General features: G+C 40.6%; 1 long non-coding RNA gene across 1 annotated transcript; it reads right to left on the minus strand.

The window, feature by feature from the left end:
• Positions 1 to 5,891: 5,891 nt before the first annotated feature.
• LOC133539473 (uncharacterized) lies at positions 5,892 to 57,710 on the minus strand. The gene is made up of 3 exons (XR_009803394.1): positions 57,499 to 57,710; positions 57,207 to 57,425; positions 5,892 to 7,232 (listed from the first exon to the last, which is right to left on the minus strand). It is a non-coding gene; the product is annotated as an uncharacterized LOC133539473 (long non-coding RNA).
• Positions 57,711 to 72,089: the final 14,379 nt, after the last annotated feature.

Raw genomic sequence — 72,089 nt, forward strand, 5'->3', positions numbered from 1 at the left:
TCCACATTTTACCGGGGATACTAAGGCAGACATCGCACAGAGATGAATGGATAACCTGCAGATGCATTTGCAATGATAGTCAACGAAATCACAAAGGTGAGTTTTGTTGATGTTCACTGCCAACTAATCGATGCTAACATGCTACGCTAATCGATGCTAACATGCTATTTACCGGCGGTGCAAAAGCAGACATTGCACAGAGATGTATGGATAACCTGCAGATGCATTTGCAACTATATTACGTTTCCTTCCACCCACATTTAATGCAAAAATTTTTTTACCAACCGACGGATTTAAGTTGCTCTAGTGTCAAAAGATGCGAATGTCCTGATCATTTGGTCCGCACATTTTATCGGCGATGCTAACGCAGCTATTCGGCCATGCTATGGCTATGAATAGTGTCAATAGCTATTCGCTCAATAGCTTCAGTTTCTTCTTCAATACTTTCATACTCCAACCATCTGTTTCAATACATGCGTAATCTGTTGAATCGCTTAAGTCGTTGAAATCCGAGTTTGAATCCGAGCTAATGTCACTATATCTTGCTGTGGTATTCCCATTGTTTGTTTACATTGGCAGCACTGTGTGAGGTCACAGGGAAATGGATAGTGGTTTCAAAGATAGCGAAAATAAGGCACTTTAAAGCTTTAATTAGGGATATTCCGAGACCGGTAAAATTTTTAAAAAACTTCAAAAAATACAACACGCCACTGGGAACTGATTTTTATTGTTTTTAACCCTTTTGAAATCGTGATAATGTTCCCCTTTAAGCTCACAATCCCGTTTTAATTTTTTTTTAAGGGGTGTCTCCACCTGCTGCCGCAACTAATCACTCCCCTTGATATGTCCGTCTTACCCTGCGAGTCCTTTTGTTTACTTCCTATGCTATGCCGAGGGACTTACGTTTCATGCTAATCTGTTTGCATACTTGCCAACCTTGAAACCTCCGAATTCGGAATATAGCGGGGGGGTGTATGTATTTTCAAGTATTTCTTATATGTATTCAAGTTAAAACTTAAAGTCCCAATGAATGTCACACACACACACACTAGGTGTGGTGTAATGTGTCCTCTGCATTTGACCCAATCCCTTGTTCACTCCCTGGGCGGTGAGGGGAGCAGTGAGCAGCAGCACGGGAATCATTTGGTGATTCAACCCCCAATTCCAACCCTTGATGCTGAGTGTCAAGCAGGGAGGCAATGGGTCCCATTTTTATTGTCTTTGGTATGACTCGGCCGGAGTTTGAACTCACAACCGACGGATCTCAGGGAGGACACTCTAAAGGTCTTTTAGACATCGGGGACATCGCTCTGTTTACACAGTCACCTTAAGGGGACTAATGACGGTATGGGGACAAAAAAAAAGGCCCCCTAAAGGGAAACCTTTTTAAATGATAGTCAGATAGTAGAAAGGGTGGTCCCCACAAGTCATGATCAATAACTTGGTCCCCATTCCAAATGATAACAAATGATATATATATATATATATATATACATATATATATATATATATATATATATATATATATATATATATATATATAATCCGTTCATGAATGAGTATATCCGTGCGACCACCCTTTTCAATGGAGAAGTCTGATCTACAAAATTTGCAGGCAACATACCCTCCCCCTTCGAGTTGTCCTGGATGAACAAAATATTTTTTTTCCAATCATTTTTTCTTCTTACTACTCGTCGCCATGACTGTCTCTTCTTCGTTCTTCTGCTGCGTCTCTGTTATGTTTTTTGGACATTACTACTTGCCGTAGTTTTGAAGCAATGCATGATGGGAATCCGGATGTTGTGAGTCAGCTGGAATAAACACTCGCTGAGAAATAGCTCCATGCCTGCCTACTTTATGGGTTATAGATAAAGCTATGGATAATGGAGACATATATAAGAGTCTCCTTTTCAGGTGAGAGAAGACGCTAAAGACAGTATCTTTAAGCCACGCCCCCAGTATTGTTGTCCGGGTGGAAATCGGGAGAAATTTGTGAGAAATGGTTGCCCCGGGAGACTTTCGGCTAGACTTTTGGCTAGTTTGCTTGTGTGGCTTTTGAGTTTCACCTGTGTTTCCTAGAAACACGTCTTGTTTTTGTATTTTGCCTCGTTGAAGGATTAAAAGATTAGCCTTGCTGTACTATAAGTGGGTCAGGGTGAGCAAATCAAGCGCTCCTTTTCTCCCACCCGTGTCGTAAACTCAAACATTAAAAAACAAATACAAAAAATAACTGAATAAATACATAAAATAAAAAGAAACCGATTCCTGACCTATTAATATGTTATTATTGTGAATTTTGATTTTAAAAAAGAACATTTTTATTTTATGTATTTATTCAGTTGTTTTAATTATTTCTGTTTTTTAATGTATTTATTTATTTCATCATTAATAAATTCCGTCCCCCCTAGCAAGTAAAATAAAATAAAATAAAAATAATAATTATAAAATAAATACATTAAAAAACTGAAAAAATTAAAATGACTGAATAAATACATAAAATAAAAAGAAACCAATTTCTAACTGAATGATAAGATGTTATTATTGTGAATTTTGCTTTAAAAAAAAACATTTTTATTTGATCTATTTATGCAGTTGTTTTTATTGTTTCTGTTTTTTAATGTTTTTATTTATTTAATCACTATTATTATTTTTATTTTATTTTATTTTATTTTACTTGTTGGGTAGGGAAAACATTTCATGTATTTTTGACTATTCTTGTCAACTTTATGTGTCTAAAACTCAATAAATGTTCAAAAAAATTCTAAGATTTGACACAAAAACAGGATTAGAGAAATAACAATGTTCTCTGGTATATGTAGAAACGTTGTCAAGTTTGAGTTATTAACCTGAGTGACAATATCTGGGGTATTCTGGAGGGTGTAAAAACGTTTGGGGTATATTGTGGATTTCTGAAAATTAACTTTAAAAAATACCTCTGAAAGAAAGAAAAGATCAAGCGGTTAAGCAGTTCAAAACTGCTATGCTGCTTTGGTATTCTTTGAAAAAGTAAACAAAACACAACAAATGGTAAAAAAATAAACCATACAAAATAAAATATATTTAGACTAATCTTTGCGAAATTGTTCGGCTACAATATAAACTTAAATAGTGTGGTTGTTTTATGAACATGAGCGCAAATCTGTCACAATGACGGCGTTTGAAGCGATGCTAAATAAGCAATTATCTCTATGGGCTTCTGAATGGACGTGGCTGCGATGATGCTAAACCAAACTGAAACTATTTCAAGGGACATGTTGACTCGCCATTGTATAAAAGATGAATATATTAAGGCTATTCAACCAGATAATGGACGGGGCCTCAGTTTCAAGAGCCCAAAGGCCCAGGGGCCATGGAGATATGGATGTTTGGTCAGAAAGTGCCTCGACAGGTTATATTCCTTTGTCACTTTGTTTACTTCATTGCAAAGTAAACACATCAGCTTTCACACAGCGCTGTCAGCAAATTCATTGTTCTGGCCTCGCTACTGGATTCCAGCGTGTGCAGCTGAACAGATAGTTAACGGCACGACGAAACAGAAGCTCCAGAAGTTTTTTTTAAGGATTTATGTTTCCTTCTTTTTAATTATTTTCATTCCTTAGTTTTATGTCTTCACACTTCTTCCTTCATTTAGGTTTGTAAGACTGGAAATATAAACATCAAATTAGGGTTTGTACGTATTCCAGTACTAGTATAGTATCGCGGTACTAATGAATCAAAAACAGTACTATACTCTGTTTGAAAAGTACCGGTTTTCCATATTTTTTGTATTTTATTTTTTTAACGGGCATGACGGCGAATCGTCACGTCATGACATTACTGGTTTTACGAGCAGAGGAGCATGTTTGGCAGCGCACAATCACAGAGTACTTACAAGCAGACACAGTGTGTAGACAGAAAAGGGAGAATGGACGCATTTTGGCTTAAAAAACAACGATAAAGGTGAAGTTATATAATACAACACTTAATAAGACTTTTAAAGTAATTTTGATGATAGGCTAAAATAACTAGTATAGACACTTTGTGAACGACCTTTGTCGTCGTTGCTCGGGTTCCATGGACCACCCAGAAAGGAATTCGCTTTAGCAGGTTTGACTTTTTAAATTTTTTCCAAATAAACTTGTCTGCAGCTCGGATCGCTTTTCAGCTCCTTCCGCCACTGCTCGCTCACGGTCCGCTCTTTCAGCCGCCGTCGTCCTCGTCCTCGTCTATGGCTCTCTGTTGCTCTCGTTTCTCATGCGCTGTTGCAAGCTCTCCAACTCCTTCTGCCCCGATCTGTCCTCCTTCTCCCCTTTTATGCAGCGTAGAAAGAAATGTTATTTGTTTCCCGGTGTGTGAGCCACGCACCTGAATTACATTGCGACAGCCCGCCTCTCCGCTCCGCCGCATTCTCCGCCTCCTCGCCACCATCTTGGTCAGGGCTCCAGCGTGCCCTGCCCCGCCGTCGGCCCGTCGGCTCCGCCTCTCCACACACTTACATCATGTGTTGCCTTCATTATAACACTTATATAAGAATTGTAAAGTCATTTTGATAGTAAGTTATCCATCCATCCATTTTCTACCGCTTATTCCCTTTTGGGATCGCGGGGGGCGCTGGCGCCTATCTCAGCTACAATCGGGCGGAAGGCGGAGTACACCCTGGACAAGTCGCCACCTCATCACAGGGCCAACACAGATAGACAGACAACATTCACACTCACATTCTCACACTAGGCTAATTTAGTGTTGCCTAATGTAACTAATAGAGACACATCATGTATTGCCTTCATTATAACACTTACATAAGACTTTTAAATTATTTTGATAGTTGGCTAATAAAATTAATATAGACACTTACATCATGTGTTGTCTTCATTATAACACTTTTATAAGACTTTCAAAGTCATTTGGATAGTAGGCTAATCAAGCTAATATAGACACTCACATCATGTGTTGCCTTCATTATAACACGTACATATGACTTTTAAAGTCATTTTGTTAGTAGGCTAATATAGTTAATATATACACATCATGATTTGCCTTCATTATAACACTTATACAAGACTTGTAAAGTCATTTTGATAGTAGGCTAATATAGCTAATATAGACACTTACATCATGTGTTGTCTTCATTATAACACTTAAATAAGACTTTGAAATCATTTTGATAGTAGGTTAATATAGCTAATATAGACACTTACATCATGTGTTGTCTTTATTATAACAGTTGTATAAGACCTTTAAAGTAATTTTGATAGTAGGCTAAAATAACTAATAGAGACACATCATGTGTTGTCTTCATTATAGCACTTTTTTAAGACTTGTAAAGTAATGTTGATAGTAGGCTAATATTGCTAATAGAGACACTTACATCATGTGATGCCTTCATTATAACACTTATATAAGACTTTTAAAGTCATTTTGATAGTAGGCTAATATAGTTGATATAGACATTTACATCATGTGTTGCCTTCATTATAAAACTTATGTAAGACCTTTAAAGTAATTTTGATAGTAGGCTAAAATAACTAATAGAGACACATCATGTGTTGTCTTCATTATAACACTTATATAAGACTTTAAAGTATTTTTGATAGTAGGCTAATATAGCTAATATAGACACTTAGATCATGCGTTGCCTCCATTGTAACACTTATATGGGACGGCGTGGCGCAGTGGGAGAGTGGCCGTGCGCAACCCGAGGGTCCCTGGTTCAAATCCCACCTAGAACCAACCTCGTCACGTCCGTTGTGTCCTGAGCAAGACACTTCACCCTTGCTCCTGATGGGTGCTGGTTGGCGCCTTGCATGGCAGCTCCCTCCATCAGTGTGTGAATGTGTGTGAATGGGTAAATGTGGAAGTAGTGTCAAAGCGCTTTGAGTACCTTGAAGGTAGAAAAGCGCTATACAAGTACAACCCATTTATCATTTATTTATATACGACTTTTAAGGTCATTTTGATAGTAGGCTAACATAACTACTATAGACACTTACAACATGTGTTGTCTTCATTATAACACTTGTATAACACTTTAAAGTAATTGTAATAGTAGGCTAATATAGCTAATATAGACACATCATGTGTTGTCTACATAGTATGTAAGGCTTTTAATTTTTTGCGGCTCCAGACAAATTTTTTTTGTGGTATTTTTGGTCCAATATGGTTCTTTTGACATTTTGGGTTGCCGACCCCTGGTCTACCCTCATCCGACTGTCAGCCATTTTGACATAACTGGCTCCTGGCACCTCCGATAGAAACATTTGCGTGTGTTGAGGGCCGTTACTCGTAGGGATGATGAACCAGATGGTTGTCGGGATCTATTCGTGAGAGGTGTGCATTAATTAAGAAAAGGGAAAACGTGAATAAAGTTTGGAACAACAATGCTATAGCTGAGTAAGTAAACACTACGGTTGCTAGGTTGCCAGTGAAAAGCAAGTCCAGGTGGGATTCTGAGATCAGTTCTGTGATGTTCTTCGGCCTGAGAACCTCCAGGCTTGTGGAATTCCCGTCCTGCGTCGTGTCAGGAACATGTGTTTGTCTTCAACACCGACATCCGACAATCTGCCCTTCAAGCCGTGACAGAGGTTCCCCACCTTGACTGAAGGCCCAGGACACGTTTCTGACTATGTGGGGACCGATCAGCGCCGTTGTGTGTGTTGTTTGTGCCTGCCCCAGGTGTCCCTTCTGGGCCCTCTAATCAGAAACCGGGACGGAAGGAAACTGTCCGAGGAAGTGCCTGTCTGATATGGTGCAGCCGGTCCTCCATGCCAATCTCTAATCTGTCCATCCGAGGAAAGGAAAAGTCCCATTCTTGCGCCTTTCCACTGTGGGATCCTGTCTTAAATAGGATCTATCATCCGTGCCTGTTTGTTTTGTGCTGACAAACTGACGGCTCGCTGACGGACGTGGCAGAAATAGACCGGCTTTACACTTTACCGTCCTCCAAGTTGTGTGTGCCGCGGCCTCTCGCACTTCCACCGAGCGCTGATGTCATCACCCAGGAAACCACCGGGGGGAAATAAAAACATGAGCAATTGGACGCCGCCGCTGGTTTCTAATAAACACCACGTTGACCGGAAAAACAACGATCAAACCAGGATCCGCTTCAGTCTGGCGCAGTTCTTAAAAACACACCCCTGCGGATCTTTTGGGTCCGCTTCCAAGAAGTACTGAGTTTAGGGGAAGTTGCGTCCGGCAGGGCTTGAAACTTTCCCAAAGTGACAAGCAGACGTGCTCGCTCAGCTGCAGCCGTCATCCTGGGAAAACACATTGGACCGCATTTACTAAGATCCCAATACCAGACGCTAAACAGCGTGTGCAATCTATACAATTGTGTACTGTGAATGGATGTGTCATCTACTCACACTGCGATTACTACTCGAAAGTGGTGTACTAAGACTCGGCCCCATTCAGCAATGAGTTCCTAACTTTTCCTCTTATCTTTCTTACTAAGTGATTTCCTAAGAGGAGTCCATTCAAATTCATGACGTGTTCTTAAACGGCCAAATTGTTCCCACCTGCTGTTCTTAAGTTACTGAATGCCAAATGGTTAGTGCGTGCGTGTCTATCTTAATATGCATATAAAGACGCCCTTATTTCCCCAATATGCTTATGTCAACACCCATAGTTCCGTAATTTGTATAGGTAAACGCCCTTAATTCCCCATATAAGGGCACACTTCTGGTGGAAAAGCCAAACATCAAACTTACGGAGAAAACAGAAACAGATTACAGAAGAGAAATTGGTATTATCCCGCGGGGGAAATACATAATGTCTAAACGTAGGTTAAAGAAAGGGGGGACTGATCTCGGTAGCACACAACATCCGGATTCCCATCATGCATTGCTTCAAAACTATGGCAAAGTGGTAATGTCCAAAACATAACAGAGACGGAGCAGAAGAACAAAGAAGAGACATGGCGACGACGAGTGAAAAGAAGTACGCTTGCAAGTTCCAAAATTATTGGAAAAAAATAATTTCAGTTCATCCAGGACAGCTCGAAGTATTATTATTGTTTATTGTGAGCAAACTGTGGTGCTGAATTTCCCCCAGGGATCAAGAAAGTACTTTCTATTCTATTCTTTCTATTCCATCCATCCATCCATTTTCTACCGCTTATTCCCTTTGGGGTCGCGGGGGGTGCTGGCGCCTATCTCAGCTACAATCGGGCGGAAGGCGGGGTACACCCTGGACAAGTCGCCACCTCATCGCAGGGCCAACAGAGATAGACAGACAACATTCACACTCACATTCACACACTAGGGCCAATTTAGTGTTGCCAATCAACCTATCCCCAGGTGCATGTCTTTGGAAGTGGGAGGAAGCTGGAGTACCCGGAGGGAACCCACGCATTCCATTCTATTCTATTGTATTCTATTCTATATATACATATATGTATATATTTATACACACACACACACACACACACATATATATATATATGTATATACAGTGGGGCAAAAAAGTATTTAGTCAGCCACCGATTGTATAAGTTCTCCCACTTAAAATGATGACAGAGGTCTGTAATTTTCATCATAGGTACACTTCAACTGTGAGAGACAGAATGTGAAAAAAAATCCAGGAATTCACATTGTAGGAATTTTAAAGAATTTATTTGTAAATTATGGTGGAAAATAAGTATTTGGTCAACCATTCAAAGCTCTCACTGATCGAAGGAGGTTTTGGCTCAAAATATGATACATGGCCCCATTCATTCTTTCCTTAACACGGATCAATCGTCCTGTCCCCTTAGCAGAAAAACAGCGCCAAAGCATGATGTTTCCACCCCCATGCTTCACAGTAGGTGTGGTGTTCTTAGGATCCAACTCAGTATTCTTCTTCCTCCAAACACGAGGAGTACATAAATAAATATATATATATATATATATATATATATATATATATATATATATATATATATATATATATATATATATATATATTTATATATATATAGTATATATATATATATATATATATATGTATATATATATATATATATACCTATATATATATATATACCCCTCGTGTATATATATATATATATATTCACATATATATATATATATATATATATATATATATATATATATATATATATATACACATATCAATCAATCAATGTTTATTTATATAGCCCTAACATATATATATATATATATATATATATATATATATATATATATATATATATATATATATATATACATATATATATATATATACATATATATATATATATATATATATATATATATATATATATATATATATATATGTGTGTGTAATATGTATAAATACATACATATATGTATATATACATATACATATGTACATATAAATATATATAAATACATACATATATGTATGTATGTAATTATATATATACATACATATATATACACAAATATATATAGTCATAATATATATATGTATATATATATATATATATATATATATATAATACACAAATAAAACTTAATTTAGCACTTAATTTTTAAAAAGGTTAAAAATCATATATATGCTGTATTTTACTGTACAAATATTTTCAAAATTCCATGGACCAAAAACCAATTTTAGTTTAAGTTGTAATTGTTAAACACTTCAATAAAATCTAAGTTCTGTTAAACCACGAATGGTAACATAAGCTCGCTGGGGATGTTTCTTAAAGACACATTTTCCTTCTCATGTTTGTCTGAAACAATTTGGAGAGGCGCACAAATGCCTTTAGCGCTTGTCATCTGGAACAAAACCGGCATCTGTTCCCGGTTTGCCCTTGATCCTGGACAAAATCAGTAAAATGTGCTTCTCATTGACTCCAAACAGCCCGAAATGAGAGGCAAAACACCTGCGTGCCGTTATAGAATTGGGCACGGGGCACACCCGCACCCTCGTCCCATGCTGCACGCTGTTTTCAAAGGCAACATGGAGGACAGACGGGATGCTGATGCCAGTAGAAAGCCAGCGCGGCGCGACGCCGTCCCTCAGCGGTCTGCATTGTGCTGCTGTTGGGGTGAAGGGTGAGAGGTTAGAGAGCCGGAGGGGGGAGGGGGCGGAGCTTCAGGCCCCTTCTCCTTCATGCCTCGACCAGCTGCCTCCGACGGACGAACACATTTGCTGACATTCATGCCTAAGCACACCCGCCGCATTAACCCACTCAACCTCTGTCTCCAGCACCAATCACCTCGCCCCCTTTTTTAAAGGGGAACATTATCACCAGACCTACTGTATGTAAGCGTCAATATATACCTTCATGTTGTAGAAAAACGACCATATATTTTTTGAACCGATTTCCGAACTCTAAATGGGTAAATTTTGGCGAATTAGACGCCTTTCTATTATTTGCTCTCGGAGCAATGACGTCACAACATGACATCACCTAGGTAGTCAACCGCCATTTTCTCAAACACATTATACACATCGAGTGAAATCAGCTCTGTTATTTTCCATTTTTTCGACTGTTTTCCGTACCTTGGAGACATCATGCTTCGTCGGTGTGTTGTCGGAGGGTGTAACAACTTGATCAGGGACGGATTCAAGTTGATTTACGTAGAACGCGCTAATCGATGCTAACATGCTATTTACCAGCGATGCTAAGGCAGACATGGCACAGAGATGTATGGATAATCTGCAGATGCATTTCCAACGATAAAGTCAACTAAATCACAAAGGTGAGTTTTGTTGATGTTGTTGACTTATGTGCTAATCAAACATATTTGGTCGCGGCATGACTGCCAGCTAATCGATGCTAACATGCTATTTAGTAGGGGTGTGGGGAAAAATCGATTCAAATACGAATCGAATCGTTTACATTGTGCGATTCAGAATCGATTCTCATTTATAAAAAATCCATTTTTTTTCTTTAATTAATTAATTTTTCTTTTTCTTTTTAATCAATCCAACAAACCACTACACAGCAATACCATAACAATGCAATCCAATTCCAAAACCAAACCTGACCCAGCAACACTCAGAACTGCAAAAAAAGAACTATTGAGAGGACACAAACATGACACAGAATAAACCAAAAGTAATGAAACAAAAATGAATTTTATCAACAACAGTATCAATATTAATTATAATTTCAGCATAGCAGTGATTAAAAATCCCTCACTGACATTATCATTAGACATTTATAAAAACAATAAAAAAGAACAATAGTGTCACATTGGCTTACTCTTGCATCACATCTCATAAGCTTGACAACACACTGTGTCCAATGTTTTCACAAAGATAAAATAAGTCATATTTTTGGTTCGTTTAATAGTTAAAACAAATTTACATTATTGCAATCAGTTGATAAAACATTGTCTTTTACAATTATAAAAGCTTTTTTTTTTTAAATCTACTACTCTGCTTGCATGTCAGCACACTGGGGTAGATCCTGCTGAAATCCTATGTATTGAATGAATACAGAATCCTTTTGAATCGGAAAAATATCGTTTTTGAATCGAGAATCGAATCGAATCGAAAAAAATCGATATATTATCGATTCGTGACCCAAGAATCTATATTGAATCGAATCGTGGGACACCCAAAGATTCACAGCCCACTATTTAGGCTAGCTGTATGTACATTTGTAGATATATTTGCATCCAGTGTTTCCCTCCACCCACATTTAATGCCAAACAAACACTTACCAATCGTCGGATTTAAGTTGATCCAGTGTCACAAGATGCGACAGTCCCGAACGTTTGGTCTGCACATTTTACCGCCGATGCTAAGGCAGACAGGGCTGAATAGCGTCAATAGCTATTCGCTCAATAGCTTCAGTTGCTTATTCAATTTCGTTTTCGCTATCTGCCTCAATACTCCAACCATCCGTTTCAATACATGCGTAATCTGTTGAATCGCTTGAGGCGCTGAAATCCGAGTCTGAATCCGAGCTAATGTCGCTATATCTTTCGCCTGGATAGCATGTACATAACTCGATGACTTCACAGGAAAATGGACAGTGGCTTCACATATAGTGAAAATCAGGCACTTTAAAGCCCTTTTTCGGGATATTGCGTGATCGGTAAAATTTTGAAAAAAAATTCGAAAAATAAAATAAGCCACTGGGAACTGATTTTTATTGGTTTTAACCCTTCTGAAATTGTGATAATGTTGTCAGGCTTTCCCCTGACAGTTTGTCTATGTTTTAGTTTTTTCCTCTGCATTTGTCTGTTTCCTCTGTGTTTAGTATCTCCTGTCTTTAGTTCCTGTATAGTGCTCTTTTTTGGCACCTTCCTGTTTTGTTCCCTGAGTGCTGTGTTCCTCCTCAGCTGCGGCTGATTGGCACCTGGCCACACCTGTTACCAATCAGCCTGCTCCTATTTGTACCTGCTTTGTCTTGTGTCAGTGGCTGGATCTTTGTATTGTCGTTGCCACATGTCGTTCTTGTGTCTTTGCTACCTGTCGTATCTGGCACCGTTACAGCCACTACCTGTTGTGCTACATTTTGTCCTGTTCGTCGTAGCGGTAAGCTGTTCTTGTTAGCCATAAGCTATTTCCAGTTTTTCTTTTTGCTATCCACTAGCTTCCATGCTAAAGCTCCTGTTCGTTTTTCTAGCTCCCATTGCTAGCTCCCTTAGTTTGTTATTCTGCCCCCGTGCGTGCTTTTTGTTTATACCCTTTGTTCTTATTCTAATATTTTATATTAAATCATGTTTTTTTCATTCAATGCCTGCCTCCATCTCTGCATCTTGGGGTTTGTCAACAAATAACTCTGACAAATGTTCCCCTTTAACAAAGCCTCTTCACTGTTCGGTGCCAAGATCCGTCAACCCCCCCTTTTTTTCCATGCAGGTGCACGTTTGACCTGGTCCGTCTTCTCCCTGACTTCTCAATATGCAGACGCAGGTGTAGAAAAACACGGTTGGTTAGCAAAAGTGGAAGCAGGAGGAATAGCACCAAGGTACTCCTCCTTCGTCCTCTGGTTCCTAACGAGCGTGCCAGAGACGCCCATGGCACCTGTTTAGCTGCGGGTCCACCTGTTGCCATCGACACAACATTGGTGTTGGCTGGTGTGAGTCACCTTTGTGGGGGGGGGGGGGGGCGGGGACTGGACTGACAAACATTTCCTGCAGATTGGAATAGAAATGTGACTGTGGAGGTCTTTCACCTCCGGGTTCTTTGCACCACCCAGAAGAGACATGAAAGTCTTGACGGTTTTGTGATTTGGTTTATTTTGCAATTAACTTATCGCTCTGATTTTCAGCAATCGCCTCTCGTCTCAGTTTCCGTCTCGCTCGTGCTCGTGCTCGGGTTTTCTCTTCACCATCAACCACTCCAACTTCTCCAACCTCTCCAACCTCATCCTTCCCGGCTGCTGCCCTTTTATAGAGTGACAGGTGATCAGATAAACGCGCCCAGGTGGGCCATCTCGGAGCAGGTTAGCACGAACCAATCGAGTCTTTTAAACGGTTCTTTTAAGTCAACGATGATAACTGTTTCGTGTTCAAAAGACGTTTTTATGCACATGTTTTTTTTTGTCCTGTCCAGCCATTCAGACAAAACTTTTTTTGATGTACAAAACTCAAAACAAGTGAAGTTGGCACGTTGAGTAAATGGTAAATAAAAAGAGAATACAATTGTGAACGGCTTCCTGCCGCCATCGTGTGGGTTGCATGGATCATCAATGGAGGACATCGCTTTGCACAGGTTTGACTCTTTATTTTTGCAAATAAAGTCGCTCGCAGTGTCAGTTTGTTGCTCTTTCAGTGCCTCTTTCTCTGCTCGCGCCGGTCTTCCTGTGCTGGTCCTTGTCGCTCCGTGGCTCTCTTTGGTTCTCCCTCATCTGCTCGCTCATCTGGTCTTCCGTCTGGTTTTTTGTCTTCTACTTCTGCCCCAATCGCTCCTCCTTCTCCCCTTTTGTACCGCAGGAGAAGATGCAGGGATTGAGAGCAGGTGTGTGATTTACGCACCTGACTCGGATTGCTGCAGCGGTCCTCCAGGCCCGCCCTGCCTCTCCACAACAATGATTTGCAAATCATTTTCAACCTATATAGACTGCAAAGACTACATACTTAACGTTCCAACAGTTATTTTTGTTATTTTTTGCAAAAATTAGCTCATTTGGAATTAGAAGCCTGCAACATGTTTCAAAAAAGCTGGTGCAAGTGGCAAAAAAGACTGAGAAAGTTGAGGAACGCTCATTAAACACTTATTTGGAACATCCCACAGGTGAACGTGCTAATTGGGAACAGGTGGGTTCCATGATTGGGTATAAAAGCAGCTTCCATGAAATGATTAGTCATTCACAAACAGGGATGGGGCGAGGGTCACCACTTTGTGAAGAAATCCGTGAGCAAACCACTTTGTAGGCAAATTGTCGAACAGTTTAAGAACAACATTTCTCAACAAGCTATTGCAAGGAATTTAGGTATTTCACCATCTAAGGTCCCTAATATCATCAAGAGGTTCAGGGAAATCACTGCACGTAAGCGATGATGTTACGGACCTTGGATCCCTCAGGCAGTGCTGCATTAAAAAGTGACATCAGTCTGTAAAGGTTATCACCACATGAGCTCAGCAACACTTCAGAAAACCACTGTCAGTAACTACAGTTTGTCGTTACAGCTGTAAGTGCAAGTTAAAACTCTACTATTCAAAGCGAAAGCCATTATCAACAACACCCAGAAACGCCGCCGGCTTCGTTGGGCCCAACTCATCTCAGACGGACTGATGCAAAGTGGAAAAGTGTTCTGTGCTCTGATGAGTACATATTTCAAATTGTTTTTGGAAACTGTGGACGTTGTGTCCTCCGGAACAAAGAGGAAAATAACCATCCGGACTGTTCTAGGCGCATAGTTGAAAAGCCAGCATCTGTGATGACATGGGGGTGTATTAGTGCCCAAGGCATGGGTAACTTACACATCTGTGAAGGCACCATTAATGCTGAAAGGTCCATACAGGTTTTGGAGCAACATATGTTGCCATCCAAGCAATGTTATCATGGACGCACCTGGTTATTTCAGCAAGACAATGCCAAGCTACGTGTTACAACAGCGTGGCTTCATAGTAGAAGAGTGTGGGTACTAGACTGGCCTGCCTGTAGTCCAGACCTGTCTCCCATTGAAAATGTGTGCGCAATATGAAGCGTAAAATACCACAACGGAGACCCAAGACTGTTGAACAACTTAAGCTGTACATCAAGCAAGAATGGGAAAGAATTCAACCTGAAAAGTTTAAAAAATTGGTCTCCTCAGTTCCCAAACGTTTTTTAATTGAGTTTCTCTGATCGAACATTATATATTTTGTCTTTGCAGTCTATTCAATTGAATATAATTTGAAAAGGATTAGCAAGTCATTGTATTCTGTTTTCATTTACCATTTACACAACGTGCCAACTTTCACTGGTTTTGGGTTTTGTAGAAAATCCATATCGGCTGCACAAATTTACTTTACACACATGTACAATATGTACAAATATGATAGTAAAAGTGATAGCAGGGAAGCAGTTAGAAGTAAATATTAATAACACAGAAAGGACAATGAACATTATTGCACTACAAATGGAACGATAGCACTTTTGATAATGAATAATAGGAATAATTACCTCTATTATCAACAATACAATTGTTTCAAATGCAACTTGATAACTTGAAACACAAAATAAATTAGATAAGTGAAGGGGGAGAAAGAGAAGCGTACTGTATTAACCTTGTTGATTGTTATAATAACAATAGGTTAAGCTTTGTCAGTATGCCATATATTACCCAGTTGCTCCTAGAGGAACAATGCTATTATATTTTTGATGAAATGTGACTATAAACATGAGTGTATGTATGTACATGTACAGTGTATGCATATGTATGTTTGTACAGTGAATGTATACGTACAAACATAATCCTAGGTATTGTGGCCAAACAGCTTAATTTTAGTTTCATCTGACATTACATGGACAAAGATAAGACCTTCTGGAGTAAAGTTCTGTGGTCGGATGAAACTAAAATTGAGCTGTTTGCCACAATACCCAGCAATATATTTGCAGGAGAAAAGGTGAAGCCTTTAATCCCAGGAACACCATACCTACCGTCAAGCATGATGGTAGTAGTATAATGCTCTGAGCCTGTTTTAGAATAGAATAGAATAGAATAGAATGTACTTTATTGATCCCTGGGGGAAATTCACCAAATGTTGCTGCCAATGGAAGTGGTGCTTTAAATGGGACAATGAAAAAGGAGGATTCCCCCCAAATTCTCCAGGACAACCTAAAATCATCAGCCCAGAAGTTGGGTCTTGGACGCAGTTGGGTGTTCCAACAGGACAATGACCCCAAACACACGGCAGAAGTTGTAAAGGAATGGCTAAATCAAGCTAGAATTAAGGTTTTAAAATGGCCTTCCCAAAGTCCTGACTTAAACGCGTGGACAATGCTGAAGAAACAAGTCCATGTCAGAAAACCAAGGTATTTAACTGAACGGCACAAATTTTGTCAAGAGGAGTGGTCAAAAATTCAACCAGAAGCTTGTGGATGGCTACCAAAAGCGCCTTATTGCAGTAAAACTTGCCAAGGGATGTGTAATCAAATATTAAAGGCCAACTGAAACCCACTACTACCGACCACGCTGTCAGATAGTTTATATATCAATGATGAAATATTAACATTGCAACACATGCCAATACGGCCCTTTTAGTTTACTAAATTACAATTTTAAATTTCCCGCGGAGTTTCTTGCTGAAAACGTTGCGGAATGATGACGTGTGTTTGTGACGTTTCAGGTTGGAGGGGACATACTAGCTCAGCGCCAGTTACGGCTAAAAGTCGTCTGCTTTAACGGCATAATTACACAGTATTTTGGACATCTGTGTTGCTAAATCTTTTGCAATTTGTTCAATTAATAATGGAGACTATAAAGAACAATGCTGTAGGTGGAAAGCGGTGGATTGCAGCTGTCTTTAGCACCAAGACACAGCCGGTGTTTCTTTGTTTGTTGTGAAACTTTAACACAGAGCGGTCAAGCGAACATGTTTCTCTACGCCAACCAGCATTGTGATATATATCTTACCGGAGACATCAGTGGATTATTCGTCCTCCTGCAGTAGCTGTCAAAAAAGGCAGCTGTGAGCTTGGCTCCTCGGCTTCTCTCTGAGACACTGGCGTGTTCACCGCAGCCATCCGACCTCGAGGTATGTTTTTACAATCTCACTAAAACCCTATTAAAACAATAAGCAGATAAGGGATCTTCCAGAATTATCCTAGTAAATATGTCTAATTACATCTGAAACGCTCACACAGTTATTTTTTTTTTTTTTAGTCCTTCACTATCAATATCCTCAGCCACGAATCGTTCATCCTCGCTCAAATTAATGGGGAAATTGTCGTTTTCTCGGTCCGAATAGCTGTTTTTGTTGGAGGCTCCCATTATAAACAATGTGGGGATGTGAGGAGCCCTCACACGGGTGACGTCATCCTCTGCTACTTCCGGTAAAGGCAAGGCTTTTTTATTAGCGACCAAAAGTTGCGAACTTTATCGTGGATGTTCTCTACTAAATCCTTTCAGCAAAAATATGGCAATATCGCGAAATGATCAAGTAAGACACATAGAATGGACCTGCTATCCTCGTTTAAGTAAGAAAATCTCATTTCAGTAGGCCTTTAACATTGTTGGATGAATACTTTTGACCCAGCAGATTTGGTCACATTTTCAGTAGACCCATAAAAAATTCATAAAAGAACCAAACTTCATGAATGTTTTTTTGTGACAAACAAGTATGTGCTCCAATTACTCTATCACAAAAAATAAGAGTTGTAGAAATTATTGGAAACTCAAGACAGCCATGATATTATGTTCTTTGCAAGAGTATTTAAACTTTTGACCACGACTGTATATGTACAGTATGTGTATATGTATGTTTGTACAGTGAATGTGCATGTGCATATGAAATTTTTGCACATGCAAATACAACTGACCTAAAAAAAAAAAAATACTTAAAAATATATGAATACTATTTCTATTTTTTATTTTGTTTGTGTGTTTATTTATTGTTATTTTGTAACTTTTTTATTTGGATTGACTTTAATGGTTGATTGTTCTGATGGAGTGTAAACACAAATGTGTATTTGACATTGTTATTATGTCCTGATTTATTAGGGACCGAATGTCCCTTTGGGACAGAGGACCCTATTGAATTTCTAGCGTTTTATTCTTTCTTTATTATTATTCCGCACCCAGATTGGCAATGACGAGCAGGTGTGTCCTGATTGCCAATCAGGGACAGGTGAGGAAGCCAGTGCCCAGACTGAAGAATAGTGGAAGACTAGAAGCAAGCACCAAAGGGGTGGTACAGCTCGGTTGGTAGAGTGGCCGTGCCAGCAACTTGAGGGTTGCAGGTTCAATCCCCGCTTCCGCCATCCTAGTCACTGCCGCTGTGTCCTTGGGCAAGACACTTTACTCACCTGCTCCCAGTGCCACCCACACTGGTTTAAGTGTAAAAATTAGATATTGGGTTTCACTATGTAAAGCGCTTTGAGTCACTAGAGAAAAAGCGCTATATAAATATAATTCAATTCACTTCACTTCAAAGTAAGAGCGCTGCACAGGAAATGAAACAAAATACGCTTAAAGTCCGAGGTAACGTCCATTAAATATTGTAAAAAAAAAAAAAAGCTTTTTTGTGCCCTTTTTAAAAAAGTTATCTGCTGTAGCTCGGCTGCCTAAAACCTGATTGGTGGCTAGCACAGAAGGGGGCGGGCACTATTCACCAGTAGGTTTGGACATCACTGGGTCAACATTTTGTTATTTTTATTTATTTATTTTTTGTGTTTTTTTAATGCCTTCTTTTTGGAGACTTTCATGAAGATTTACTGCGTCAAGATCTGGTGGCACGTCTGCTAAGATGCCGAGGACGGCGGGAAGTAGCTAGCAGGTAATAATGCTTGTTTCAGCGTAGTATGGCACATTAGCCTAGCATAAAGCTAACTGGAACTAAAGGGTGAACAACAGGAAAGTCCAAGTGTTGCAATGAGGACGTGATCGGGATAGACCGGTCTTGTCTGCAAGTTACGCCATCAATTTGGGGAAAAAAAAAACGGTGGGGGGGGGGGAAATGCACGGTCATGGTGTATCGGACATTGCCTTATATGGAACTTTGAGTGTAGAGTAACATAAAGAATGTAATAATGTCGCTTAACCTTCTTGGTGTGCAGAGGCGTGGTGGGGCTGAAAGGCAATATCGACAACGCTGTGGATCAGAGGTGTGGACTCGAGTCACATGACTTGGACTCGAATTTGATGACTTTACTCGACTTGACAAAATGTAAAGAGACTTCCAACTTGACTCAGACTTTAACATCAATGGATTGTGACTTCACTTGGACTTCAGCCTTTTGACTTGACAAGACTTGCTACTTTCCCCAAAACCCAAAGATTAAAAAGTTATTCAGGAGAGCTCCGTATGTTTCAATGTGTACGTGTGTGTCTGTCAGCATGTGTGCTGTCTGTCAGTACAACATCCAATCAAATTGGGTCGGGGAATTTTGTTTTAGGTGGAGCTGAAAGTATGTAAACCAAACCCCTTTAGGGGGGGTCACCCTCCCCCGGAAGATTTCTTTGTGATATTCACGTACAAATATTGAAGATCTTTGTTCCTTCTAAACTCTGTGGTAATATTATTTTCAAAAATACTACGTTAATGTTAAAGGCCTACTGAAATGAGATTTTCTTATTTAAACGGGGATAGCAGGTCCATTCTATGTGTCATACTTGATCATTTCGCGATATTGCCATATTTTTTGCTGAAAGGATTTAGTAGAGAACATCCACGATAAAGTTCGCAACTTTCGGTGCTAAGAGAAAAGCCCCGCCTGTACCGGAAGTTGCAGACGATGACGTCACACGTTGATGGCTCCTCACATATTCACATTAGTTTTTAATGGGAGCCCCCAACAAAAAGTGCTATTCGGACCGAGAAAACGACAATTTCCCCATTAATTTGAGCGACGATGAAAGATTCGTGTTTGAGGATATTGATAGCGACGGACTAGAAAAAAAAAAGTAAAATAAAAAAACAAAAAAAAAAAAAACGCGATTGCATTGGGACGGATTCCGATGTTTTTAGACACATTTACTAGGTTAATTCTGGGAAATCCCTTATCTTTCTATTGTGTTGCTAGTGTTTTAGTGAGTTTGATATTACCTGATAGTCGGAAGGGTGTCTCCACGGGTGACTTGACGCGCAGTGTCTCAGGGGAGTCGACGGCAGCTATGGACGGCACAAGATCAGCTTTTCTCCGGCAAGAACTGACTTTTTAAACACAATTTTCTCTCCGAAACCTGCTGGTTGACATGTGGTCGGGATCCTTGTTCTCTTGACCGCGCTCTGATCCATAGGAAAGTTTCACCTCCAGGAATTTTAAACAAGGAATCACCGTGTGTTTGTGTGGCTAAAGGCTAAAGCTTCCCAACTCCATCTTTCTACTGTGACTTCTCCAATATTAATTGAACAAATTGCAAAAGATTCAGCAACACAGATCTCCAAAATACTGTACAATTATGCCATTAAAGCAGACAACATTTAGCTGTGTGTGTGCGCAGCGCTCATACTTCCTAAAAACCCGTGACGTCTTGCGTACACGTCATCATTACACGACATTTTCAAGACGAAACTCCCGGGAAATTTCAAATTGTAATTTAGTAAACTAAAAAGGCCGTATTGGCATGTGTTGCAATGTTAATATTTCATCATTGATATATAAACTATCAGACTGCGTGGTGGGTAGTAGTGGGTTTCAGTAGGCCTTTAAATCTTACTTGTAAAAATGAATTCCCCCGATTCCTATTTTCAACAGCCCGCTCATTTGAGCAGGAAAACGCTGAACACCATCTTTGTTTTCGACCTGTCAAAATATCAGTTTGGGCTGTTCGCCGGCTCCTCAACCCCACTTCAAGATGGCAGGCGAATTTTTCCCGCGTCACAGCAGCCAATGCTGTGTCTACTTAGAAGATGTCTATGGTTATTTCCCCATATTTCTGCACAATAACTCAGATAAGGTACCAGTTGTGAGCAGTAAAGAATATGAAGTGATTTTTGGTCTAGAACAGGGGTAGGGGACCTATGGTTCCCGAGCCAGGGTGACTCTTTTGATGTCTGCATCTGGCTTTCATATACAGTGGGGCAAAAAAGTATTTAGTCAGCCACCGATTGTGCAAGTTCTCCCACTTAAAATAATGACGGAGGTCTGTAATTTTCATCATAGGTACACTTCAACTGTGAGAGACAGAATGTGGGAAAAAAAATCCAGGAATTAACATTGTAGGAATTTTAAAGAATTTATTTGTAAATTATGGTGGAAAATAAGTTCTATTTTGGTTTCATCTGACCACATGACATTCTCCCAATCCCCTGCTGTATCATCCATGTATCCATTTTGGTATAAACTCAACTGCTCGTGTTTGGAGGAAGAAGAATACTGAGTTGCATCCCAAGAACACCACACCTACTGTGAAGCATGGGGGTGGAAACATCATTTTTTGGGGCTGTTTTTCTGCTAAGGGGACAGGACGATTGATCCGTGTTAAGGAAAGAATGAATGGGGCCATGTATCGTGAGATTTTGAGCCAAAACCTCCTTCCATCAGTGAGAACTTTGAATGGTTGACCAAATACTTATTTTTCACCATAATTTACAAATAAAAATGTTTTAAATTCCTACAACGTAAATTCCTGGATTTTTTTTCACATTCTGTCTCTCACAGTTGAAGTGTACCTATGATGAAAATTACAGACCTCTGTCATCATTTTAAGTGGGAGAACTTGCACAATCGGTTGCTGACTAAATACTTTTTCGCCCCATTTTTAATCTTAGCTGACATTGCTGAACACCATAAATAATAAATAATTCCGCCGGTAATCACAATGTTAAAAATAACGTTCAAAATATAAAACATTTGCATTTTTAATCCATCCAGCCGTTTTCTACCGCACCTGTTCAATGGTCAGAAGTATTTTATTCATTATTGGTTAGCTTCAGAATAACAATGTTATTAAAAAGACTAATCAATGTGAATCAATCAGTGTTTATTTAGATAGCACAAATCACAAGTGTCTCAAAGGGCTGCACAAGTCACAACGACATCCTTGGTTCAGATCCCACATAAGGGCAGGGAAAAACTCAACCCAGTGGGATGACAATAGGTGGGTCGAGGGGGTCTAGCATAATATTGTGAAAGTCCAGTCCATAGTGGATCTAACATAATAGTGAGAGTCCAGTCCATAGTGGATGTAACATTATAGTGAGAGTCAAGTCCATAGTGGATCTAACATTATAGTGAGAGTCCAGTCCATAGTGGATCTAACATAATAGTGAGAGTCCAGTCCATAGTGAATCTAACATTACAGTGAGAGTCCAGTCCATAGTGGCTTTAACTTAATAGTGAGAGTCCAGTCCATAGTGGATCTGACATCATAGTGAGAGTCCAATCCATAGTGGATCAAACTTAATAGTGAGAGCCCAGTCCATAGTGGATCTAACATAATATTGAGAGTCCAGTCCATTATGGATCTAGAATAATATTGTGAGAGTCCAGTCCATAGTGGATCTAACATTATAGTGAGAGTCCAGTCCATAGTGGATCTAACATAATAGTGAGAGTCCAGTCCATAGTGTATCTAACATAATAGTGAGAGTCCAGTCCATAGTGGATCTAACATTATAGTGAGAGTCCAGTCCATAGTGGATCTAACATAATAGTGAGAGTCCAGTCCCTAGTGGATCTAGCATAATATTGTGAGAGTCCAGTCCATAGTGGATCTAACAAAATAGTGAGAGTCCAGTCCATAGTGGATCAAACATAATAGTGAGAGTCCTGTCCTTAGTGGATCTAACATAATATTGTGAGAGTCCAGTCCATAGTGTATCTAACATAATAGTGAGAGTCCAGTCCCTAGTGGATCTAACATAATAGTGAGAGTCCAGTCCATAGTGGATCTAACATAATAGTGAGACTTCAGTCCATAGTGGATCCAACATAATAGTGAGAGTCCAGTCCATAGTGGATCTAACATGATAGTGAGAGTCCAGTCCATAGTGGATCTAACATAATAGTGAGAATCCTGTCCTTAGTGGAGCTAACATAATATTGTAAGAATCCAGTCCATAGTGGATCCAACATAATAGTGAGAGTCCAGTCCATAGTGGATCTAACATAATAGTGAGAGTCCAGTCCATAGTGGATCTAACATAATAGTGAGAGTCCAGTCCATAGTGGATATAACATTATAGTGAGAGTCCAGTCCATAGTGGATCTAACATAATAGTGAGAGTCCAGTCCATAGTGGATCTAACATTATAGTGAGAGTCCAGTCCATAGTGGATCTAACATTATAGTGAGAGTCCAGTCCATAGTGGATCTAACATTATAGTGAGAGTCCAGTCCATAGTGGATCTAACATAATAGTGAGAGTCCAGTCCATAGTGGATCTAACATAATAAGTAGAGTCCAGTCCATAGTGGATCTAACATTATAGTGAGAGTCCAGTCCATAGTGGATCCAACATTATAGTGAGAGTCCAGTCCATAGTGGATCTAACATAATAGTGAGAGTCCAGTCCATAGTGGATCTAACATAATAGTGACAGTCCAGTCCATAGTGGATCTAACATTATAGTGAGAGTCCAGTCCATAGTGGATATAACATAATAGTGAGAGTCCAGTCCCTAGTGGATCTAGCATAATATTGTGAGAGTCCAGTCCATAGTGGATCTAACATAATAGTGAGAGTCCAGTCCATAGTGGATCTAACAAAATAGTGAAAGTCCTGTCCTTAGTGGATCTAACATAATATTGTGAGAGTCCAGTCCATAGTGTATCTAACATAATAGTGAGAGTCCAGTCCATAGTGGATCTAACATAATATTGAGAGTCCAGTCCATAGTGGATCTAACATAATAGTGTGAGAGTCCAGTCCATAGTGGATCTAACATAATAGTGAGACTTCAGTCCATAGTGGATCCAACATAATAGTGAGTGTCCAGTCCATAGTGGATCTAACATAATAGTGAGAGTCCAGTCCCTAGTGGATCTAGCATAATATTGTGGGAGTCCAGTCCAAAGTGGATCTAACATAATAGTGAGAGTCCAGTCCATAGTGGATCTAACATAATAGTGAGAGTCCTGTCCATAGTGAATCCAACATAATAGTGAGAGTCCAGTCCATAGTGAATCTAACATAATAGTGAGACTCCAGTCCATAGTGGATCTAACATAATAGTGAGAGTCCAGTCCATAGTGTATCTAACATAATAGTGAGAGTCCAGTCCATAGTGGATCTAACATAATAGTGAGAGTCCAGTCCATAGTGGATATAACATTATAGTGAGAGTCCAGTCCATAATGGATCTAACATAATAGTGAGAGTCCAGTCCATAGTGGATCTAACATTATAGTGAGAGTCCAGTCCATAGTGGATCTAACATAATAGTGAGAGTCCAGTCCCTAGTGGATCTAGCATAATATTGTGAGAGTCCAGTACATAGTGGATCTAACATAATAGTGAGAGTCCTGTCCTTAGTGGATCTAACATAATATTGTGAGAGTCCAGTCCATAGTGTATCTAACATAATATTGTGAGAGTCCGGTCCCTACTGGATCTAACATAATATTGAGAGTCCAGTCCATAGTGGATCTAGCATAATAGTGTGAGAGTCCAGTCCATAGTGGATCTAGCATAATAGTGTGAGAGTCCAGTCCATAGTGGATCTAACATAATAGTGAGACTTCAGTCCATAATGGATCCAACATAATAGTGAGAGTCCAGTCCATAGTGGATCTAACATAATATTGAGAGTCAAGTCCATAGTGGTTCTAACATAATAGTGAGAGTCCAGTCCATGGTGGATCTAACATTATAGGGAGAGTCCAGTCCATAGTGGATCAAACTTAATAGTGAGAGTCCAGTCCATAGTGGATCCAACATAATATTGAGAGTCCAGTCCATAGTGGATCAAACTTAATAGTGAGAGTCCAGTCCATAGTGGATCTAACATAATATTGAGAGTCCAGTCCATTATGGATCTAGCATAATATTGTGAGAGTCCAGTCCATAGTGGATCTAACATTATAGTGAGAGTCCAGTCCATAGTGGATCTAACATAATAGTGATAGTCCAGTCCATAGTGTATCTAAAATAATAGTGAGAGTCCAGTCCATAGTGGATCTAAAATACTAGTGAGAGTCCAGTCCATAGTGGATCTAACATAATATTGAGAGTCCAGTTCCTAGTGGATCCAACTTAATAGTGAGAGTCCAGTCCATAGTGGATCTAACATAATAGTGAGAGTCCAGTCTATAGTGGATCTAACATAATATTGAGAGTCAAGTCCATAGTGGATCTAACATAATTTTGTGAGAGTCCAGTCCATAGTGAATCTAACATAATAGTGAGACTCCAGTCCATAATGGATCTAACATAATAGTGAGAGTCCAGTCCATAGTGGATCTAACATAATATTGAGAGTCAAGTCCATAGTGGTTCTAACATAATAGTGAGAGTCCAGTCCATTGTGGATCTAACATTATAGGGAGAGTCCAGTCCATAGTGGATCAAACTTAATAGTGAGAGTCCAGTCCATAGTGGATCCAACATAATATTGAGAGTCCAGTCCATAGTGGATCAAATTTAATAGTGAAAGTCCAGTCCATAGTGGATCTAACATAATATTGAGAGTCCAGTCCATTATGGATCTAGGATAATATTGTGAGAGTCCAGTCCATAGTGGATCCAACATTATAGTGAGAGTCCAGTCGATAGTGGATCTAACATAATAGTGAGAGTCCAGTCCATAGTGGATCTAACATACTAGTGAGAGTCCAGTCCATAGTGGATCTAACATAATATTGAGAGTCCAGTCCATAGTGGATCTAGCATAACAGTGTGAGAGTCCAGTCCATAGTGGATCTAACATAATAGTGAGACTTCAGTCCATAGTGGATCCAAGATAATAGTGAGAGTCCAGTCCATAGTGGATCTAACATGATAGTGAGAGTCCAGTCCATAGTGGATCCAACATAATAGTGAGAATCCTGTCCTTAGTGGATGTAACATTATAGTGAGAGTCCAGTCCATAGTGGATCTAACATAATAGTGAGAGTCCAGTCCATAGTGGATATAACATTATAGTGAGAGTCCAGTCCATAGTGGATCTAACATAATAGTGAGAGTCGAGTCCCTAGTGGATCTAGCAAAATATTGTGAGAGTCCAGTCCATTGTGGATCTAACATAATAGTGAGAGTCCAGTCCATTGTGGATCTAACATAATAGTGAGAGTCCTGTCCTTAGTGGATCTAACATAATATTGTGAGGGTCCAGTCCATAGTGGATCTAGCATAATAGTGTGAGAGTCCAGTCCATAGTGGATATAACATAATAGTGAGACTTCAGTCCATAGTGGATCCAACATAATAGTGAGAGTCCAGTCCATTGTGAATCTAACATCATAGTGAGAGTCCAGTCCATAGTGGATCCAACATAATAGTGAGAGTCCAGTCCATAGTGGATCTAACATAATATTGAGAGTCAAGTCCATAGTGGATCTAACATAATTTTGTGGGAGTCCAGTCCATAGTGAATCTAACATAATAGTGAGACTCCAGTCCATAATGGATCTAACATAATAGTGAGAGTCCTGTCCTTAGTGGATCTAACATAATATTGTGAGAGTCCAGTCCATAGTGTATCTAACATAATAGTGAGAGTCCAGTCCCTACTGGATCTAACATAATATTGAGAGTCCTGTCCTTAGTGGATCTAACATAATATTGTGAGAGTCCAGTCCATAGTGTATCTAACATAATAGTGAGAGTCCAGTCCCTACTGGATCTAACATAATATTGAGAGTCCAGTCCATAGTGGATCTAGCATAATAGTGTGAGAGTCCAGTCCATAGTGGATCTAACATAATAGTGAGACTTCAGTCCATAGTGGATCCAACATAATAGTGACAGTCCAGTCCATAGTGAATCTAACATTATAGTGAGAGTCCAGTCCATAGTGGATCTAACATAATAGTGAGAGTCCAGTCCATAGTGGATCTAACATAATATTGAGAGTCAAGTCCATAGTGGATCTAACATAATTTTGTGAGAGTCCAGTCCATAGTGAATCTAACAGAATAGTGAGACTCCAGTCCATAATGGATCTAACATAATAGTAAGAGTCCAGTCCATAGTGGATCTAACATAATATTGATAGTCAAGTCCATAGTGGTTCTAACATAATAGTGAGAGTCCAGTCCATGGTGGATCTAACATTATAGGGAGAGTCCAGTCCATAGTGGATCAAACTTAATAGTGAGAGTCCAGTCCACAGTGGATCCAACATAATATTGAGATTCCAGTCCATAGTGGATCAAACTTAATAGTGAGAGTCCAGTCCATAGTGGATCTAACATAATATTGAGAGTCCAGTCCATTATGGATCTAGCATAATATTGTAAGAGTCCAGTCCATAGTGGATCTAACATTATAATGAGAGTCCAGTCCATAGTGGATCTAACATAATAGTGAGAGTCCAGGCCATAGTGGATCTAACATAATATTGAGAGTCCAGTTCCTAGTGGATCTAACTTAATAGTGAGAGTCCAGTCCATAGTGGATCTAACATAATAGTGAGAGTCCAGTCCATAGTGGATCTAACATAATATTGAGAGTCAAGTCCATAGTGGATCTAACATAATTTTGTGAGAGTCCAGTCCATAGTGAATCTAACATAATAGTAAGAGTCCAGTCCATAGTGGATCTAACATAATATTGAGAGTCAAGTCCATAGTGGTTCTAACATAATAGTGAGAGTCCAGTCCATGGTGGATCTAACATTATAGGGAGAGTCCAGTCCATAGTGGATCAAACTTAATAGTGAGAGTCCAGTCCATAGTGGATCCAACATAATATTGAGATTCCAGTCCATAGTGGATCAAACTTAATAGTGAGAGTCCAGTCCATAGTGGATCTAACATAATATTGAGAGTCCAGTCCATTATGGATCTAGCATAATATTGTAAGAGTCCAGTCCATAGTGGATCTAACATTATAATGAGAGTCCAGTCCATAGTGGATCTAACATAATAGTGAGAGTCCAGGCCATAGTGGATCTAACATAATATTGAGAGTCCAGTTCCTAGTGGACCTAACTTAATAGTGAGAGTCCAGTCCATAGTGGATCTAACATAATAGTGAGAGTCCAGTCCATAGTGGATCTAACATAATATTGAGAGTCAAGTCCATAGTGGATCTAACATAATTTTGTGAGAGTCCAGTCCATAGTGAATCTAACATAATAGTGAGACTCCAGTCCATAATGGATTAACATAATAGGGAGAGTCCAGTCCATAGTGGATCTAACATAATATTGAGAGTCAAGTCCATAGTGGTTCTAACATAATAGTGAGAGTCCAGTCCATAGTGGATCTAACATTATAGGGAGAGTCCAGTCCATAGTGGATCAAACTTAATAGTGAGAGTCCAGTCCATAGTGGATCCAACATAATATTGAGAGTCCAGTCCATAGTGGATCAAATTTAATAGTGAGAGTCCAGTCCATAGTGGATCTAACATAATATTGAGAGTCCAGTCCATTATGGATCTAGGATAATATTGTGAGAGTCCAGTCCATAGTGGATCTAACATTATAGTGAGAGTCCAGTCGATAGTGGATCTAACATAATAGTGAGAGTCCAGTCCATAGTGGATCTAACATACTAGTGAGAGTCCAGTCCATAGTGGATCTAACATAACATTGAGAGTCCAGTCCCTATTGGATCTAACTTAATAGTGAGAGTCCAGTCCATAGTGGATCTAACATAATAGTGAGAGTCCTGTCCAAAGTGGATCTAACATAATATTGTGAGAGTCCAGTCCCTAGTGGATCTAACTTAATAGTGAGAGTCCAGTCCATAGTGGATCTAGCATAATATTGAGAGTCCAGTCCATAGTGGATCCAACATAATAGTGAGACTCCAGTCCATAGTGGATCCAACATAATAGTGGGAGTCCAGTCCATGGTGGATCTAACATAATAGTGAGAGTCCAGTCCATAGTGGATCTAACATTATAGTGAGAGTCCAGTCCATAGTGAATCTAACATAATAGTGGGAGTCCACTCCATAGTGGATCTAACATAATAGTGAAAGTCCAGTCCATAGTGGATCTAACATAATAGGTAGAGTGGCTGTGCCAGCAATCTGAGCGTTACTGGTTCAATCCCCACCTTCTACTATCCTAGTCACGTCTGTTGTGTCCTTGAGCAAGACACTTCACCTTTGCTCCTGATGGGTCCTGGTTAGCGCCTTGCATGGCAGCTCTCGCTGTCAGTGTGTGGATGTGAATGTGTGTGTGAATGGGTGAATGTGGAAACATGTCAAAGCGCTTTGGGCTCCTTAAAAAGGAGTAGAAAAGCAGTATACAAGTACAACCATTTACCATTTTTGCATTTGTTACGGGGAGGGCATTCCAGAGTACTGAAGCCCAAATAGAAAACGTTTTATAGCTGTCAGAGTTATTTGTTGACGAACCCCAAGATGCAGAGATGGAGGCAGGCATGGAGTGAGAAAACATGATTTAATAAAGATACTAAGACAAAATCAAACAAAAGGGTACTAACACAAAGCGCGCACGAGGCGGATAACAAACTAAGCGTCTTTAGCATAGAAGCTAGCAAGAAACAAAAAAGGGCCTAGAGTGGAAGCTAGCGGGTACCAAACAGGAAAACAGAAGTCGTTACTTGTAGAGTGAAAACAAAACAGAAGCAGGGAACAAAAGACAGTAATTTACAAACAAACAAATGTAGCTTACTGCTACGCTGCAATAAAACGACACGATAGCAACGACAGGAGCGACATGTGGCAACGACAATACAAATGACAATACAATGATCCAGCAACTGACACAAGACACAGAGGGTACAAATAGGAGCGGGCTGATTGGCAACAGGTGTGACCAGGTGCCAAACAGCCGCAGCTGAGGAGGAACACAGCACTCAGGGAACAAGACCGGAAGCTGACAAAATAAGAGCACTAGACAGGAACTAAAGACAGGAGATACTAAACACAGAGGAAACAGACAAATGCAGAAGAAAACTAAAACATAGACAAACTGTCAGGGGAAAGCCTAACAATAGCCAGCAGACTTTTTTTGGGCTCTGGGAATCACTAATAAGAGACTTATTATACTCTAAAAATGTTGGTCTTACTTAAAAATGCACACATTTAGTTGTATTTAGTGTTGAAAAAATATGATATGGCTCTCACGGAACTACATTTTAAAATTTTTGGCTTTCAGGGATCTCTCAGCCAAAAAGGTTTCCGAGCCCTGGTCTAAAACATGTCTTGCTCTATTCATTATTGATGTGTTTTTGCTCCTTTATGTTGTATATTTTTTACATGAGAGTTCCAATTCATATGATCATCTATTGTTACACCCAAAAATGTGTTTTTATTTACCTTTTCAAAATCTACTTCCGTCCATCTGTATTTTTGTTTGACTTTCCCTTCTACTGTCACCACATAGCATTATTTTAGTTCTACTGAGATTCAAAGAGTCTGTTTTTGTCAAAACGTCTTTTTAATTTGTTCTTTTCTTCTGTTATTATTTGTATTATCTTCTGTGTGTTCACTCATGAAGGAAACACAGTTGTATCATCTGCAAATAATACCAACTTGAAGTCCTTTGTTAACTTTATAAATGTCATTTATATAAAGATCGAACAAGTTTGGTTGAAGTATTCTCCCGTCCAAAGGCAAAACCCAGTAACTCAATTTTGGTCAAAACTGAGCTGATAATCATTTTGGAGTTCCTAGGTGATATGCTTTACATTAGTGTATGCGATATTGTAATTTGTTCCGTAAGTAAACTGTTACGCGCATGGCAGGACCTAGCAACTACCACATAACCGCGTTGATACAACAAAAAAACCTAGTATCTCAAGGGACCAATCGGAGCTTATTTGTCAGTCGCCTTATTGTCTTTAATGAGACATTTGCAGGAATGGGGGCCGACGGTCAACCTGATTATGTGATATTATGGCACGAGGGGATATTTGGAAGATTGGCCCAGGACGTTGCAAGCACCTTCATTAAATGTATTGTTCTTTATTCGTCCCCTTGCATACTCTTTTGGGCAGATAGGAGGTCAAAATAAAAACTGGACGCTGTACACGGCTCTTGCCCAATGTGCAAACGCAGAATGGGGCCCACCCGAGATTGTGATAAAATATCTGGAGAAATGGCACACGTTCATGAGGGCAGATTCAAGCCATGGCTCAATCGGCATGAAAATGAAAGCTCAAGAAAACATCTATACGTTTGATGACTTTGTAGATCTATGTAAGACAGCATCAAGATAGATTGGTTTTCCTTTGTTTTCTCAAATCAGCTAGAAGTGAGTTACTAGGTTTTGCCTTTGGACGGGAGTATTGATACCTGGGGTAGGCCACAATATTTTGCTTCCTGTTGGTTAAGTAGCTTCTAACCCACTTCAAGACAAACCTTCTGATGCCATACCTTTCTAATTTGTTTATTAAGATGCTATGATTGATTGTGTCAAATGTTTTTCTAAAATCCACAAACACTATTCATGGGTGTCAAACTCTGGCCCGCGGGCCAAATTTGGCCCGCCGTGTAATTTCATTTGGCCCTTGAGGCAATATCAAATTAACATTAGAGCGGGCACGCCGGTATTATAACACTGCATTCGCCGCTAATACTCATACTCGTCAACCCTCCCGATTTTCCCGGGAGACTCCCGAAGTTCAGTGCCCCTCCCAAATTTCTCCCGATTTCCACCCGGACAATAATATTGGGGGCGTGTCGTAAAGCACTGCCTTTGGCGTTCTCTACATGTCGCCACGTCCGCTTTTCCTCCATACAAACAGGGTTCCGGCCCACTCACATAATATATGCGGCTCATACACACACACAAGTGTATGCAAGGCATGCTTGGTCAACAGCCATACAGGTCACACTTAGGGTGGCCGTATAAACAACTTTAACACTGTTACAAATATACACCACACTGTGAACCCACAGCAAACAAGAATGACAAACACATTTTTGGAGAACATCCGCACCGTAACCCAACATAAACACAACCGAACAAATACCCAGAATCCCTTGCATAACTAACTCTTCCGGGGACGCTACAATATACCCCCCCGCTACCACAAAACCCCGCCCCAACTCAAACCCGCCGCCGAAAAGGGGCATTCAATTTGTATTTTTATTTCATTTGATATGCCATTGATATCTTTTAATTATTATTATTTAAAACTCGATTTTGCATGTCACTATAAAGTTATATAAGCCTTGCTTGGTCAATATTCAATGTAAAACTTGTTTGGGTCCCTATTAAAGGATTAATTTGTTCAACCTCGGTCCACGGCTTCGTTCAGTTTTAAATTTTGTCCCACACTGTATTTGAGTTTGACACCCCTGACAAACACTATTGCATTGGTTATCTCTTCTGTTATTTCGATTAATGCCATCGATGTTGAGATGTTGACTCTGTATCTATATTGGTTGTCTGTGAGTGCCATCCATCCATCCATTTTCTTATCCGAGGACGGGTCGCGGGGGAAGCAGTCTATGCAGGGAAGCCCAGACTTCCCTCTCCCCAGCCACTTGGTCCAGCTCCTTCCCTTGGGATCAGAGGCGTTCCCAAGCCAGCCGGGAGACATAGTCTTGCCAACGTGTCCTGTGTCTTGCCCGTGGCCTCCTACCGGTCGGACATGCCCGAAACACTTCCCTAGGGAGGCATTCGGGTGGCATCCTGACCAGATGCCCGAACCACCTCATCTGGCTCCTCTCGATGTGGAGGAGCAGCGGCTTTACTTTGAGCTCCCCTCGGATGACAGAGCTTCTCACCCTATCTCTAAGGGAGAGCCCCGCCACATGGCGGAGGAAGCTCATTTCGGCTGCTTGTACCCGTGCTCTTATCCTTTTGGTCATAACCCAAAGCTCATGACCATAGGTGAGGATGGGAACGTAGATCGACCGATAAATTAAGAGCTTTGCCTTCCGGCTCAGCTCCTTCTTCACCACAACTGATCCATACAGCCTTTGCATTACTGAAGAAGCCGCACCGATCCGCCTGTCGATATCACGATCCACTCTTCCCTCACTCATGAACAAGACTCCTAGGTACTTGAACTCGGGGCAGGGTCTCCTCCCCAACCCGGAGATGGCACTTCGCCCTTTTCCGGGCGAGAACCATGGACTTGGACTTGGAGGTGCTGATTCTCATCCCAGTCGCTTCACATTCGGCTGCGAACCGATCCAGTGAGAGCGGAAGATCCTGGCCAAGTGAAGCCATCAGGACCACATCATCTGCAAGTAGCAGAGACCTAATCCTGCAACTACCAAACCAGATCCCCTCAATGCCTTGACTGCGCCTAGAAATTCTGTCCATAAAAGTTATGAACATAATCGGTGACAAAGGGCAGCCTTGGCGGAGTCCAACCCTCACTGGAAATGTGTCTGTGAGTGTTTCGTTTTTATTCATGAATTTGTCCAATCTTTATCAACAGATTGGACAAAAATAACAGATTTTCAATATTTTTTAGAAATTTATGGAAGTAGAGAAACAGGTCTGTGGTTTGTAAACTGGTGTGTATCACCACTCTTATAAGTCGGTAAGACTTTTGCTATTTTCATTTCATCTGGGAATTTACAAGTTTGAAATAATAGGTTGCTGATATATGTGAAAAGTTGTGAAATCTCTTCAATAACCTTTTTTATCGTTTCCATATAAATTCCGTTACAATCAGTTGAGGTCTTGGATTTACAAACCCAAAAACCAGTGAAGTTGGCACGTTGTGTAAATGGTAAATAAAAACAGAATACAATGATTTGCAAATCCTTTTCAACCTATATTCAATTGAATTGACTGCAAAGACAAGATACTTATCGTTCGAACTGGAAAACTTTGTTATTTTTTGAAATGTTAGCTCATTTGGAATTATTTGCCTGCAACATGTTTCAAAAAAGCTGACACAAGTAGCAAAACAGACTGAAAATTTTAAAGAATGCTCATCAAACACCTATTTGGTACATCCCTCACGTGAATAGGCTAATTTGGAACAGGTGGGTGCCATGACTGGGTATGAAAGCAGCTTCCATTAAACGCTCAGTCATTCACAAACAAGGATGTGAACAACTGCGTGAGCAAATTGTCGAACAGTTTAAGAACAACATTTCTTAACAAGCTATTGCGAAGAATTTTGAGATTTCACCATCTACAGTTAGTAATATCATCAAAAGTTTCAGAGAATCTGGAGAAATCACTGCACGTAAGCGATGATATTCCGGACATCCGACCCCTCAGGCGGTACTGCTTCAGAAAGCGACATCTGTGTGTAAAGGATATCACCAGGTGAGTTCAGGAACACTTCAGAAAACCACTGTCAGTAACTACAATTTGTCACTACACCTGTACGTGTAAGTTAAAACTATACAGTGCAAAGCGAAAGTCGTTTATCAACAACACCCAGAAACATTACAAAATTGTTATTTGGAAACTGTGGATGTCAAAAGAGGAAAAGAACCATCCGGATTGCAACAGGTGCAAAGTTGAAAAGCCAGCATCTGTGATGGTGTGCGGGTGTATTAGTGCCCAAGGCAATGGTAACTTACACATCTGTGAAGGCACCATTAATGCTGAAAGGTACAATCAGGTTTTGGAACAACATATTTTGCCATCCAAGCAACGTCATCATGGACGCCCCTGCTTATTTCAGCAAGACAATGCCAAGCCATGTGTTACAACAGCGTGGCTTAATAGTAAAAGAGTGCGGGTACTAGACTGGCCTGCCTGTAGTCCAGACCTGTCTACTATTGAAAATATATGGTGCAATATGAAGCGTAAAATAGGAATCAGTACACAACTTAAGCTGTACATCAAGCAAGAATGGGAAAGAATTCCACTTGAAAAGCGTCAAAAATTGTTCTCCTCAGTTCCCAAATGTTTACTGAGTTTTGTTAAAAGGAAAGGCCATGTAACACAGTGGCAAAAATGCCCCTGTGACAACTTTTTTGCAATGTGTTGCTGCCATTAAATTCTAAGTTAATGATTGGTTGCAAAAAAAAATGACGTTTCTCAGTTCAAACATGAAATATTTTGTCTTTGCAGTCTATTAATTTGAATATAAATTGAAAAGGATTAACAAATCATTGTATTCTGTTTTTTATTTAGCATTTACACAACATGTCAACTTCACTGGTTTTGGGTTTTGTAACAATACTCAAGTTTAAGCAGGTTTAATCCTACAAGTCGAAATCAAAATGCAAGGATCACCGTCCTGGAGTGACATCTGGACTCGGGGTCCGAGTGCTGGAGGTGACTGAAAGCAGCTCGGTCCGTGGACACGTGTGCTGAACCCGTGAGCGCTCCCCCGCCATCCACTCCCACGGTTTATTATTACGCCGTAATGGCTTCCATCTGCCGCTCCGACAAGAAGAAAAGAGGAACATGGCGGGAGAGATCTCTCCGCCTTCCAATCCAAATACTCCTCCGTCCCAGTCCCCTTGTCAGAGCGCATAAAAACGCCAGCGTACTGACTTCCTGTCGGGGATTTTTTCTAATCCAGCACGACTTCTGCACAGCTTCACGCCCAATTAGGAGTCGAGCACGTCCTTGTTGCGTTACTTTCCTGCCGACTCTGCGTGTTGGGTTCACTTCAATCACTTCCAGCAGGACTTTATTTGGACGGACTGACATAAACAGAGCGGAATCCTGCCTTCGATCGCACGCAATCAGCTGCCGCGTTTGATGTGCACATCAGCACACTTTGGAACCGCACCTCTGATCCTGCGTCAGATTAGCCCACCGCCCCCAATTACAGCCAATCACAGCCAATTTGGAGCAATTATGGCCAATTAGAACGCCCGGGAGATGGATAGCTGCTAGGAGAGGATGCAGCAGACTGTCAGCGCCAAAAAAACACCATTTTTTCATCCAAAGTTTCCAAATATTACCAGGATGTTTCGGTCGTTTTTCCTCACTTCAGCACAACCTGGAGAACTTTAAAGGAATTTAATTTCCAAATGCAACAAAAACAATTAAAAAAAAAGGACTTAAATTTTTTGGTGTCAAATATTAAAGACAATTTGATTTTAATTTCGGATGTTATCAAAAGTATACAGATACATTGAGGTACTTCAATGTTTTACAGTATTTCGGACAGAAAGGTTGAATAATACATATTTATTCAAGAACGTGAGAGACAATTAAATATAGCAAAATAATATATCCGAAAACGGGATAATCTAACTTAAATTTCTCCGATAAAGAAAATAATTTAGGGGGGGTTCTACTTTTAACCATTTCCCAAGAATGTACTCAAAAATTGACGTAGTGAACCAAAGTGAAAATTTGCTTCCGGTTCAATTCGTCATCACACGGATAACCACGCATTTTTGCATTTTGCATTACAGTAAAATTCCATTAAAAGGAAAACAGCTCAACATCCAATTTTATGGCAATATTTCAATGAAAATCAACACTTTTTTGTTGTTTTTTTAATCACGGACCACCTTTGTTCAGCAGAAGTCCTATTGTCGTTTAAAAAAGTCTCATTAAATAGTTTTGTTTTACAAATGAAAATAGGAAAAATGGCCCAAATGTTTTCATTATTATTTGCATTAGCCAATTTGAAATTGAGTGAACGGACGGTTGAGACAACCAATTCATGCTGATCAAATATAAAAGTGTTATGATCCGCCGCCCGGATCATATATGGTTCAGGTTTTGAGTCCTTTTGTTATTATGTTCTGCTAACGTTTGCCTTAAGTTCCTGGTTGCACTTCCTTGTTTGTTTTTGTCACCATGGTAACTTGATTTTTTTCACCTGCCTCGTTCGCACACCTGCTTTTGATCAGAGACTCTATTTAGCCTGCCTTTTTCGTTCACTCGGCCTCGCCTCGTAAACCTATGTTTTGCCACATGCAATCTATGACTTCGTGGACTCCCTTCTCCGGTAAATATACCGTTTTCTCGCTTAGCTTGTTGTTTCTCTAGCTCACATGCTAGTAGTTTTGTTTTCCCTTTTGTGCCTCATGCAAGTGTTTCTGTTTGTTTCCCTAGCTCTCATGCTAGTGCTTTTGGATTGCCTTTTCTGCCTAGCACCAGTGTTTCTGTTCCCAGCCTGTTTTTAGTTTTAAATAAACCATTATTTCTTACCTGTACGCTGTGTCCGAGCCCGATTTGCATATTGGAAGAGCACCACCCATCACAATGCCACAAAGTCGTTACATAAAAATATAGAAAATAAATCAATAAAATGTGAAAAATATTTATAAATATGGGCTCATCTAACTTCAATTCTTCTAATAAAGATAATAATTTAAGGGTGTTTCTACTTTTAAACATTTTCCAAGATTGTCCGCATAAATTGACATCATTGTATCAATGTGAACATTTGCTTCCGGTTCAATTTGGAGTTGTTATGCTTGCAACATAATCAAATGAACAAGAATTTCTAAATCTACCAAATGTAATCTCTTCTCTCCTAAAAGGGGACGGTCCGTTTAGCTTCCGTTCATTTTATTTCCAATTCTTTAATGCAAATAAAAAATAAAAAAAATAATTTAAACGGCTCTCTGAGCTGCAACCTTATCGTGGTAGAGGAGTTTGCGTGTCCCAATGATCCTAGGAGCTATGTTGTCCGGGGGCATAAAGCCCCCTGGTAGGGTCTCCCAAGGCAAACAGGTTCTAGGTGAGGGATCAGACAAAGAGCAGCTCAAAGACCTTTATGAAGAAGAAACATCATGGACCCAGATTTCCCTCGCCCGGACGCGGGTCACCGGGGCCCCCCTCTGGAGCCAGGCCCGGAGGTGGGGCACGATGGCGAGCGCCTGGTGGCCGGGCCTGTTCCCATGGGGCCCGGCCGGGCACAGCCCGAAGAGGAAACGTGGGTCACCCCTCCAATGGGCTCACCACTCATAGCAGGGGCCATAGAGGTCGGGTGCATTGTGAGCTGGGCGACAGCCGAAGGCAGGGCACTTGGCGGTCCGATCCTCGGCTACAGAAGCTAGCTCTTGGGACGTGGAACGTCACGTCACTGGGGGGGAAAGAGCCTGAGCTAGTGCGCGAAGTCGAGAAATTCCGGCTGGATATAGTCGGACTCACTTCGACGCACAGCAAGGGCTCTGGAACCACTTCTCTCGAGAGGGATTGGACCCTCTTCCACTCTGGCGTTGCCGGCAGTGAGAGGCGACGGGCTGGGGTGGCAATTCTTGTTTCCCCCCGGCTCAAAGCCTGTACGTTGGAGTTCAACCCGGTGGACGAAAGGGTAGCCTCCCTCCACCTTCGGGTGGGGGGACGGGTCCTGACTGTTGTTTGTGCTTATGCACCAAACAGCAGTTCAGAGTACCCACCCTTTTTGGGAACGCTCGAGGGAGTACTGGAAAGTGCTCCCCCGGGTGATTCCCTTGTCCTACTGGGAGACTTCAACGCTCACGTTGGCAACGACAGTGAAACCTGGAGAGGCGTGATTGGGAAGAATGGCCGCCCGGATCTGAACCCGAGTGGTGTTTTGTTATTGGACTTTTGTGCTCGTCACAGTTTGTCCATAACAAACACCATGTTCAAACATAAGGGGGTCCATATGTGCACTTGGCACCAGGACACCCTAGGCCGCAGTTCCATGATCGACTTTGTAGTTGTGTGATCGGATTTGCGGCCTCATGTTATGGACACTCGGGTGAAGAGAGGGGCGGAGCTTTCTACCGATCACCACCTGGTGGTGAGTTGGCTGCGATGGTGGGGGAGGATGCCGGACAGACCTGGGAGGCCCAAACGCATTGTGAGGGTCTGCTGGGAACGTCTGGCAGAGTCTCCTGTCAGACAAAGTTTCAATTCCCACCTCCGGAAGAACTTTGAACATGTCACGAGGGAGGTGCTGGACATTGAGTCCGAGTGGACCATGTTCCGCACCTCTATTGTCGAGGCGGCAGATCGGAGCTGTGGCCGCAAGGTAGTTGGTGCCTGTCGTGGCGGAAATCCTAAAACCCCTTGGTGGACACCAGCGGTGAGGGATGCCGTCAAGCTGAAGAAGGAGTCCTATCGGGTCCTTTTGGCTCATAGGACTCCGGAGGCAGTGGACAGGTACCGACAGGCCAAGCGGTGTGCAGCTTCAGCGGTCGCGGAGGCAAAAACTCGGACATGGGAAGAGTTCGGGGAAGCCATGGAAAACGACTTCCGGACGGCTTCGAAGCGATTCTGGACCACCGTCCGCCGCCTCAGGAAGGGGAAGCAGTGCACTATCAACACCGTGTATGGTGCGGATGGTGTTCTGCTGACCTCGACTGCGGATGTTGTGGATAGGTGGAAGGAATACTTCGAAGACCTCCTCAATCCCACCAACACGTCTTCCTATGAGGAAGCAGTGCCTGGGGAATCTGTGGTGGTCTCTCCTATTTCTGGGGCTGAGGTCGCTGAGGTAGTTAAAAAGCTCCTCGGTGGCAAGGCCCCAGGGGTGGACGAGATCCGCCCGGAGTTCCTTAAGGCTCTGGATGCTGTGGGGCTGTCTTGGTTGACAAGACTTTGCAGCATCGCGTGGACATCGGGGGCGGTACCTCTGGATTGGCAGACCGGGGTGGTGGTTCCTCTCTTTAAGAAGGGGGACCGGAGGGTGTGTTCCAACTATTGTGGGATCACACTCCTCAGCCTTCCCGGTAAGGTTTATTCAGGTGTACTGGAGAGGAGGCTACGTCGGATAGTCGAACCTCGGATTCAGGAGGAACAGTGTGGTTTTCGTCCTGGTCGTGGAACTGTGGACCAGCTCTATACTCTCGGCAGGGTTCTTGAGGGTGCATGGGAGTTTGCCCAACCAGTCTACATGTGCTTTGTGGACTTGGAGAAGGCATTCGACCGTGTCCCTCGGGAAGTCCTGTGGGGAGTGCTCAGAGAGTATGGGGTATCGGACTGTCTTATTGTGGCGGTCCGTTCCCTGTACGATCAGTGCCAGAGCTTGGTCCGCATTGCCGGCAGTAAGTCGAACACATTTCCAGTGAGGGTTGGACTCCGCCAAGGCTGTCCTTTGTCACCGATTCTGTTCATAACTTTTATGGACAGAATTTCTAGGCGCAGTCAAGGCGTTGAGGGGTTCCGGTTTGGTAACCGCAGGATCAGGTCTCTGCTTTTTGCAGATGATGTGGTCCTGATGGCTTCATCTGACCGGGATCTTCAGCTCTCGCTGGATCGTTTCGCAGCCGAGTGTGAAGCGACCGGAATGAGAATCAGCACCTCCAAGTCCGAGTCCATGGTTCTCGCCCGGAAAAGGGTGGAGTGCCATCTCCGGGTTGGGGAGGAGACCCTGCCCCAAGTGGAGGAGTTCAAGTACCTAGGAGTCTTGTTCACGAGTGAGGGAAGAGTGGATCGTGAGATCGACAGGCGGATCGGTGCGGCGTCTTCAGTAATGCGGACGTTGTACCGGTCCGTTGTGGTGAAGAAGGAGCTGAGCCGGAAGGCAAAGCTCTCAATTTACCGGTCGATCTACGTTCCCATCCTCACCTATGGTCATGAGCTTTGGGTCATGACCGAAAGGATAAGATCACGGGTACAAGCGGCCGAAATGAGTTTCCTCCGCCGTGTGGCGGGGCTCTCCCTTAGAGATAGGGTGAGAAGCTCTGCCATCCGGGAGGAACTCAAAGTAAAGCCGCTGCTCCTTCACATCGAGAGGAGCCAGATGAGGTGGTTCGGGCATCTGGTCAGGATGCCACCCGAACGCCTCCCTAGGGAGGTGTTTAGGGCACGTCCAACCGGTAGGAGGCCACGGGGAAGACCCAGGACACGTTGGGAAGACTATGTCTCCCGGCTGGCCTGGGAACGCCTCGGGATCCCCCGGGAAGAGCTAGACGAAGTGGCTGGGGAGAGGGAAGTCTGGGTTTCCCTGCTTAGGCTGTTGCCCCCGCGACCCGACCTCGGATAAGCGGAAGATGATGGATGGATGGATGGATAATTTAAACGTTTTGGGTCATGGTAGATTTTAAAACAAGCAAAAAAGGGTTGATTTTCAGTCAAATATTGCCATATTTTTTTATTTTTTTGCTGTTTTCCTTTTATAGATTTTTATTTTTCCAGATAAACACAAAAAATCAAATTTATGTTAATCCAAAATGCGTGGCTACCTGTGTGATGACAAATTGAACTGGAAGCAGTATTTTAGCTTTTCCGTCACGTTTAGCGTGTTTTTAGCATAACGGTAACATCTTTGTTCAGCAGTAGTCCTGTTGTCGTTTTTAAAAAGTCCCATTAAATAGTTTTGTTTCAGAAATTAAAATAGAAAAAAATGGACCAAATTTAGTTTTTTTTATTTGCATTTAAAAATTCAAAATAGAATGAACGGACCGTTGAGCAATTAATAAATGCTAAGCAAATATAGAAATATAGAAAATAAATCAAAACAATTTGTAAAATATATATAAATATGGGATGATCTAACTTCAATTCGTCCAATAAAGATAATTATCTAAGGGCGTTTCTACTTTTAACTATTTTCCAAGATTGTACTCATAATAAATTGACCTCATTGAACCAATGTGAACATTTGCCTCCGGTTCAGTTGGTCATCACACGGATAACCACGCATTTATTTATTTTGGATCAACATTAATTGGATGTTTGTGTATATCTGGGAAAATTAAAATCCATAAAAGGGGAAACAGCACAAAATCCAGTTTTATGGCAAATTCAAACAAAAACCAACCCGTATTTGTATTTCTGAAAATCACCGACCACCTTTTGTTCAGCAGGAGTCATATTGTCGTTTTAAAAAAGTCTCATTAAATAGTTTTGTTTCAGAAATGAAAATAGGGAAAACGGCCCAAATGTATTATTTTTTAAATTTGCATTAGCGAATTCTAAATTTGAATGAACGGACCATTGAGCAAGTAATTCATGCTAATAAAATATAGAAATATAGAAAATAAATTAATACAATTCGAAAAATATATTTAAATACGGGCTAATCTAACTTCCAATCCTCCAATAAAGATAATAATCTCAGGGTGTTTCTACTTTTAACAATTTTCCAAGATTGTACTCATAAATTGACATCAATGAATCAATGTGAACATTTGCTTCCGGTTCAATTTGTCATCACAACGATAAACACGCATGTTTGCGTTTTATATTAACATAAATTGGATTTTATTGTTTATCTGTAAAAATTAAAATCCATGAAAGGAAAACCGCACAAAATCCAATTTTAAGGCAATATTCTAATGAATATCAACCCTTTTTTTGCTTGTTTTCAAATCTGCCATTAAATAATAAAAATCGAAAAACGGTCCCAACTTTGTTTTTTGGTTTGCGTTTCAGAATTGGAAATAGAATGCACGGGAGGTACACAGACCTGGTACATCTGTGTACCGTCTCTGTCAGAATATGAAATACTTCCCGTTTCGTCCGTCTTTCCGTTTGTGTTTACTCAGAATTTACATTTTTCTGAAAATCTGTCAGAAAAATTGTTCCGTTCTCTGAGTTCCCAATGAACAGACAAGAGGCTGTCTTTGTTGCACCCAGCTAAAGGCTTGGAAAATTCCATTGTGTACAATGGGAGGAGACGGGAGTGGGGTTATCTATTGGGATCCAAGACCTGCCAAAGCTCGATCCAGGATCAGTCCAAGCCGGAGGCATCTTTTTCTTTTGTGTTAATGTGACCGAAAACAAAGGCTTTTTAAATACCCCCCATTTTTTTTTTTGAAACAGCTGTTGTTATGTAAACAGGGAAAGTTCAAATAAAGAGAGGTGGCATACAATCTTTCGCCAGAGCGGGCTTGAGACTGTACAAGAGTACAGCCCAGACGTTTCTCCTCAAATTGAGACAAATTAAATTCTGTCTCTGTTTAATCCAACTTTTTTTATTGACTTTTTCACATATACAGAAAAAAGGTGCAAGTCGAAACAGTACAATTTTAAAGTCAGTGAATTCTTCACACCTTCCTGTCTCTGTTTAATTCCTTGTTTCTTGTCTTGTTTAATAGATGTCATCGATGTTTGAACCTGACAAAATCTCATTTTGCTGTCCGACGCAAAAAAAAGAAAAAAAAAAAGTTTACGTTTTTTCTTTTTTGGTTTTTCAAAACTTTCACTGACCACCTGGGGGCACCCCTGCTGCTTTCCCGCCTTCAGTAGAAGCGGTGGTAAAGTGAGTGGCAGCCAGTAGCATTTATCATGTTGCTTTTCTCCGACATGTTTGACTGCCGTGATTGTCGTCCATTTAGCCGCCGTCAGTCCCTCCTTGACAGCGGTGCGTGCGCTCACCTTCTTTCCCCGCGTGGGGATGCCTTTCAAGACTTTTTTTTTTTTCTGGAAAGCTGAGCTCACGCATATTGTTTTTTCTTGGCCGGAGCGCTGTATGTTTTTGCAACAGTTCAGCCTCTCTCTCCGGCTGCGCTGGAATGTCTCTGGCTTGTGTTTTTCTATGGCGTTGAGTTTCTGACTGCCAGGCGCTTGATGTTTTGACTTGGGTTGATGCGGACGCTTCACATATAAAATTTCCCTGCTCCGCGGACGTTGCGCAGACCCGGGGAAATGTGGTAAAGTGCCGCTTCGAGCCGAGCTGGCGTGCGTCAACCATTCTGTCCGTCAAAAGGTCACCCTGACCACGTCATGTCCCGCCTCATGTTTGGCTCCCGAATATTCCTTATTCCTCCCACTAGTTCCACCTTGACACTTAATAAATAAACACACAACTTGTCATTGTTCACTTAAATAAAAAAACCAAAACCTTTGAAAGTTGGCACGTTGTGTAAACGGTAAATACAAACAGAATACAATGATTTGCAAACCCTTTTCAACCTAAATTCAATTGAATAGACTGCAACGTCAAGATATTTAACGTTCGAACTGGTAACTGTTTTTTTTTTTGCAAATATTAGCTCATGTGGAATGTGATGCCTGCAACATGTTTCAAAAAAGCTGGCACAAGTGGCAAAAAGACTGAGAAAATTAAGGAATGCTCATCAAACGCTTATTTGCAACATCCCACAGGTGAATTGGGAACAGGTGGGTGCCATGACTGGGTATAAAAGCAGCTTCCATGGAATGCTCAGTCATTCACAAACAAGGATGGGGGCGAGGGTCACCACTTTGTGAAGAAATGCGTGAGCGAATTGTCAAACAGTTTAAGAACAACATTACTCAATTTTCTATTGCAAGGAATTTAGGGATTTCACCATGTACGGTCTGTAATATCATCAAAAGGTTTAGAAAATCTGGAGAAATCACTGCGAGAGGCTAAAAACGATCCCTCAGGCGATACTGCATCAAAAAACGACGTCAGTGTGTAAAGGATATCACCACATGGGCTCAGGAAATCTTCGAAAAACCACTGTCAGTAACTACAGTTGGTCGCTACATCTATAAGTGCAAGTTAATACTCGACTATACAAAGCCAAAGCCATTTATCAACAACACCCAGAAACGTCGCCGGCTTCGCTCGGCCCGAGCTCATCTAAAATGGACTGATGCAAAGTGGAAAAGTGTCCACAAGTCCACATTTCAAATTGTTTTTGGAAACTGAGGACGTTGTGTCCTCCGGACCGAGGAGGAAAAGAACCATCCGGACTGTTATAGGCGCAAAGTTCAAAAGTTAGCATCTGTGATGGTATGGAGATGTATTAGTGCCCAAGGCTTGGGTAACTTACACACCTGTGAAGGCACCATTAATGTTGAAAGGTCCATACAGGTTTTGGAGCAACATATGTTGCCATCCAAGCATCGTTATCTTGGACGCCCCTGCTTATTTCAGCAAGACAATGCTAAGCCACGTGTTCCAACAGCGTGGCTTCAAAGTAAAAGAGTACGGGTACTAGACTGGCCTGCCTGTAGTCCAGACCTGACTCCGATTCAAAATGTGTGGCGCAATATGAAGCGTAAAATACCACAACTGTTGAAAAACTTTAGCTGTAGATCAAGCAAGAATGGGAAAGAATTCCACCTGAAAAAGGTTGTTAAAAGGAAAGGTCGTGTAACACATTGGTAAAAATATCCCTGTGCCAACTTTTTTGCAATGTTTTGCTGAGTTATTGATTATTTGCAAAAAAAAATAAGTTTCTCAGTTCGATCATTAAATATATTGTATTTGCAGTCTATTCAATTGAAATGAGTTGAAAAGGATTTGCACATCATTGTATTTTGTTTTAATTACGCATTACAGAATGTGCCAACTTCACTGGTTTTGTTTTTTTTATGATTTTAAATATGTAAAGTGTCCTTTTACTTCAAAACTTAAAAGTACAGATTAGTTGATTCATGTTGCATTATCATCAGTGGACAATACGTCAGTATTATAATGATGATTACATAAAATGGCTTTAAAAAATAGTGACGGCTCTATTTTGAAGTTTAACCAGGGTTCCTTGAATGCATCACATAAGATGCAAAAGTGAAACATTAACATAACTTTCTCTGATGCTGCCACTTATATAAAAAAAAATCTTTCTTCTGTCACCTTATTTTGTGGGGGTTAGGACTCTCCCTGTCTTTAAAAAATATTTACGCTTCTGTGTTCGGTTACTTGAACGCACCACAGTTAAAGTGAAACCCAAACACAACTTTGTCCGATGCTGCCACATATAGATATTTTGTTCTTTCACCTTTCTTCCATCAGCTCATACTGTGGGTGTGACACATTTTCTTATCTTTAAAGAGAAGGGACATTTCTGTTTCAAACTTTAATCGGGGTTCCTTGAACGCACCCCAGTTATGAGCTATGAGATACAAAATTGAAACGTATACATGACTAGTTATCAATTTACCTTTCTTCTATCAACTCAAAATGTGGTGGGTTGAGATTCTCCTTGTCTTTAAAAAGTAGTGTTAGGTTCCTTGAACGCACCACAGTTATGGGCTATGAAAGTGAAACCTAAATATAACTTTGTTCGATGCGGCCACAAATAGGTTTATAATTTTTTTTTACCTGTCTTTTAATCACCCCATTCTGTGGGAGTCAAGCCTCTCCTTGTCTTCAAACAGTAGTTACGCTTCCGTGTTCGGTTTCTTGAACGCACCACAGTTATAAGCTATGAGATACACAGCGGAAACGGATACATAACTTTGTCTGATGCTTCCACAATTATATTTGTTATTGTTTTTCCATTTTTCTATTACTTCATCTTGTGGGGGTTGAGATTGTCTTTAAAAAGTAGTGTTAGGTTCCTTGAACGCACCACAGTTATGAGGTATGAGATACAAAATTAAAACATAGATACAGCTATGTCTGATGCTACTACAAATGTTTATTTTTTTACCTTTTTTCTTCTAATACATCTTTTGGGGGTTGAGATTCCCCTTGTCTTTTTTCAAAGTAGTGTTAGGTTCCTTGAACGCACCACAGTTATGAGCTATGAGATCCAAAAATGAAATGTATACATAACTTTGTCTGATGCGTCCACAAATATATTTTTTTATTGTTTTACCTTTTTTCTATCACTTCATCTTGTGGAGGTTGAGATTCCCCTTGTCTTTAAAAAGTCGTGTCAAGTCCCTTGAACGCACCACAGTTATGAGCTATGAGATACAAAATTTAAATGTATACATAACTTTGTCTGATGCTTCCCCAATTATATTTGTTATTGTTTTACCTTTTTTCTATCACTTCATCTTGTGGGGGTTGAGATTCCCCTTGTCTTTAAAAAGTAGTATCAAGTCTCTTGAACACACCACAGTTATGAGCTATGAGATACAACATTTAAATGTATACATAACTTTGTCTGATGCTTCCCCAATTATATTTGTTGTTGTTTTACCTTTTTTCTATCACGTAATATTGTTGGGGTTGAGATTCTCCTTGTCTTTAAAAAGTCGTGTAAGGTTCCTTGAACGCACCACAGTTATGAGCTATGAAAGTGAAACCTAAATATAACTTTATTCGATGCTGCCACAAATAGGTTTATAATTTTTTTTTTACCTGTCTTTTATCACCTCATCTTGTGGGGGTCAGGCCTTTCCTTGTCTTTAAAAAGTAGTGAGACCTCTGTGTTAGGTTCCTTGAACGTACCACAGTTATGAGCTATAAGATACAAAAGTGAAAAAATTACTTTGTCCGATGCTGCCACAAAAAGATCTATTATTTTTTTTACCTTCCTTTTTTCACCTCCCCTTGTGAGCATTTAGCCTCTTCCTGTCTTTAACAACTGGTGACTCTAATCAAGCTTCCTTGAATGCACCCCAATTAGTAGCCATAAGATACAAAAGTGAACCCTAAGCACAACTTTGTCCAGCGCTGCCACTTATAGTAACATTTTTCTTTTATCTTTCTTCTATCACCTCATTCTGTGGGGGTTAGGACTCTACCTGTCTTTAAAAAATAGTGACGCTTCTGGGTTAGGTTCCTTGAACACACCACAGTTATGAGCTATGGCATACAAAATTTAAACGTCCCGTATTTCCTTGAATTGCAGCCGGGTATATAGTAAGCGCCTGCCTTGAGTTACCGCCGGGTCAAACTCGTGACGTCACAATTGACACTTCCCCTGTCATCATTTTCAAAATGGAGGAAGCTGATTTCAATACCGGTAATTTGAAATCGCATGAAGAGAAGAAGATTAAGAGATATTCAGTAGGATTTAAGGTCCAAACTATTGAATATGCTAAAAAGAACCGTAAGCAGCTATGTTTTATTAATATACAGTAGCTGCGTGTGTCAAATACGAGTCATTAAATGACTCCCGCCTCCTGGTGGTAGAGAGCGCTAGTGATCCTTCTTGCGACTACTCGGCTGCAGTAGAAGTGACAAAGAGTGACGTGATATGTGCTGGGAACGATTATGGCGCGGGGGGTGCACGACGGAGCTTTTAGGGTGTAACACCGATACTCCTATGCTGGCTATGTAAACAACCGGGCTGAAATAAAGCATGTTCCAGTCCTAAATACCCAGTGTATAATTTATACAATAACACCTCATGGTGACAGCGGTGGGATGAAGAGATCGCTCACGGAGCAGAACGGGAGGGGGAGTTGTCCGAGGATAATTCTGTCGTCGCCCGCACGTGATGAGACGAGCTAACTGATAGCAGCGGTCTGATAGCAGTTTTCTAAACTGGACTTTCAATCGAAGCAGGGGGTAATAAAGGAAGATCTCCATCGAGACAGAGAGACTTTTAAAACTGAAAAAAGATAAGGAAGACTTCTATAAACAAGTTATCAATGCTTTTGATCAGAAGAAACTGGCATGGACTTCATTTATAAGTAAAGGTAAGACCATAATAATGTTTTTTTTTTTTTATTAAATGTGCTTTGCATGATGGTATCCTTACATCACACTCAAATTTTTACTGCGTGCCTTTGGTAAGTGCCGGAGTGAGAAGAGGTTTTAAAATAATTAGCGCATGATTACCTTTACCGCATGCTTTTGGTAAGCACCGGAGTGACACGAAATTTAAATCAATTAGCGCCCCGGCGGCAAATCACAAATATATTTGTTATTGTTTTACCTTTCTTTTATCACTTTTTCTTGTGGGGGTTGATATTCTCCTTGTCTTTAAAAAGTAGTGATTCTTCTGTGTTTGGGTCCTTGAATGCACCACAGTTACAAGCTATTAGCTACAGAATTGAAACATATACATAACTTTGTCTGATGCTTCCACAAATATATATTTACCTTTCACTTCATCTTGTGGGGGGTTGAGCTCTTTAAAATGTAGTGATGCTTTTGTGTTTGGTTACTTGAACGCATCACAGTTAAGAGCAAAGAAAGTGTAAACCTTAATATAAATTTGTTTGACGCTGCCACAAATAGGTCTATCAATTTAGACCTGTCTTTTAAGCACCCCATTCTGTGGACGTCAAGCCTCTCCTTGTCTTCAAACAGTAGTTACGTTTCCGTGTTAGGTTTCTTGAACGCACCACAGTTATAAGCTATGAGATACACAACTGAAACGTATACATAACTTTGTCTGATGCTTCCACAAATATATTTGTTATTGTTTTTCCATTTTTCTATCACTTCATCTTGTGGGGGTTGAGATTGTCTTTAAAAATTAGTGTTAGGTTCCTTGAACGCACCACAGTTATGAGGTATGAGATACAACACATTTAAACATAGATATAACTTTGTCTGATGCTACCACAAATATATTTGTTATTTTTTTACCTTTTTTCTACCACTACATCTTTTGGGGGTTGAGATTCCCCTTGTCTTTAAAAAGTAGTGTTAGGTTCCTTGAACGCACCACAGTTATAAACTATGAGGTACAAAACAGAAACGTATATATAACATTGTCTGATGCTTCCACAAATATATTTGTTAATGTTTTTCCTTTCTTCTATCACTTAATCTTGTGGGAGTTGGGATTCTCCCTGTCTTTAAAAAGTAGCGATGTTTCTGTGTTCGGGTCCTTGAATGCACCAGTTACGAGCTATGAGCTACAGAATTGAAACCAATACATAACTTTGTCTGATGCTTCCACAAACATATTTTATATTGTTTTACCTTTCACTTCAGCTTGTGGGGGTTTAGCTCTTTAAAAAGCAGAGACGCTTCTGTGTTTGGTTACTTGAACGCACCACAGTTATGAGCAATGAAAGTAAAACCTAAACATAACTTCTTCGATGCTGCCACAAATAGGTTTATTAATTTTGACCTGTCTTTTAATCACCTCATTCTGTGGGAGTCAAGCCTCTCCTTGTCTTCAAAAAGTAGTGACCCGTCCGTGTTAGGTTCCTTGAACGCACCACAGTTATGAGCTATACAAAAGTGAAACTTGACCATAACTTTGTCCGACGCTGCCACATGCAGATGTAGTATTTGTTTTTAACTGGATCTCAACTTGTATTTTACAGCTGACATATGCTTTGTCTAGGGTGCAACTGGGATAGGCCCCCGAGAGGGACAAGCGGGTAGAAAATGGATATTCAAATGGAAGAAATAATCTTCAAATCTTTACGAATGCCAAAGCTTTGATCACATGACCACCGCCCCCAGATTGCAGCCAAAACCTTTCATGTCGAAAATCCAGTTTTCCGTTCCAAAGAGCAGTCGATCTTATCGTTCTTCGTGACTCAAATCTGATTTTTTTGGCTGCGATGGCTGACGTGGAATGATGAGGTCTGGTTCAACTTCAGCTAACGTCCAGCGACTAAAGGGAAGTAATGCCTTTCCAATAAGAGCTCCCTTCTGCAACAAACTCAAATATAAGACCAAGTGACAGCTGGGTGTTGGGGGGGGTGGGGGGTGGGAGGCTTGAAAGGAAACATGGAGGATAAATAAACAGTCTGGCAGGATCGGAGGAGGCTCAGCGCTGATTGCCTCGCCGAGATTGACTCTGCCGGGTTTATTTGTCCTTGTCAGCGAGATAAACATCAGAGCAACAAGAAAAATGATCCATGGGAGGACGTTGGAGTGTACATGCATGCAGGAGCACAAACATTTCCTGAATGCATGCTGAATATTTCAGGGGTTGAAACTTTGCATGTGTGTAGACTCATCTGACCGACACCATAGTTGCATCAATCGGCCCGTATCCTTTTGACTAAATTGCTCCAATGTACTCGCGCACAGTTGCACTGTTGCATTACCAAAATATTTTTAGGGATGTCCCAATAAAACGCTTTCACTTCCGACACCGATTTTGGAGCCTTGAGTATCCGCTGATATTGAACTGGTGCTATAACTGTAAGGCTTTCCCCTGACAGTTTGTCTATGTTTTAGTTTTTCCTCTGTGTTTACTATGTCCTGTCTTTAGTTCCTGTCTAGTGCTCTTATTTTGTCAGCTTCCTGTCTTGTTCCCTGAGTGCTGTGTTCCTCCTTGTTGCCAATCAGCCTGCTCCTATTTGTACCTGCTTTGTCTTGTGTCAGTTGCTGGATCATTGTATTGTCTTGTCGATGTCACGTCTAGTCGCTCTTGTGATGTGTTATCGCTCCTGTCGTGTCGTACCTTGTCTTTGCAGCGTAGCGGTAAGCTATATTCAGTTGATGTTTGTAGCTTACTGTTTTTTGTTCCCTGCTTCCGTTTTATTTTTTATTATACAAGTACGACTTCTGTTTGCCTGTTCGCTCCCCACTAGCTTCCACGCTAAGCTCCTGTTCGTTATTTTCTAGCTCCCAGGCTAGCTCCTTTTGTTTGATTATCCGCCTCGTGCGCGCTTTGTGTTTGTACCCTTTTGGTTTTGTTTTTGTCTTAGTATTTAATTAAATCATGTTTTCACATTCAATGCCTGCCTCCATCTCTGCATCTTGGGGTTTGTCACCAAATAACCATGACAATACCAGCACGAAAAAAAAATGCTTGATCAAGTGAAATTAACATTGGAAGGGATGAAAAATGATTAATGTTTGTATTAAATGGAATGAACTCATGCTGTCTTTAAGTTGAAGTGGAGTGGTCATTTTTAGTTTGTTTGTTTTTAATTTGTTCCGACACCAACTTAAATTAAATTAATATGCATGATGCAACCACATTTGTTACTGTATACTTTCTAATACGCTTGGAGACTTTCTATCTGTGACTACTGTACTTTCCAGGCACCGGTGTTTAAGCCGCACCTACGAAATTTTAGAATAAACAATTTTTTTTACACTATGTTGCCAAAAGTATTTGGCCACCTGCCTTGACTCACATATGAACTTCAAGTGCCATCCCATTCCTAACCCATAGGGTTCAGTATGATGTGGATCCACCTTTTGCAGCTATTACAGCTTTAACTCTTCTAGGAAGTGTCCACAAGGTTGTGGAGTGTGTTTATAGCAATTTTCCACCATTCTTCCATAAGCGCATTGGTGAAGTCACACACTGATGTTGGTGGAGAAGGCCTGGTCCTCAGTCTTTGTTCTAATTCATCCCAGAGGGTTCAGGTCAGGACTCTGTGCAGGCCAGTCCAGTTCATCCACACCAGACTCTTTCATGTATGTCTTTATGAACCTTGCTTTGTGCACTGGTGCACAGTCCGGTTGGGAGCATGGAATTGTCCAAAATGTTTTGGTACCCTGGATTATTCAAAGTTCCTTTCACTGGAACTAAGTGGCCAAGCCCAACTCCAGAAAAAAAACACTATTAGGACACCTGATTCTGATCATTTGGATGGGTTTCTAAATACTTTTGGCAATATAGTAAGCCGCTAGGATTTTGTAAATATTTTTTTACATCCCTTGATTATTTCCAAACGGTGTCTGTAACAAGGCAGTAAAACGGTTGATCAAACAAAACAGAAGTCATTGTCATGGACCCATTAGCTGCGCAAGCTAGCTCTCCAATCAACTAAACAGACTCAGTCACTCCACGGTGACGTTTTGGCAAGTTTACTGAGGAATTTGTGAAACTGAAACAATATAAAAAGAGTGCCATTGTAAGTTAATAATACTAACACGGGCACTTGTAAAACTGTTAGCATATTAGCTAATGCTAACAACGCTAGATTGATTACATTTGATAGCACACACACAAATATGTACATTGAAAACACTCCTACAGACATCACACACGGACGGTTTAGTATGTAAGAGTTGTTTTAGTTACGTTGTAAAACTTGCAAAAACGCTGCTTGTAGTGATGAATGGAGAATCCGAACGAGTAGGCGCAAATATAAACGTTACGGCAAGATATGTTTTTCTTCCTGGGGAGAGTGTTAGAGAAAATATTTAAGAAGCACAGCTCTTGAGTCACACTACTTGTACTGGATCACCATCTGTAATGCCCATGCTCGGTGGAGTTGCACCCACATCCAATCCCTCCAACACACACACACACACACACACACACACACACACACACACACACATTCCACCATGCCTTGACGGGCCCCTGCAATGAAGAGAACCCTTTTGAAGCGCTGTCAGTCACTTCATGGATGTAAGTCAGCTCCCAACAAAGGCCCTTGAGAGTTTCTCACGTGGCACACACTGACGCACAACAAAGAAGGAGACACACGACAATGGAGGAAACACACAACAGAGAAGGAGGCACACAACACAGAAGGAGGCACACAACAAAGGAGACACACAACAGAGAAGGAGACACGCAACAGAGAATGAGACAAAAAACAAAGAAGGAGACACACAACAGTGAAGGAAACACACTACTGAAAAGGAGACACACAACAAAGAAGGAGACACACATCAGAGATGGGGACACACAACAGAGAAGGAGACACACAGCAAAGAAGGAGACACGCAGCAGAGAAGGAGACACACAACAAAGATGGAGACACACAACAGAGAAAAAAACACATCAAAGAAGGAGAGACACATCAAAGAAGGAAACACAACAGAGAAGGAGACACACAAAAGAGGAGACACACAAAAAAGAAGGAGAGACACAACAAAGGAGACACACAACAAAGGAGACACACAACAAAGAAGAAGACACAAATAAAAGGAGACAAAGATCAAAGAAGGAGACACACAACGAAGAAATAGACACACAGCAAAGAAGGAGACACACAACAGAGAAGGAGACATACAACAAAGAAGGAGACACACAACAAAGAAGGAGACACACAACAGAGAAGGAGACACACAGCAGAGAAGAAGACACACGTCAAAAAAGGAGAGAAACAAAGAAAGAGACACACAGCAAAGAAGGAGACACACAAGAAAGAAGGAGACACACAACAGAGAAGGAGACACACAACAAAGAAGAAGACACATCAAATAAGGAGAGACACAACAGAGAAAGAAACACAAAGCAAAGAAGGAGACACACAAGTAAGAAGGAGACAGCAGAGAAGGAGACACAACACAGAAGGAGACTTAACAGAGAAGGAGACACACATCAAGGAAGGAGACACACAATAAAGAAGGAGACACACAACAGAGATGGAGACACAACAGAGAAGGAGAGACAACAAAGAAGGAGACACGCAACAGAGAAGGAGACACACAACAGAGAAGACACATCAAAGAAGGATATAAATATCAAAGAAGGCGACACACAACATAGAAGGAGACACGCAACGCAGAAGAAGACACATCAAAGAAGTAGACGCAACAGTCAAGGAGACACACAACAAAGAAGGAGACTTAAAAGAGAAGGAGACCCACAGCAAGGAACGAGACACACAAGAAAGAAGGAGACACACAACAGAGATGGAGACACACAACAGAGAAGGAGAGACAACAAAGAAGGAGACACAACAGAGAAGACAGACATCAAAGAAGGATAGAAATATCAAAGAAGGGGACACACAACAGAGAAGGAGACACACAACAGAGAAGACACACATCAAAGAAGGATAAAAATAGCAAAGAAGGGGACACACAACAGAGAAGGAGACACGCAACAGAGAAGACACACATCAAAGAAGGAGACACATCAAAAAAGGAGACGCAACAGACAAGGCAAGACACAACAGAGAAGGAGACACGCAACAGAGAAGACACACATCAAAGAAGGAGACACATCAAAAAAGGAGACGCAACAGACAAAGAGAGACACAACAAAGAAGGAGAGACACAGCAGAGAAGGACACACACAACAGAGAAAAAGACACACAAAAAATAAGGAGACACACATTAAAAAAAGGAGACACACAGCAAAGAAGGAGACATGAGGGACAAAAAGTGAGATAAGAAGGTTTGATAAGAGTGTTGGCAGACTTATGGTCTTATTTCATTTAAGACTAAAACCTGACAAATCCGAGGCGCGATGCAGACAAACCAAGTCTTGGTTGGCAGTGGGATAGTTGGTGGAGGTGGCACATGAAGGCGTGTAGGGGGCGTGAGACAGTGAATCAAGGGGTGAGGGGTCAGTGGGTGCAAAGAGTTCTGGGGCGCGGGGTCTGAATGTGTGGGCCCTCGGGGCATTGTGCCAGGCCAAAAGGCACTTGGGTGGGCTGTGTGGTGGGACTGGGGGCACAGAGCGAGGGCTGGAACAGAGAGTCCAAGGGAATCTGTCAGCAATGCACTCGGGTTCCTACACGGCTGCTGGACCAAGGACTTCTCAGAAACGTCACAAAATGAATCATTCTTTTTTGCCAGGTCCAGGTCTGGACTTCTCTACCGACCTTGTTAGATGCTCCAACTAACTCTTGTCCGGTGTTCCTAAGCTAATGTCCTGCCTGATTACCCATCTAACTTCTACCGACTTATCATTGTCTGCTCTACCTAGCCTACCAGTCTTTCCTGCCGACCTACCTTATTGTCTGTCCAACCTAACTACTGTTCATATAGCTGCCTACCAACCTAACTCTATCTTACCTACCTTACTGTCTGCCTTCCTCACCTACTGTACCTACCTTAATTTGTTTGCTATATGGCTGTCTACCAACCTTACTTTCCATATTACCTAACTGTCTCAAATGCCTGTCTACTTACCTGACAGTCCTACCAACCTACCTCTAACTTACCTACCTACTTTAGTGTGACCTACCCGTTGACCATTCTACCAACCTACGTACCTACCTGTCTGTCTAGCTTAGTAACTTACCAACTTTATTGTCTGTCCTGCATGCTGACAACCAAAACTAATTATCCCATTTACCTACCTTAATATCCATCCTTCCTACCTTACTGTCTGCCTTCCTAACCTACTGTACCTACCTTAAAGTGTTTGCTCCATGCATGTTTATCAAACTTACTGTCCATATTACCTAACTTGCTGTCTCAAATGCCTGTCTACTTACCTGACAGTACTACCAACCTACCTCTATCCTACCTACCTACTTTATTGCGATTCACTTGTCGACCATTCTACCAACCTACGTACCTACCTGTCTGTCCAGCTTACCTACTTACCAACGCTATTGTCTGTCCTACCTGCATACAACCAAATCTAATTACCCCATCTACCTACCTTACTATCCATCCTACCTTATTGTCCATATTACTTAACTTGCTGTCTCAATGTCTGCCTGCTTACCTAACAGTCTTACCAACCTACCTCTATCCTACCTAACTACCTACTGTCTGTCCAGCTTACTTACTCACTGTCAAAGTTAGTTTGTGACGAACCCCAAAATGCATAGATGGAGACAGACATTGGATAAGAAAACATGATTTAATAAAGATACTAAAACAAGAACAAACCAAAGGGGTACAACAAAAAGCACGCACGAGGCGGATAACCAACTAAGAGAGCTAGAATGTGAGCTAGAAAACAAAAGGAACTTAGCATGGAAGCGAGCAAAAACAAAAAGGGCCTAGCGTGGAAGCTATCGGGTAGCGAGCAGGAAAACAGAAGTCGTTCTTGTAATATGAAAACAAACTGGAAGCAGGGAACAAAAAACAGTAAGCTACAAACATCTAACAAATATAGCTTACCGCTATGCTGCAAAGACACGACACCGTACGACACGACAGGACCGTCAATACATGAGAATAATCCAGCACTCGACTGGAGTAAAAAAACAGGTTCAAATAGGAGCGGGCTGATTGACACCAGGTGTGGCCAGGTGCCAATCAGCCGGATCTGAGGGTAAACAGCGCTCAGGGAGAAAGACAGGAAATGACCAATATAAAAGCGCTGACAGGAAACAAAGACATACACGGTGGAAAAACTAAAACAAAACCAAACTGTCACGGGCGAACCTGACACTCACCAATGCTATTGTCTGTCCTACCTGCATACAACCTAAACTAATTACCCCATCCACCTACCTTACTATCATCCTACCTTACTGTCCATATTACTTAACTTGTTGTCTCAAATGTCTGCCTACTTACCTAACAGTCCTACCAACCTACCTCTATCCTACCTACCTACTGTCTGTCCAGCTTACTTACTAACCAATGCTATTTTCTGTCCTGCCTTGATGTGTTTGCTACATACCTGTCCACCAACCTTACTGTCCACATTACCTAACTTACTGTCTCAAATGCATGCCTACTTACTGTACCTAACAGTCCTACCAACCTACCTCTATCCTACCTACCTACTGTACCTACTGTCTGTCCAGCCTACTTACTCACCAACGCTATTTTCTGTCCTGCCGTAATGTGTTTGCTACATACGTGTCTACAAACCTTACTGTCCACATTACCTAACTTACTGTCTCAAATGCATGCCTACTTACCTAACAGTCCTACCAACTCTATCCTACCTACCTACTTTACTGTGACCTACCTGTTAACCATTCTACCAACCTACATATCTCCCTGTCTGTCCAGCTTACTTACTTACCAACCTTATTGTCTGGGGTTTTTTTTGTTAACATTGTCAGGTTTTTCTATTCAAAAATCAGGACTTTTTAGCAAGGAGAACAGTCCCCAAAGACAGACAGGTTGAAAAGAGGGTGAGAAGACAAGGCGGAGGCAAAGAGAGACAGAAGAAAGGGGTGTCAGGAAGAGAACGAGCTGAGAGAAAAGTTAAAAGAGATTACTCACGGGTTGAGGGACGGTCTTTCTGGCTGCTCACTGGCTGTCACTCAGTGCCTCGCTCCAAGGCGGAGGGACGGCTGGCTCTCATTGGTGTCATTCAGCCGTCAGTCGGCCTGACAGGCAGACCATAGGGCCCCATGTTGTGGTGCGGAAACTGTCTGTCAGCCGGGCAGCAGTTGTGCATGACATCATCCCGATCGGGTTCGCAACAGTCGGAGATGGACTCTGTGTGTGATGAAGAACACATACTTATTAGACTTGGAGATTCAGACGGTGGAAACAACAAAACCTTGGACACCTTTTGCAAGCCTCCGTCATACTCCCAGCAGAGCCCGCCTCGTGGCCTCGCGAATCCCCGGGCTGTCCTCCCCTCCACTTTGCTCTCCAAAAGACCCGCCGGCTGGCAGGACGACAACAGGCGGACATCTGCACGCCAGAGCGCGACACGCAAACACTGTGCGCACCTGACAGACGGCTGGACGGTTAGACAGCAAAGACAAGAAGCAGAGGCTCCCTCGGTGCTGTCCATGGAATTCATTCAGCACGCAAAAAAAAATAGGAGATCAACACACAAATAAATCCTGACGGGCTTCCGTACTGGCAAATTGTTGTGGCGGACAGCTTGGCAACGAGACAGCAGCCATCTGTTGGCATCTAATTTAACATGGTCGCTAAGACGAAGAAGACAAAGGCCTGTCTTGTGAACATTGATGAAGTGACTGTCAAGGAAGAAACACACTCTTGTGTACAATCCACTCATGGGGAACCTGCTGGGACCCACAAAGTGTACTCTCAAACCCCCAAGCCCCACTTAGGAACTTTCCGTTTTGGTTGATTTTTGGCGGCGCCAGTGGGCCAAAGAGTTTCCCATGATGCCTGGTGCACACACTGACATGATGTCCGCTGAAATATTGGCACACGTATTAAGTTTCTAATGGCAGACGCCATCAAGAAATGATCTGGGGTTGTATCGGGGCGGATGCAGGTCCCAGGCAAAGTTTTTTTTTGAAGGATGAAGTGTGGAACTATAACGCTGGTGGCTATATATTGCTAACACGCAAATTACAGGTGCTAAAATTAGCATTATCATTTTGATATGAGCATCAAAAGTCACTTAATAGCTTAGGAAGAGCAGAGCTTTGCTGTCAAATTCCTCGTCTTTGAGTGAAAGCCGGGACAACGTTGATCCTGACTGCCCTTTTTCTTTTTCGTCTCCTCAGACAAAACTTTTTGTTTCTTTGGTTGTTTTGGAGCTCCAACCATAATAGCAGTAATTGCACGTAGGTGTTAAAGTTAATATACAAACACCCTTTCCATATGATTTGGGAAATTATGTTAGATGTAAAAATAAACGGAATACAATGATTTTCAAATCCTTTTCAACCCATATTCAGTTGAATGCACTACAAAGACGAGATATTTGATGTTCAAACTCATAAACTTTGTTTTTTTTTTGCAAATAATAATTAACTTAGAATTTCATGGCTGCAACACGTGCCAAAGTAGTTGGGAAAGGGCATGTTCACCACTGTGTTACATCACATTTTCTTTTAACAACACTCAATAAGCGTTTGGGAACTGAGGAAACTAATTGTTGAAGCTTTGAAAGTGGAATTCTTTCCCATTCTTGCTTGATGTACAGCTTTAGTCGTTCAACAGTCCGGGGTCTACGCTGTTGTATTTTACGCTTCATAATGCACCACACATTTTTGATGGGAGACAGGTCTGGACTGCAGGCGGGCCAGGAAAGTACCCGAACTCTCAAACTCTTTTTTTACGAAGCCACGCTGTTTTAACACGTGGTTTGGCATTGTCTTGCTGAAATAAACAGGGGCGTCCATGAAAACGTTGCTTAGATGACAACATATGTTGCTCCAAAACCTGTGTGAACCATTCAGCATTAATGGTGCCTTCACAAATGTGTAAGTTACCCATGCCTTGGGCACTAATACACCCCCATACCATCACAGATGGTGGCTTTCGAACTTTGCGCCTATAACAATCCAGATGGTTAGTTTCCTCTTTGTTCCGGAGGACACCACGTCCTCCGGAACAAAGAAGCCGGCAGTGTTTCTGGGTGTTGTTTAAAAAAGGGTTTTGCTTTGCATAGCAGAGTTTTAACTTGCACTTACAGATGTAGCAACCAACTGAAGTTACTGACAGTGGTTTTATGAAGTGTTCCTGAGCCCATGTGGTGATATCCTTTACACACTAATGTCGGTTTTTGATGCAGTACTACCTGAGGAATCAAAGGTCCGTAATAGCATCGCTTACGTGCAGTGATTTTTCCAGATTCTCTGAACGTTTTGATGATTTTACAGATTGTAGGTGGTAAAATCCCCAAATTCCTTGCAATACCTCGTTGAGAAATGTTGTTCTAAAACTGTTCGACAATTTGCATACAAAGTGGTGACCCTCGCCCCTTCCTTGTTTGTGAATTACTTAGCATTTCATGGAAGCTGCTTTTATTCCCAATCATGGCACCCACCGGTTCCCAATTAGCCTGCACACCTGTGGGATGTTCCAAATAAGTGTTTGATGAACATTCCTCAACTTTATCAGTATTTATTGCCACCTTTCCCAACTTCTTTGTCACGTGTTGCTGGTATCAATTTTTAAAGTTAATGATTATTTGCAAACAAAAAAATGTTCATCAGTTTGAACATCAAATATGTTGTCTTTGTAGCATATTCAACTGAATATGGGTTGAAAATGATTTGCAAATCATTGTATTCCGTTTATATTTACATCTAACACAATTTCCCAACTCATATGGAAACAGGGTTTGTATATTGACTTTATTATATCACGTGTCCCGCCAAATCATTTTATTTGGCCTGCCGTAATATATCATGTGTCCTGCCACATCAAATTATGTGGCCTGTCGCCTTATATCATGTGTCGCACCACCTCATTTTATTTGGCCTGCCGCAGTATATCATGTGTTCGCCACTTAATTTTATTTGGCCTGCCGCATTATACCATATGTCCCGCCACATTAGACCATGTATCCCGCCACGTAATTTGATTTGGCTTGCCACCTTATAACATCTGTCCCGCCACTTCATTTTATTTGGCCTGTCACCTTACACAATGTGTCCCGCCACTTCATTTTATTTGGCCTCCCGTCTTATATCATGTGTTGCACCACAAAACTTTATTTGACCTGCCACCTTGTACCATGTGTACCGCGACTTCATTTTATTTGGCCTGCCACCCTGTACCATGTGTCCCCGCAACAAAATTTTATTTGGCTTGCCACCTTATACCATGTGTCCCGCCACAAAACTTGATTTGGCCTCCCGCCTTATATTATGTGTCCCATCACTTCATTTTATTTGGCCTGCCGCATTATATTATGCATCCGCCAATTCATTTTATTTTGCCTGCCACATTATATCATGAGTCCCGCCACTTATTTGTATTTGGCTTGCCGCCATATATCATGTGTCACACCAAATCATTTTATTTGGTCTGCCGCGATGTATCATGTGTCCTGCCAAAACAATTTAATTGGCCTGTCGCCTTATACCATATGTCAACCATTTCATTTTATTTGGCCTGCCGCTTTATATCATGTGTCCCGCAAAATATTAACATTTTTCCTGCCACGTTATATCATGTGTCTTGCCACCTAATTACCCGGCCTGCCGCCTTATATCATGTGTCGCGCCACCTCATTTTGTTTAGCCTGCCGCATTATATCATGTGTCCTGCCACATAATTTTATTTTGCCTGCCGCGTTATATTATGTGTCCCGCCACATAATTTTTATTTGGCCTGCTGTATTATATCATGTCCCGCCTCCTCATTTTATTTGGCTTGCCGCTTTATATCATATGTCCCGCTGAATCATTTTTTATTTCGCATGTCACCTTTAATCAAGTGTCCCGCCATGTCAATTTATGTGGCTTGCCGCATTATATCATATGTCGTTCCACATAATTTTATTTGGCCTGCCGCCTTATATCATGTGTCGTGCCACATAATTTTATTTCGCCTGCCACATTATATTATGTGTCCCGCCACAACAATTTATGTTGCTTGCCAAATTATATCTTGTGTCACGCCACCTCATTTTATTTGGCTTGCCGCCTTATATCCTGTGTCCCGCCACGACGCGTTATATCATGTGTCCTGCAACATCATTTTTATTTGGCCTGCCGTATCATATCTTGTGTTCCGCCACATCATTTTATTTGACCTGCTGCCTTATATAATTTTTCCTGCACTTCATTTCATTTGGCCTGCTGCCTTATATCATGTGTGCCGCCACCTCATTTGTGGCCTGCTGCCTTATATCAAGTGTCCCGCCACCTCATTTTATTTGGCCTGCAACCTTATATCATGTGTGCCGCCACCTCATTTTATTTTGCTTGCAGCCTTATATCATGTGTCCCGCCACCTCATTTGTGGTCTGCTGCATTATATCACGGCATTTTATTTGGCCTACCGCCAAATATCATGTGTCCCCAAAATAATTTTAATTGGCCTGCCTCTTTATATCATTCGTCCAGCCACATTATTTATGTGGCCTGCCGCATTATATCATGTGTCCCGCCACATCATTTTATTTGGCCAGCCACGTTATATGACGTATCTTACCACTTAATTTTATTTGGCCTGCCGCCTTAAATCTTGTGTCCCTCTAAATCATTTTATTTGGCCAGCCGCATTATATCATGTGTCAAGTTAGAACAAAAATCATGGTCCCAATACGGAAAACAATTGCATCTAATAGATAATGTCTCATTTGCACACCTGGTGGTGAAATATATCAAAATTAGGGTGGTCCGAAAGAGGAGAAATTTTTCAAATTGACTATGTGTCGGTTTAAAAGTGCTCCCCTTCTGGTCAACATATGAAATAACAAGTGTGTGTACGAAATTGAAATGCGCCCCTTTTGGCCCAATTTTTAAAAAATAAAATAAATATGTATACAGAGACATACTGTTAAAAAGAAGTACTTATTGAAGGTTAAAAGCCAATTAACAACAAAAAATTAAACAACAAAAACATTTACTAAAAGCAGTCTTTTTCTCAGGTGTCGACTTTTTTCTTATAAAATTGTGAACAATTTCTCGTATTCTTTCCGTTTCTGTAATATTGCAATATTTTCTCGTAGAATTATTACATTTCTATGCACAATTATTAGTTTTTATTGCAAAATGGTGACATTTGTCAAATAGAATTCTGACTTTTATCGCAATATTGACATTTTTTTTGTTGTTCTTATAAAATAGTGACAGTTTTTGAGTAAAATTATGACTTTTGTCATCATTTTGCCAAGTAAAATACCGATTATTGTCATAATATTGACAACATTTTTAAGTTTTCTGATGAAATTGTGACTTTTGTCGAGTAAGATGACGACTCTTTTCATAAAATTGCCAAAATTTTAAGCTTTTTTTGTAAAATTGCGACTGATATTGAGCAAAATTCCAACTTTTATCATAATGTTGCTCAAATGTCCAGTTTTTCTCATAAAATTTTGATTTGCGTTGAGTGTGTGTTATTATTATTATAATATTGCCAACATTTAAAAAATTTCTGATGAAATTGTGACTTTTGTCGAGTAAAATGACGACTCTTTTTTATCAAATTGCCAAAATGTTAAGCTTTTCTTGTAAAATTGCGACTGTCATTGAGTAAAATTTTGACTGGCGTTGAATAAATTACGACTTTTATTATAACACTGCAAAGTTTTTCTTGTGAAGTTCCAAAATAATTTTTCACAACAAGCTTTTTTATATTAACTAAAAGCAATCTTTTTCTCACAAATCGACTTTTTTCTTATAAAATTGTGAACAATTTCTCGTTATCTTTCTGTTTCTGTAATATTGCAATATTTTCTCATAGAATTATTACATTTTTATGCACAATAATTACTTTTTATTGCAAAATGGTGACATTTGTCATATAGAATTTTGACTTTTATCACAATTTTGGTAATTTATTTTGTTGTTCTTGTAAAATAGTGACAGTTTTTGAGTAAAATGACGACTTTTGTTATCATTTTTGCCAAGTAAAATACCGATTATTGTTATAATATTGACAACATTTTTAAGTTTTCTGATGAAATTGGGACTTTTGTCAAGTAACATGACGACTCTTTTCATAAAATTGCCAAAATGTAAGCTTTTCTTGTAAAATTGCGACTGTTATTGAGTAAAATTCCAATTTTTATTATAATATCGCGCAAATTTTCAATTTTGACCTGCATTGAGTAAAATGACGACTTTTATTAGAACACTGCAATGTTTTTCTTGTGAAGTTCCAAATCATTTTTCACAACAAGTAAATACAAATCTTTAAATATCTAGAAATGATGGTCCTAAAGTGATAGGCTTTTTGCGGAGGCCTCCAGAAGGTAACAAATACAAACACTGTTTCCATATGAGTTGGGAAATTGTGTTAGATGTAAATATAAATGGAATACAATGATTTGCAAATCCGTTTCACCCATATTCAATTGAATGCACTACAAAGACAAGATATTTGATATTCAAACTCACAAACTTTTTTTTTTTGCAAATAATAATTAACTTAGAATTTCATGGCTGCAACACGTGCCAAAGTAGTTGGGAAAGGGCATGTTCACCACTGTGTTACATCACCTTTTCTTTTAACAACACTCAATAAACTGAACTGAAGAAAAAAATTGTTGAAGCTTTGAAAGTGGAATTCTTTCCCATTCTTGTTTTATGTAGAGCTTTAGCCGTTCAACAGTCCGGGGTCTCCGCCACACATTTTCGATGGGAGACAGGTCTGGACTGCAGGCGGGCCAGGAAAGTACCCGCACTCTTTTACTTCGAAGCCACACTGTTGTAACTCATGGCTTGGCATTGTCTTGCTGAAATAAGCAGGGGTGTCCATGATAACGTTGCTTGGATGACAGCATATGTTGCTCCAAAACCTGTATGGACCATTCAGCATTAATGGTGCCTTCACAGATGTGTAAGTTACCCATGCCTTGGGCACTAATACACCCCCATACCATCACAGATGCTGGCTTTTGAACTTTGCACCTATAACAATCCGGATGGTTATTTTCCTCGCGGTATAGCTTGGTTGGTAGAGTGGCCGTGCCAGCAACTTGAGGGTTGCAGGTTCGATTCCCGCTTCCGCCATCTTAGTCACTGCCGTTGTGCCCTTGAGCAAGACACCTTACCCACCTGCTCCCAGTGCCCCCAACACTGGTTTAATTGTAACATAGATATTGGGTTCACTATGTAAAGGGATTTGAGTCTCTAGAGAAAAGCGCTATATAAATATAATTCACTTCACTTCAGTCTTTGTTCCGGAGGACACCACGTTCACAGTTTCCAAATATAATTTGAAATGTGGACTGGTCAGACCACAGAATACTTTTCCACTTTGCATCAGTCCATCTTAGATGAGCTCGGGCACAGCGAAGCCGGCGGCGTTTCTGGGTGTTGTTGATAAATGGGCTCTGCTTTGCATAGTAGAGTTTTACCTTGCACTTACAGATGTAGCAACCAACTGTAGTTACTGACAGTGGTTTTCTGCTGTGTTCCTGAGCGCATGTGGTGATTTACTTTACACACTGATGTCGGTTTTTGATGCAGTACAGCCTGAGGGGTCAAAGGTCCGTAATATCATCGCTTACGTACAGTGATTTTTTTCAAATTCTCTGAACCTTTTGATGATTTTACGGACCATAGGTGGTAAAATCCCTAAATTCCTTGCAATAGCTCGTTGAGAAATGTTGTTCCAAAACTGTTCGACAATTTGCTTACAAAGTGGTGACTCTCGCTCCATCCTTGTTTGTGAATTACTTAACATTTCATGGAAGCTGCTTTTATACCCAATCATGGGACCCACCTGCTCCAAATTAGCCTGCACACCTGTGGGATGTTCCAAAGAAGTGTTTGATGAGCATTCCTCAACTTTATCAGTATTTATTGCCACCTTTCCCAACTTCTTTGTCACGTGTTGCTGGCATCAAATTCTAACGTTAATGATTATTTACCCCCCAAAAAAAAGTTTATCAGTTTGAACATCAAATATGTTGTCTTTGTAGCATATTCAACTAAATATGGGTTGAAAATGATTTGCAAATCGTTGTATTCCGTTTATATTTACATCTAACACAATTTCCCAACTCATGAAAACGGGGTTTGTACAAGTGTGTGTGTGTGTGTGTGTGTGTGTGTGTGTGTGTGTGTGTGTGTGTGTGTGTGTGTGTGTGTGTGTGTGTGTGTGCGTGTGTGTGTTTTTGCAGATCTGAAGGACGTGCATGACAACATTGTGTAACTTCTCTATCTTGGCCTCCACTTTTACGAGCCTCTCATTCTCTCTTGATATGGAAGCCAAGAGTTTTATTTCTCCGTGCGTGCGTCTGTTGGTCTTTTTAGGAAGAAACACTCTTGTTATATTGTTTGGAACGCACGGCGCTAAACTCAGCAGTTTTGATGCGGCTGGAACAGTCTGTCCAAGATAATGTTGGGGCCGCAAGCCGGTGCGATGAAGAAGTCATTTGTCCTTGACCATCTGTTTAATTTATGGCACAATGAGATCGGCCTTGGCCTCTCAGCAATCTAAGGAGAAGCCAAATTTAGTCAGGCTCTGGACTTTTGGGGGTTTTCTTTTTCATCATCCACGTTAAAAACGCCCTGTTAAACTAGTTTTCATTGCGGGCCTTTTTGCAGTTATGGCTGCCATAATAACAGCCTATATACTGTATATACATATACGTTTACCTGTATGTCATCTTTTTTGTAAGGGGGGCTGGAAGCCGGCAGACCCATCAGCGATCCTGTTCTGTCTCCTTGTAATGTGTGTCTGATCTTGAATGGGATTGTGCTGAAAACTGTAATTTTCCTGAAGGAACTCTCCTGACGGAATAAATAAAGTACTATCTATCTATCTATCTATCTATCTATCTATCTATCTATCTATCTATCTATCTATCTATCTATCTATATACAGTATATGTATATACAGTACAGGCCAAAGGTTTGTACACACATTATCATTTCAATGTGTTTTTTTTATTTCCATGACTATTTACCTTGTATGACACCTGATAAGTGAAAACCATTTCAGGTGACCAACTTTTGAAGTTCATCGAGAGAATACCGAGAGTGTGCGAAACAATAATCAGAGCAAAGGGTGGCTATTTTTCGCCCTCTGTCTCCCTTTAGGACCCCAACAAGAATAAAAAACGTGTTTTCAGTTATTTCACCTTTTTTTTTGTTAAGTACATATCTCAACATGTGTTCATTCATAGTTTTGAGGCCTTCAGTGACAATCTACAATGTAAATAGTCAAGAAAATAAAGACAACGCATTGAAAGAGAAGGTGTGTCCAAACTTTTGGCCTGTGCTGTGTGTATGTATGTATACACACACTATACATATTATATATGTATATATATATATATATATATATATATATATATATATATATATATATATATATATATATATATATATATATATATATATATATATGTATATATATATATATATATATACACACACACTATATATATATATATATTTATATATATACATATATGTATATATGTACAGTATATACACAGTATATATATGTATATATATAAAATATATAAACATATATATGTATATGTATATATATATACAATTTACATTATATTTATAAAGCTATATGTATATATATAATCTAATATATACAGTATGCCTGTGTGTTGTGTGTAGGTGTGTATATACTGTATATGCATTCACATATACACACACATATATATATACAGATATGTATGTACATATATTCACATACATACACATCCTTAAACATATATACATACGCATATATATTCATATATAGAAACACTTAAATGCACATAACGGTATATGTATTCACACACACATGTATACCCTTATACGCATATATACATACAAACACACACACACACACATATATATATATATCCCTCACCCTCAAAAATGTGCAGTTTTCCTTTAATAATAATTAAAATGTCAATATTGCAGAACCAAAATCGGTTTTGTTTAAAAGTATTACATTCAAACAAAACCTCCCACAATATTTATTAATATTATTAGTATTTTTTTCATAATTGATCTTTTTATTCATTTATTTATTTTTTACTTTATCTTTTTCTAACCAAACAATAACTTTATTTTTGTCACATTTGCTCTCTTCAACATGAGAACTTTTTCTTCTTAAAAAACTATTTTCTTTTTCCGGTATCGGATCTCACATAGTTTGTGCATACAGACAGAGTGTGTGTGTGTGTGTGTGTGTGTGTGTGTGTGTGTGTGTGTGTGCGTGCGTGCGTGCGTGCGTGCGTGCGTGCGCGTGCGTGCGTGTGCCCTCTGCCACCAGAGCGCACAAACGACAAATAGAAAGCGTCGAGGCGTGTCACGGAGACGCGCATTATGACAGATAGACTGCATGTTTTCTAAGAGGAAATCCCATCTGTGTGCTGGTGTCTTGTGAGGGTGTGATTCTCTCCACTGTCCGCCGCTCGCTCGGGTCAAAGGTCGACTTTCCGCACTTTGCGAGGATAGTCGGGGGGGCGGGGGGGAGTAAGACGACATGTGGAAAAACGCAGGTGTGTCCTTTTTGTTTGGTTTTCACTTGCCAGCATCCAGATTTTGTAGCTTCAATGGAAGCCAGAAAAAATATATTTTGTTTTGACAGGTGACGCTGGAGGGGAAAGGATGTTTATTGTCTCAGGGTAACCCCGCCGATCCCACCAATCAAACAACGGCATGTAGATATATTCTTTGCTCCGCTGAATGTGCTCGCCTCCGTCTGCGATCTTGATGTGGTGCCTGCTGACATTTTTGTCCACCCGGGCGAGGGAGGTTAGGGGGGGGGGCTGTTGGTGCACCATGACGGGCCTGGGATTCTTTGAATGCCTCGCACGGATGCTCCGAGGATTCTGCGCGGTTGCCGTGGCGCTGAGAGCTTCATCTCTCGGAGACCACATGAGTTGATAAGATGGATTGATGTTGTTTCTACTGAGTTAGGAGCTGAATTAGTTCAAGGCTCGTTTGCCACTGATTGGACTCATAAAAATGATAAAGCGCTTGTAGAAGAAAAAAAGGCTGATTTCTCACCCCCCCCCCAAATATGTTGCACCTGGCCAGGGGCGTAACCCCAAATTCCGGCCCGGACTCCCATTGTGTTGTTTTTCTCAAAATGACCTACAAACTCCGTTTCCATATGAGTTGAGAAATTGTGTTAGATGTAAATATAAACGGAATACAATGATTTGCAAATCCTTTTCAACCCATATTCAGTTGAATGCACTACAAAGACAAGGTCTTGGATGTTCAAACTCATAAACTTAATTTTTTGGGCAAATAATAATTAACTTAGAATTTCATGGCTGCAACACGTGCCAAAGTAGTTGGGAAAGGGCATGTTCACCATTGTGTTACATCACCTTTTCTTTTAACAGCACTCAATAAACGTTTGGGAACTGAGGAAACTAATTGTTGAAGCTTTGAAAGTGGAATTCTTTCCAATTCTAGTTTTATGTAGAGCTTTAGCCGTTCAACAGTCCAGGGTCTCCGCCGCACATTTTCGATGGGAGACAGGTCTGGGCTGCAGGCAGGCCAGGAAAGTACCCGCACTCTTTTTTTTTACAAAGCCAAGCTGTTGTAACACATGCTGAATGTGGCTTGGCATTGTCTTGCTGAAATAAGCAGGGGCGTCTATGAAAAAGACGGCGCTTAGATGGCAGCATATGTTGTTCCAAAACCTGTATATACCTTTCAGCATTAATGGTGCCTATATACGTATGTATGTATGTATGTATGTATGTATATGTATATATATATATATATATATATATATATATATATATATATGTATATATATATATATATACATGTATGTGTGGATATATATATGTATATTAGGGGTGTTGGAAAAAATCGATTCGAATACGAATTGAATCGAATGCGTTGTGCGATTCAGAATCGATTTTCATTTTCTAAAAATTTATTTTTAAAACAATTAAAAAATATATATATATTTTTTTATATCAATCCAACAAAACAATGCACAGCAATACCATAACAATGCAATCCAATTCCAAAACCAAACCTGACCCAGCAACACTCAGAACTGCAATAAACAGAGCAATTGAGGAGACACAAACACGACACAAAACAAATCAAATGTAGTGAAACAAAAATGAATATTATCAACAACAGTAACAATATTAGTTGTAATTTCAGCATAACAGTGTTTAAAAATCCCTCATTGACATTATCATTAGACATTTCTAAAAATTAAAAAAAAGAACAATAGTGTCACAGTGGCTTACTCTTGCATCACATCTCATAAGCTTGACAACACACTGTGTCCAATATTTTCACAAAGATAAAATAAGTCATTTTTTTGGTTTGTTTAATAGTTAAAACAAATTTACATTATTGCAATCAGTTGATAAAACATTGTCCTTTACAATTATAAAAGCTTTTTTTTTTTCAAAAAATCAACTACTCCACTAGCATGTCAGCAGACTGAGGTAGATCCTGCTGAAATCCTATGTATTGAAGGAATACAGAATCGTTTTGAGTCTGAAAAATTTGGTTTTTGAATCGAGAATCGAATCGAATCGAAAAAATCGATATATTATCGAATCGTGACCCCAAGAATCGATATTGAATCGAATTGTGGGACACCCAAAGATTCACAGCCCTAATGAATATATACATATATATATATATATATGTAGGTGTGGGAAAAATCACAAGACTACTTCATCTCTACAGAACTGTTTCATGAGGGGTTCCCTCAATCATCAAGAGATTTTATATATATATATACATATATATATATATGTATATATATCCTGGACAAGTCACCACCTCATCACAGGGCCAACACAGATAGACAGATAACATTCACACTCCCATTCACACACTAGGGCAAATTTAGTGTTGCCAATCAACCTATCCCCAGGTGCATGTCTTTGGAAGTGGGAGGAAGCCGGAGTACCCGGAGGGAACCCACGCATTCACGGGGAGGACATGTAAACTCCACACAGAAAGATCCCGAGCCCAGGATTGAACCCTGGACTACTCAGGACCTTTGTATTGTGAGGCAGACGCACTAACCCCTCTGCCACTGTGAAGCCCCAAAATATGTTGTCTTTGTAGCATATTCAACTGAATATGGGTTGAAAATGATTTGCAAATCATTGTATTCCGTTTATATTTACATCTAACATAATTTCCCAATTTGTACAGCCATCCATCCATTTCCTACCGCTTGTCCCTATTAGGGTCGCGGTTGGTTCCGGAGCCTATCTCAGCTGCATTCGGGCGGAAGGCGGTATACACCCTGGACAAGTCATCACCTAATCACGGGCCAATACAGATAAACAGACAACATTCGCACTCACATTCACACACTCAGGCAATCAAACGTGTGGCGTGATAACATGACATTAGCAATAAAAAGATTGTTTGAATGATGACTCCCTCACGCTGTATTCGAAACAGGATGCATGTGCATGTGCGAGCTAGTCTGCCCCCCAACATCGGTAGGTTGTGGGTTCAAACCTTGGCCGAGACATACCAAAGACTATAAAAATGGGACCCATTACCTCCCTACTTGGCACTCAGCATCAAGGGGTTGGAGTTGGGGGTTAAATCACCAAAAATTATTACCAGGCGCGGCCACCATTGCTGCTCACTGCTCCCCTCTGGGGGTGATCAAGGGTGATGGGTCAAATGCAGAGAATAATTTCACCACACTTGGTGTGTGTGACAATCATTGGTACTTTAACAAGAGGAGAGATACCAAGAAGGCGATGGCCAACTCGCGCAAAGCACTTTGGGTACATTTCTACCATATATGGAGATATCCACTGACGTCACAAGTGGGGGGGGGAAAGTCACGAATTGTGCAATTTTATCGCCGCAAAGGTTTCGGATCACATTTTTGGGACTAGTGCAGAGCCCAAACACACAAATACTGGTACAAATATGTTAAAGTTAAAGTTAAAGTACCAATGATTGTCACACACACAATAGGTGTGGTGAAATTTGTCCTCTGCATTTGACCCATCACCCTTGATCACGCCCGGGAATCATTTATGGTGATTTAACCCCCAATTCCAACCCTTGATGCTGAGTGGCAGGCAGGGAGGTAATGAGTCCCATTGTTATAGTCTTTGGTATGACTCGGCCGGGGTTTGATCTCACAACCTACCGATCTCAGGGCGGACACTGTAACCACTAGGCCACTGAGTTAAAAAAGTTGCTTCTACACACAAGGTCCAGTTCCAGTCTTTAAAAACGTCTCTGTTAATAACTTTATTCAAGAGTCTTTGAATGCACCACAGTTTTGGGCAATGAGATGCAAAAGTGTACATAACTTTCTCCTCTGCTGCCTCAAATAAATTTGTTATATTTTTTTACCTTTCTCCAATCATCTCATCCTGGTCCGAAAATGTCAGTGCCAGGCGAGAACCTTACCTCTAAAGCCCTTAGTGGCCACATGCGTGAACAACACCTTTTAGCTCTTATTTCCAAATATGTGTACACTATGAATTGGGGTCTTGTGGCCTCTTATGTGGACACTTATACTGCCATCTGGTGGTGTCAAAAGAATATAACATACAAACAGCTTGGGCTTTAAGAGGTTAAAGGTGAGGCTCCATGGCGTCCAATTTGAAGGAGGCGCGTTTACCGCTATGCTGGTGAAACGAGCCATTTCTTTTTTTTGATGGAGGTGTTGGAGGTCACTCTTAATTTAATTTAAGCTATCCTATTATTGAACTTTCACCACTATATTAATTTTAATGTGAACATTTATGACATCTTTTTATAATTTGAATAGCAGGAAAAATTGTCTTAAAGTTGAAAAAACTAACAAAAAACATAAAAATGTTTTAAC

Source organism: Nerophis ophidion, linkage group LG21 (assembly GCF_033978795.1).
Source record: "Nerophis ophidion isolate RoL-2023_Sa linkage group LG21, RoL_Noph_v1.0, whole genome shotgun sequence".
Classification (NCBI taxonomy): Eukaryota; Metazoa; Chordata; class Actinopteri; order Syngnathiformes; family Syngnathidae; genus Nerophis; species Nerophis ophidion.